We start from the raw sequence: 72,089 nt of genomic DNA, 5'->3' as shown, positions 1-72,089 counted from the left end.
GATATAGTCCCATTTGTTTATTTTTTTCTTTTGCTGCTTGTGCTTTCAGGCTCATGTTCATAAAGCCTGTGCCCTAACCTCATGCTGAAGTGTTTCACCTATATTTTCCTGTAGTAATTTTACAGTTCTGAGTCTTATACCTAGGTCTTTAATCCATTTTGTGTTGATTTTAGTGTATGGTGAGAGATGCATATCTAGTTTCATTCTTCTGCATATGGATATCCAGTTTTCCCAGCACCACTTGTTGAAGAGGCAATCTTTTCCCCAATGTAGATTTTTGTTGCCTTTGTCCAATATTAGATGGCTATAAGCCTGAGGGGTGATTTCTGGGTTCTCTATTCTACTCCACTGGTCTGAATGTCTATTTTTATACCAGTACCCTGCTGTTTTGGTTACAACAGCTTTGTAGTATGGTTTGAAGTCAGGCAGAGTTATGCCTCTGGCTTTTTTTTTTTTTTTTTTGCTCAGGATTGCTTTGGCTATTAGGGGACTTATATTTTTCCATATGAAAGGTAAGATTGTTTTTTCCATTTCTGTGAAGAATGTCATTGAAGAGGATTGCATTGAATCTGTAGATTGCTTTGGGTAGTTAATTCACAATGTTAATTCTTCCAATCCAAGAGCATGGAATATCTTTCCATCTTTTTGTGTCTTTAATTTCTTTCAGAAGTGGTTTGTAATTCTCATTGTAGGGGTCTTTCACCTCCTTGGTTAAAGTGATCCCTAGGTATCGTATTTTTTTGGTGACAATTGTAAATAGGCTTACTTTCTTTATTTCTCTTTCTGTTAATTCATTATTTGAGTATATAAATGCTGCTGATTTATTTTGTGTCCTGCAACATTACTGAAGTTATTAACCAGCTCTAGGAGATTTTTGATAGTCTTTAGGTTTTTCTATATCATCCGCAAATAGGGAAAGTTTGACTTTATCTTCTCCAATCCAGATTCCCTTTATTTATTTCTCTTTCCTGATTGCTCTAGCTAGTACCTCCAGTACTATGTTGAATAGAAGTGGTGAGAGTGGACATCCTTGTCTTGTTCCCATCCTTAAGGGGAAGGCCTTCAATTTTTCCCCATTCAGAGTAATACTGGTGATGGGCTTGTCATAAATGGCTTTTATTGTGTTAAGATATTTTCCTTCTATACCTAATTTGTTGAGAGTCTTTATCACGAAGGAGTGTTAAATTTTGTCAAACGCTTTTTCAGCATCTACTGAGATAATCATATGGTCTTTGTCCTTGAGCTTGTTGATGTGATGTGTCACATTTATTGACTTTCATATGTTGAACCATCCTTGCATCCCCGGGATGAATCCCACTAGGTCATAGTGTATAATTTTTTAAGTATATTGCTGTATTCTGACTCCTAATATTTTGTTAAGGATTTTAACATCTAGGTTCATCAAGGATATTGGCCTGTAATTTTCTTTTTTTGTTGTTTCTTTATCTGGTTTTGGTATCAGAGTTATGTTGGCCTCATAGAATGAGTTTGGGAGAGTAGCATCAGTTTCAATTGTTTGGAACATATTCATGAGAATTGGTATTAACTCCTCTTTAAATGTTTGATAGAATTCAGCTGTAAAGTCATCAGGACCCAGACTTTTTTTGTTGGAAGATTGCTAATTACTGCTTCAATCTCCTTACTTGTTATTGGTCTGTTCAGGTTTTCTATCTCTTCTTGGTTCAATCTTGGTAATTTGGATGTGTCTAGAAAATTATCCATATCTTCCAGATTTTCAAATTTGTTGTCATACAGTTGTTTATAATAGTCTCTAATGATTCTTTGTATTTCTGTGGTGTCAGTTGTAATGTCTCCCTTTTCATTTCTGATTTTTGTTACTTGGGTCTTCTCTCTCCTTTTCTTTGTTAATTTAGCTAATGGTGAGTCTATTTTGTTTATCCTCTCAAAAAACCAACTTTTAGTTTTGTTGATCTTTTCTATTGTTTTTTGGGTCTCTATTTCATTTAGTTCTGCTCTGATCTTAATTATTTCTTTCCATCTACTAACTTTAGGTTTGGATTGTTGTTGTTTTTCAAGTTCTTTGAGGTGTAGCATTAGTTTGTTAATTTGGAGTCTTTCTATTTTTTTGATATATGCATTTACTGCAATAAACTTGCCTCTTAGTACTGCTTCTGCAGTTTCCCACAAATTTTGGTATGATGTACCTTTATTTTCATTAGCTTCTAGAAATTTTTTGATTTCCTGTTTAATTTCTTCTTGGACCCATAGGTCATTCAGGAGCCTATTATTTATTTTCCGTGTATTTGTATAGTTTCCAGTGATTTGCTTATTGTTTATCTCCAGTTTTAGTCCATTTTTGGTCTGAAAAGATTGTTGGAATGATTTCAATTTTTTAAAATTTGCTGAGGCTAGTGTTGTGACCTAATATGTGGTCTGTCCTGGAGAATGTACCATGAGCTGATGAGAAGAAAGTGTATTCTTTAGCTGTTGGGTGAAATGCTCTGTATATATCTGCCAAGTCCAGTTGGTCTAGGGTGTAGATTAGATCCTGTGTCTCTTTGTTAACTTGTTGCCTGGAAGTCCTGTCCCATACTGAGAGAGGGGTGTTCAGATCACCCACTATTAATGTATCAGTTCCTATCTCCTTCTTTAGGTCTAAGAGTGTTTGCTTGATATATCTGGGTGCTCCGGTATTGGGTGCATACATGTTCACGATTGTTATGTCTTCTAGCTGGAGAGTTCCCTTTATCATTATATAATGGCCTTCTTTATCTTTTTAAATGGTTTTTGGTTTAAAGTCTATTTTGTCCAATATAAGAATAGCTACTCCTGCTCGTTTTGGGATTCCATTTGCATGGTATATCTTTTTTCCATCCCTTCACTTTTAGTCTATGAGTGTCTTTACAGGTGAGGTGGGTCTCTTGAAGACAGCATATACTTGGGCCTATGTTTTTAATCCAGTCAGTTAGTCTGTGTCTTTTGAATGGGGAATTTATTTTATTTATTAATTTTTTTTTTTTGTCTTTTTCGTGACCGGCACTCAGCCAGTGAGTGCACTGGCCATTCCCATATAGGATCCGATCCCGCGGCAGGAGTGTTGCCGTGCTCCCAGCGCTGCACTCTCCTGAGTGCGCCACGGGCTCGGCCCTTGAATGGGGAATTTAGTCCATTCACATTTAGAGTAGTTATTGAGAAGTGTTGTTTAATTCCTGTCATTTAATTGCTACTTGTTTAGGTGGTTTAAATATCTTTGGATAATTATTTCCCCTTTTATTTCTCTTCTTCAATGTGAGTTGGGATTTTGAGGTGGAATGATTTAGCTTCTTTCTCTTTTCGTGCTGGCATTTTTGTGTTAACTGTAAGTTTTGCTCTTTCTTGTGTATTTGTGATGATGATCACCATTAATCAGATTCCAGATGAATGACTCCTTTGAGAATTTCTTGCAGGGCTGGTCATATGGTGGTGAACTCTCACAACTTTTGTTTGTCTGGGAAATACACCGTTTGTCCCTTGTTTCTTTTTTCTTTTCTTTTCTTTTTTTTAAAAGATGACCGGTAAAGGGTTCTTAGCCCTTAGCTTGGTGTTGTTAGCACCACACTCAGCCAGTAAGCCAGCTGGCCATACACCTATGTAGTATCCGAACCCATGGCCTTGGTGTTATCAGCACCACACTCTCCCAAGTGAGCCACAAGCTGGCCTTTCTCCCTTGTGTTTAAAGGAGAGCCTTGCTGGGTAAAGAATTCTTGGCTGGCAGTTTTTTTTCTTTTAGTATTTTGAATATATCATTCCACTTTCTTCTGGCCTGAAGGGTTTTGGTTGAGAAGTCTGCTGTTAGTTTGATGGGGGTTCCCCTATAAGTGACCTGACGCTTTTCTCTTGCTGCTTGCAGAGTTCTCTCTTTGTCTTTGAGCTTTGTGAATTTAACTATAATATGTCTTGGGGAGGGTCTTTTTGGGTAGAATCTGTTTGGGGTCCTTTGAGCTTCCTGGATCTGAAGGTCTGTATCTAGCCCTACAACTGGGAAGTTTTCTGTTACTATTTCCTTGAGTAGGTTTTCAGTACCTTTTCCCTTCTCCCGCCCTTCAGGAATACCCACAATTCGAATGTTAGAGTGCTTGAGATTACCTGCTATGTCTCTTAGGTTTTCCTCATTATTTTTAATTCTTTTTTCCTTTTTTTGTCTGCCTTAGTTATTTCAAAAAGACCACCTTCAAGCTCTGAAATTCTCTCTTATGCTTGCTCTACCCTGCTGCTCAAGCTCTCAGTCATGTTTTTTATTTCATTGAGTGAGACTTTCATTTCTAGAAGTTCTGCTACACTCTTTTTTATGACATTAATCTCTTTGTAGATTTCCTCCTTCATATTCTGGATGTTTTTTCTTGTTTCATTGTGTTCTCTAATTGAGTCTTCCTTTCTTTCTTCAAGTTTTCTTAAGATCATTGCTCAAAATTCATTTCCAGACATTTCAAGGATTCCCTGTTCCATGTAGTCTGACTTTGGGACATTACTGTATCCTTTTGGTGGTGTCATTTCTTCTTGACTCTTTGTACTTCTAGTGTTTTTTCACTGATACTTGGTCATTTGGTAGGGGGTTTGCTTCTTCTATTACACTAAGGTTGGCTGTGGAGTGGCCTTGGTTGCTACTGTGGGGGGTGAACTGTCTTTGCTTGGCAGTAGGTGTGGTAGTGGTTATGTTAAACCAACTTGGCTCCTGTTTGAGACTCTGTGGTCATAGAATGAGCCTGTAGTGCATGGAGTTCTGCTGGGACAAACTCGGTGGGTCAGATCTGTAGACTGGTGCTCCCCCCTGAGTCTGAGGTGCGATGAGAGGCCACATGAAGCCACGTGATTCTGCTGGCTGGCTGGTGCCAGCATGCTCACTTGCACAGTGGTGGTTCAGGGTGCCAGGGTGGGGCCTTGAGCTCCCCCCTGCCTGGGTCCAAGGCGGCGGGTGAGGGGGCTGCGTGGAGCCATGTGGTAGCGCTGGCGGGCTGGCACTGGCAGGCTCACCTGCGCGGTGCAGGTTCAGGGCGCCAGAGCGAGGCCTGATTTTTTAATTTTGACAAAAGGACCATGGTTATATAACATGTTAACATAAGGGGAAACTGGGTAAAAGGTTTATGTGAATTCTCAGTACTGTTTTTGCAACATCTATGTAAATCTAAAATTATTCCAAAATGAAAAGTTTATTGAAGAGAAAGAAAGAATAATCTCAAGATTTCTTTAACAGGATTTAAAAGACCTCAATTCAACCATATATCCAAGATTATTGTAGAGAAAGGAAGTAGAGCATAATAGTTAAGAGTTGGCTCAATTCCAGCTCTGCTGCTTACTAGCTGTATGACCATGAGTAAGTGACAACCCCTCTGTGCCTCAGTTTACTCATGTCTAGAATGAGGACAATAATAGCAACTACCTCATGGGTCAACACGAAGTTGGTATTTGTTAATGAGTTAATATTTTAAAGTGCTTAGAATAACGCCTAGCACTAGTATATGCTATATAACTGTTTATTATTAAATAAAATATCAAGTAATACTGCTACAAAAATTCCTGATAGGCCCTGCCTGTGCAGCAGCCCATCATATACCTCAGTACACATCCACTGGATTCATACAATATGTTCAGAGTACAATTTAGGGCTATTTATAAAATTAGCAACCTGTGAAGTAGCCTTCATGATCCCAAACAGATGATCAGAGGAGTCACTTTTGAATAACAGGTTGCCTTGGGGACACTGGGCATAGACTGGCAGTTAATTGTAGATGATGGTATGTCAGAGAGAAACCTACCAGACTCAAGTGTGTCCAAGGAAGTATTTGTATTCCATCCTCCACATATTTGCTTGAGTTGTTTTTTGTCTTCCAATGCTTTCCCCACTTACTCTATGATTAAGAACTTCCCTTCCTTTAACACTCAACTTAAATCCTACCCCAGCCTTTCCTCTGAACTCCAATAGTGCTAGCTCATTCCTTCAATGGTGTTTTAGTCTGTTTTGTGTTGCTATAACAGAAATACCTGAAACTGGGTAGTTTATAAAGAACAGAGGTTTATTTGGCTTACGATTCTGGGACAGCTGCATCTGGCACGGGTCTCAGGCTGCTTCTACTCATGGTGGAAAGTGGCAGGCAGCCTGCGGGTACAAGCAGATCCCATGGCGACAGGAAGCAAGAGAGAGAGAGAGAGAGAGAGAGAGAGAGAGAGGAGGTGTTAGGGTCCTTTAAACAAGGAGCTCTCACAGGAACTAATAGAGCGAGAACTCACTCATTACTCCCCCCTCCCCCAGGGAGAGCATTAATCCATTCATGAGGGATCCACCCCCATGACTCAATCAGTTTCTAACACTGCCACATTGGAGATCAAATTTCCACGTGAGTTTTGGAGGGGACAACATATCCAAACTCCATCAACTGGGCCCCTAAAATATGCTGCCTTATTAATTTCTCTCTCTCCTCAATTAGAACTTGAGTACCTCAAGGGCAGGCACTGCCCTCACAGGCACATTTCTCACAGGACTGGTCTCCCTTCCCCTGCCCCTGTAGGAGGTGAACCAACAATTAGTGTTCAAGACAAAACAGAAAGTCCACTCCTCCTTTCATTCATTGAATACTTACTGAGCCTGTGCTTGGGGTGGGGGAGCTGGATTCATTGTCCTCAGGAAGCCCACATCTTGGATCAAAACTTTACACCCCAAATTCATGATAGTGTTTGCCTCTGCTGGGGGTAGGGAAAATGGGGCAGGGGAAAGGAACAAAGCAGTCTTTGTTTGACTTTATCAGTACGTAATGTTCTTTTATCCATAATTTAATTATCTGGGAAAAAGGAAAAAAAAGTCTCCAGAGGGCATGAAACTGAGGCAAAGGTGGGAGGAAGGGGGAATTCCTATGGGGGGGAGGGGGGAGAGAGAGAGAGAAATTTGGAGCTTGGGGAGGGAGGTTAGAGAAGCAGGAAAGGAGACATAGGAAGGTTTGACCCTTCTTCCCCCAGTTTCTCCATCTTCAGTAGATTCTGCTCCTCATCCCCATTTTGTTTTTCAAATAAAAGCTTTAATGCCATTGGATTGCTTATGGAAACCAGAGAAAGATATAAAATGCAAAATGAATGTGCCCCGTCTCCGGAGTCCTGCCACTGCAGCTCTGCGTTTATGACTGCCATCTGCATAGAGGTGGCCAGTGGAGAGCCAGGTGCTAGTGATGAGGCAGGGAACATGACAGACAGTGCCAGCCCACCTGAGGCTCACAGTCTAGGGATGAGACTCCTCATGAAAGCGCAAACAGGTAAATCCATAATTGCAGATTGTGATAACTGTTAAGAAAACAGAGAAAGTAACAGGGGAGAGGGTTTACTTTAGACTTGGCACACGGAGAAAGCCTCTCTAAGGAGGAAGTATTTAAGCTGAGACCGAAAGACTAAGTTGCTAGCAGTGCAGATTGGGGTTGGGGGTTGGGGAGAGTGTTCCAGGTGAGGGGAGTGAAAAAGTAGAGAAAGATTTTTTTAAAAAGAAGAAAGCATGAGTAGAAATAGTCAGTAGGAGATATTATGTACACTGAGACTCAGGTTAAATGGCCTGCTCAAGATTACATAGCTAGTCAGTGACAAATGAGAGGATTAATGAGCTCCATCCTGAGAGATAAAATTGAACAGAAATCTTCTTGAAGTTCAAGGTAGAATCTGGCCAGAGTCCCGGGGACAAAACAAGGACAGGAACTCAGAGAAATTCTTTTAAAAAAAAAAAAAAATTAAAAAATACATGTCTGTGTATGTATGTATGTATTTTTATTGTATAAATTTAAGGTTTATAGCATGATGTTGAGAACTTTCTAATATTTTGGAAATTTTTTCAATATTTCGGTGTTAGTGATTTTTTTAAATTCCTTTTTGTTTCTCTTGAAGAGGCTGACAGCAAAACCCTTGAATGAAAATCATGAGAAGTACCAGTAAGAATTTCCCATGGGCCAGGCCATGGCTGTTTGTCTTTAGGGGCAGCAAAGAAGGGAGACCTGTAGGCTTGGATCCCACACCTCAGTCAATCTTGGGAAAGCTGAAGCCTGAGGCAGAGAGTGAGGGCTGACAGCTCCTGAAGGAGAGAAAAGCAAGCTGAATGTCTGGGTTTGTGGAAGAATTCAAAACGTGGTGCGTGGGTGGGTGGGTGGCTGGGGGGCTGGCTAGATATTTGGAGATGTGGTGGGGAGTTGAAGGGATAGAACGGGCTTATAGTTTGTCAGAAGGCCACGTGGATCTCCTAGAAAATGGCTCAGACAAATCGGTTATCTTGCTCAAGGTCACATAGCTAGCAACTGGCAAAACCAGGAGTGGAACCCAGGTCTGACATGTTCACAGTCTTTCTATTAAATCATCTAAGATGATTTTCTCTACAACTTTTTCATGTTGCTGTTACATTGTTTTTAGAATGCTATTGTTTTTTTAAAAAAGTGTGTGTGTGAGAGAGAATATGTATTGAGGAGAGACCTAATTAGCATAAATGTGCTTCTGCTCTTGTATTTGTATATTTCCCCCATATTTACTTATGACTTGGTGGAATTATTAGATGAATGTATTTCTTACCGGTGAAACAACCTAATTCCAGAGAATGCAGGGGAATCTCTAAACCTGAAGAGCGGGGCCTGAGGGGTATTAAGAATATCCTTCCGGCCAGACCTTTGGAACCTGAGGACAACTGAGCAAGGGTGGAAGGAAGCATCCAAAGGTGTCCATGGGGAGTGCAGGCTGAGCTTCCATGACTGAGCTTTTATGAGAATAGAAATCTGGAAGCAATGTCAGACAGTGGCAGAGGAAGAGACACTTGTTTACCAGTGTCAGAAAGAGACCAGGTCTGAGTAGCTTGCCATCTTTTCCCGAGTTATCCTTTCACTGTGTGGATTCCGTCAATGGAAAGTGCTATCAACTTCAAGCTTCTCAAACAGCATAGGTGATAAGAGCATGAGCTCTGAAGTCTCTAGTAACCTTGGCAAATCACTTGATCTCTTTGAGCCTGGGTTTCCCCATGTGTAAAATAGTGGTAGTGACAGTACCCACCTCATAGGATTGATGATGAGATTAAGTGGTATGAAAAGCAATGGGAGCAGAGCCTGGCATGCAGTAGGCCACCAGTACATAGTACCTATTACCATCTACATAGTATCTATTATATACTTCTTTGAAGCCAAATTATGGAATCTCTGGGCTGGAAAAAATGTCAGAAATCTGTCGTTCTCTCTTAATTTGACACACAAGGAGCCTAAGACCCAAGGGAGACAGGTGCATTTGAGGAAAAGAAAAAAGCCTGTGCAAAAGTAAGAGGCGTGAAAGGGAATGATAAGGGATTCAAAGTGGCTGCAATGCTGGATGAGTGAGTGTGTGTATATGTGTGTCAGAGGGGTGGGGAGAAAGGGGAAAGACTGGAGGGGAAATAAGGTTATTTAAAAAAGCAAAGACCAGAATATATTTGCTTTAGTGTCAAAGTCAGGAGTTTGGACTTTACCTAGACCAGCACTGTCCATTAAGAATATAAAGTGAGCCACATAAGCAATTTAAAATTTTCTAGTAGCCACATTAAAAAAGGAAACAAGAAACGGGTAAAAATCAACTTTAATATTGTAATTTAATCCAATATATCAAAAATTTTATCATTTCAACATGTAATCAATATAAACAAATACTAATGACTATTTTACATTCTTATTTGAATAGTAAGTCATTTTAATTTGAACTAGCCCCATTTCAAATGCTCAAGAGCCACATGTGACTAGGGTCCAGTGTATTTGTCAGTGCAGACCTAGGCAATAAAGAGCTACAAAAGGCTTTTAAGCAAGGGAGTGCCATGGTCTGATGCGTGCTTCAGAACACAACTCTGGGGGCAATGGGAAGGGTGGGTTGGAACATGAGCCAGCTACTCAGAATTGCTACGTGTAGTTGTGCAGGTTGTGTGCTGTACAAGGGGCATGAGTGGGGGCTGCAATCCAGTCCACGTTCCTCTTATCAAGCTAAGTACACTGGCACAACACCGCCAGCTCAGAGAAAAGTGAGCCTTTCTCGGGGAAGGGACTGCCTCTTCAGCAAATGGTGCTGGGATAACGGGATATCCATGTGCAGGAGAATGAAACTAGATCCATACCTCTCACCGTATACTAAAATCAACTCAAAATGGATTAAGGATTTAAATATACACCCTGAAACAATAAAACTTCTTAAAGAAAACATAGGAGAAACACTTCAGGAAATAGGACTGGGCACAGACTTCATGAATACGACCCCAAAAGCACGGGCAACCAAAGGAAAAATAAACAAATGGGATTATATCAAACTAAAAAGCTTCTGCACAGCAAAAGAAACAATTAAAAGAGTTAAAAGACAACCAACAGAGTGGGAGAAAATATTTGCAAAATATACATCTGACAAAGGATTAATATCCAGAATATATAAGGAACTCAAACAACTTTACAAGAAGAAAACAAGCAACCCAATTAAAAAATGGGCAAAAGAGCTAAGTAGGCATTTCTCTAAGGAAGATATACAAATGGCCAACAGACATATGAAAAAATGCTCAACATCACTCAGCATCCGGGAAATGCAAATCAAAACCACATTGAGATACCATCTAATCCCAGTTAGGATGGCTAAAATCCAAAAGACTATGAACGATAAATGCTGGCGAGGCTGCGGAGAAAAAGGAACTCTCATACATTGTTGGTGGGACTGCAAAATGGTGCAGCCTCTATGGAAAATGGTATGGAGGTTCCTCAAACAATTGCAGATAGATCTACCATACGACCCAGCTATCCCACTGTTGGGAATATACCCAGAGGAATGGAAATCATCAAGTCGAAGGTATACCTGTTCCCCAATGTTCATCACAGCACTCTTTACAATAGCCAAGAGTTGGAACCAGCCCAAATGCCCATCATCAGATGAGTGGATATGGAAAATGTGGTACATCTACACAATGGAATACTACTCAGCTATAAAAACGAATGAAATACTGCCATTTGCAACAACATGGATGGACCTTGAGAGAATTATATTAAGTGAAACAAGTCAGGCACAGAAAGAGAAATACCACATGTTCTCACTTATTGGTAGGAGCTAAAAATTAATATATAAATTCACACACACACACACACACAAACGGGGGGGGAAGATATAACAACCACAATTATTTGAAGTTGATACGACAAGCAAACAGAAAGGACATTGTTGGGGGGGATGGGGGGAGGGAGAAGGGAGGGAGGTTTTGGTGATGAGGAGCAATAATCAGCTACAATGTATATCGACAAAATAAAATTTTTTTTAAAAAAAAGTGAGCCTTTCTCTAATTGGTCAACCCAGAGGCAGTGCCTTTTTTCTAATTTTCACAGAGATGCTATATGTGTTAGCAGTAGCCCTGGGGAACACCAGACCAGTGTAGGAGGTACAAACCTCAGTCCACCCTGTGATAAGAAACATCATTATCTCTTTAAAAATCAGAGTAAATTCCAATTTGAGCTCCCAATCCCCTCAGTCTGGAGGGAAGCTCAACCTGTTATTCTTGGGACCCCTCACTCAGAATTCTGCCCATGCTCGGGGATTTTATATGTACCAGGGCATGGGGGTATGGCCCTCTGGTCATCAAGTCTTCTGCTCACCCTGCCTAATACTGAGATAGCCACTGGCCTCTGTGCAGGGCCCTTTAGGTCTGGCAGCACTCAGATGATTTTGTGAAAAACTTTTGCTTAAACCCAACTTACTAGATTCCCCACCTCACCATTTCTCTCTGGGGTCTTGCTGCCTTCCCTTCACACTGCCCAGAAGGCAGGCCAGGCTCTGCTGCTCTAGAAATTTCTCTTCTTCCCTTATATCAGGGAAATCTCTTTTCTAATCTGGGAAAATCATCTTCCCTTTATGTTTCTTCCCAGATGTTTTTTTCTTTACCAGCAAACTTTCCTCCCTCTGGGGCTCAAGGATGTTTGAATAAAAGTCAGGAAGTGGTGTGGGAAATGTCAGTTTTCTGCTCTACTACACACCTCCTGGTATCCAAGAGGGCCAGAATCAAGTTACCTGCTTCATGGAACAAAAGAAGAAAAGAAAAGAAAAGAAGTACAGGGAGAAGAAATACATAAATGTAATAATCTCTTAAAATGTTATTCAGCTATAGAGCAACAGGACATCTCATATACTACCGGTGGAAAGTGTAAATTGATACAAACACTTTGGTCAAGTTTGGCATATGCATAAAGTTGATCATATACATATCAAAAATATCACTTGTAGGTATATTTCAATATAAATAAGAGCTTATGACCACCAAAAGACATGTATAGGAGTATTTATAGTAGCACTGTTCTTAACGGGCCCAAACTGGAAGCAACCCAAATGTCCATCAATCATAAAATGGATGATATAATATATAATGGAATATTATACAGCAGTGAAAATAAAACAACATGGTTAAAGCTTACAACATAAGTCAAGCTAAGGAAACCAGACACCCACAAAACCGTGCAGAATGATTCTATTTATATATAAATTTTTAAAATGGCAAAACCAAGATGTGGTGTTGAGAATCACCTATAGGGAGAAGGGAAGGGGTAATACTTGAGAGGAAGCATAAGAAAAGCTTTTGGATGCTGGGAATGTTCTGTTTCTTGATAGTGGGTGGGTTCAGTTTGTGATAATTCATTGAGCTTATAACTTTCTGCACTTTTTTGTATATAGCCAATAAAAACTTTAAACAGTAGAAAGTTGAAAAAAAAAAAAAATAATAGCCAGTCACACCAATTAGCTGACTGTAGTAATAATCCAAGTGACGAAGAATACAGTCCTGAATAATTTAAGATAGTGGAAATAAGGAGAGAGAATAAAGGAATGATTGAATGACTGAATGTAGACATTAAAGAGAGAGAAGAGCCCAAGACAATGCCCAGGATTCCAGCTTGGACAACTGGGTAAATGACGGTAGGACTGGGAGCGATAGAAGGAGTAAGACTAGGTGAACAGGTAACGAATCCAATTGGCACACAATGAGTTCATAGTGTCTATGGGACATTTATGGGGAGAGGCACAATGGCTTGGGGTTTAAAACTGAGAGCTGATTTTTTGATTCTGGGTATGATGGAGTAAACATGCACCTCCATTTAACTCCCACTGAACTTGACTATAAAACTTGGACAGAACGCATGGGCAATTCTTTTGAGAACTCTGAATAGTGAATCGGCAAGCAGATCAGAGAAGACACTAGAATTAAAAGCACCACCAAACTGGTAGTGAGTTGACTGCTTTTGTTCCTGCATCATCTCCCGGCACAAACACCACAATCCGAAACCTGGAAGTGAGCACTGCTGTGTGGAGATCAAGTAGAAACCTTTTACTTCTGAATGGAGGAGAGGGAAAGGGACAGTAGTGGAAATAACTGTGTGCTTTTTTCTCTGTTCTCTTGCAGCCCAGTCACCAGGCACTTGGGTAATGGCAGTGGCAAAGAGCAGCCAGGAATGGGAAACTGAAGAAGCCAAAACTCTGAAGAAGAAGCTTCTCTGTTTAGTAGAGCTGCAGCTCTGAGAAGGAGGGGCCAAAACCGATTGCCTTTTTTTTTTCTGTCTCCTTCCCGCCCCCCCCCCCGCCACGTGACACAGACACAGCGCAATCCCGGAAGTGGGTTATTTCTGGCCCCCAGAACACGGAAGTACTGGGAAGCTCGGGAGTTAACGGAAAGTGAGGAACTCAGGAGCGCGGGGCTCATAAAGCTGTTACGAACTCTGTGGTTTATCGTTGACCTCTGTGCACGTTTTCTGATCCTAATTAGCATAATGAGAACTCTGAGAACCGATCTAAACGTTCCTCACCACCGACCTCACTGGCCACTGTTTGGTCACGTGGACCCGATTAGCACTGCAGAATTTTTGAAAACAACTGACGTTGGAAACAGACTGCAGAAGGAAAAAAAAAAAAAAAAAGTTCCCCATAGGTGGTGAGGGTGTGCATGACGATAAAAGGGCAGCAGACACCAAGCCAAGGGTTCCAATCCCATTACCGGTCACACACAGACACACACACAGACAAAACACACACACACACACACACACACACACACACACACACACGCAGCAGAGGGAGTTTTTGGGAGGTGATGGAACTGTTCTGTATCCTGTTCGTTGTGGCACCTACATGAATCTGTACATGTGTTAAAATTCATAGAACTGCAAACCAAGAGAAAAAAAGTCAGTTTTACTGGATAATAATTTAAAAAATAAATTTTAAAAAGGTGAAGGCTCTGGAGCTTCACTTTTGAACTTGCTGGGTTCAAATTCTGATGCCACCACTTACTAGCTGTCTGACCCCAAACAAATAACTACCCTCTGTGCTTTAATTTTTTCACCCCTCAAACAGGGACAGTCATAGTTCCTGCCTCCTAGAGGGTTTGCCGTGCTGAAGATTAAATGAGTTAATGCATATAATGTGCTTAGAACAGTACCTGACATAATAAATAAATACATTTCTATGTTTAGAAATTCTGGGGGTTTTAAATATTATTTAAATCCTATGTTATTTTTTTTATCTTATATTTAATTCTGTGTTATTAGATGCTCAATAAATTTCTATGTCCAGTAGACAGTTCAGTATAAGGGCCTGGGATGCAGGAGACTGTTTGGAAGACTGAAGAAGTCACTGTTGGGTGTATTTGGGTGTTTGTAGCTATAGGAAAAATAGCAGCTGTGACCTTATATATTTAAGCCATGCAATCTGCCCAGCCACCATCCTTCCTCACTCCTTACCTCCTTCCAGTTTTCACGCAGTTCCTAACCCATGGTGCTCTCTCCATTTTGGCCTTCAGTTCATTGACTAGTTATGACCTCTCCAAACTAAAGTACTTTTAAAGCTGTTCTCAACTTTGACTCTGATCAAAGTCTCTTGGATATTTTGCAAAACGACTGAACTGTTAAAAACTGTCAATGTTATAAAAGACGAGAAAAGGGGCTGGGAACTGTTGTAGATTAAAGGACACTAAAGAGATATGGTAACTAAATGCAGTTGCATGGATCTTGGATAGAGTAAAGGGGAACAGCTATAGAGACCATTATTGAGATATTTAAGAAAAATTAATCTGAATTGTCTGTGGAAGAATGTCCTTGTTCCTAGGAGATACACACTGGAGTATTTAGGGTTAAATATCATGATGTCTGCACTAACTTGCAAATGGTCCAGCAAGATAATGATAATTTTATACAATAATTGTTATATATACACAATTTTAGTCAGTTGTGTGCTCGATAGATAAAACAAGATGGCAAAATATTAACAATTGGTGAAGGCAGATGGTAAAGCTATATGGGTACTCATTGTTCTAGTCTTATAATTTTTCTGTAGGTTTTAATTTTTTCAAAATAAAAAGGGCTAATAGGACATCACTTGCAGAAGATTTTTCAAAATATGCATGTCTAGTTGCAACACAAAACTAAGGAACTGAGAGTTTTCCTGCGTGGGGGCAGGCTGGAAATCTACATTTTAAAAGTTCCAGGACCCCAGGAAAGAAGTACTATTGGGAGGACTCCATCTCACACCTTCCTCTGCCTACTCTGGTTCTTGATGTCTTTCAGGAACCAAACCCTAGCACTAGTTCCCTTTGGTAATGTCCCACCTGGGCCTGCCTCCAACCCTCTGTAAAGTGGGTGCAGCTAGGGATTGGGGGTGTTGAAAAGAGCAGTGAGGCGAGGATAGATCCTGGGGTACTCCAACATTTATCAGATGGGCAGAGAAAGAGTATTCAATGAAAGAGACTGAGAAGGAAGTGCCAGGGAAGTAGAAAGGAAACCCCAAGAGTAGACTCAGAGGAGAATGGAGAAACATGACAAGTCATTCTTGGTGTGCCTGGTTAGAATTGCATCGGAATGAGGAGAACTAAGTGGCTGTATCAGTTCACAAGTAGACCATTTGGTGCCAGAGATTTCCCTGGCAATCCCCCATTCCCTCTAGCAGATAGTCTGTGTCACAGGACGGGCTGACAAAGACACCTGAAATCTCCCAACAAGATAAATTTCTTTTCCGAAAGCAAGGGCTCTGGAAGCCATATGCTATCAACCCCCCATCCCCCAGAAGGTTAGCAGGTCAGGGTGTTTGCCTTTGCTTCCCCCTCCTGCTGAGTTCTGGCACAGGATTTATAGTTTCTGGGAGGAATTGCGTGAAACCACTTCAGGGTCAGAGAAAATACAGCCATGTGTTACTTGGGAGTGGGAGAGATTCTGGAGTCTGGAGTCCACTGTTCCTGGCATCTGGTAGTAGGAGTGAGAATGGTGAACACAGGCATGAGACAAACTGCAGCCTTAGAGAAGGAAAGTGAAAACCTGCTACCCTCCCTTTCACCAGTTGTGTCCATCATAGCTGGGGTTTCCCAGCCAGTCATAGGGGGCACATTTTACCTCCCCCACCTGCCCCCCAAGGGGTATGTTGGCCCAGGTGTGGAGAGATCCTTTTAACCTAAAGTCCAGTGAGGCTGGCATTTTAAAAAGGAATAATGAAAGGAAGAAAAAAAAAAAAAAAACAAATAAAAAGGAAGTGAAAAACAGTTAGTTGAGCAGCAGACCACTCCCTCCAATCCAACCTTCTTACAGCAGACTGAGTGAACCCAAATCTCACTCTGGAACTGCGGGCTCAAACCCTTCAAATGGTGAACAGTGGAAGGGGAATTTTTTTCCCTATAGGTATTTATTAAATTTAAACATGTTTTACATCGACTTTGTTGAGATATAATTTGGATAGAATAAAATTCACTTATTTTAAGCATAGAGGTTGATGAGTCTTGAGAAATGTATATACCTGTGTTAAACACCTCCCTTATCAAGATTTATAGAATATTTCCATCACCCTAAAATGTTCCCTAGTGACTCTTGCAGTCAATTGTGGTCAGGTATTGTGTAGAATGTCCCTAAATTTGGGTGTGTCTGATGGTTTTCCATGATTGGCCTGGGTTTAGGGGTTTTGGGCAAGAATGCCAACAAGGCGATATGCCCTTCTCATCACATCCTATCAGGAGATACATGATATCAGTATGTCTTTACTAGTGATGTTAATAACCTCGATCACCTAATTAACATGTGACTGACAGGTTCTACATTGTAAAGTTTCTATTTTTCCCTTTGTAACTAATAAATATCTTGGGGGACATATTTTGAGACTATCCCATAAAGATTTAAATTGACATTACTTAAGACCTTTCGTTGAATTAGAGAGTGTTGTTTAGTTTTACCAGTCAGGAGCATAATCCGGTTTTTTGTTTATCTGTATTCCTTTATTCTTCTCATTTGTGTTTCATAGTTTCTTCCTTTAATAAGCATAGATCTGGGTTAATAGATGGTGTGACAGAATGGAAAGAGCACAGTATCTGACATGAGGCAAACGCGGATTTGAATCCCACCTCTCCCACTTACTGATTGTATGACCTTGAAAAGGCATTTAAGCCTGAGCCTCTAAATTCCAATCCATAAAAAGCAGCTAAGAAGAAACCATCTCACAAGGTTTAGGAAAGAATTAAAGCACCTAGTAGTGTCCAGCACTCAGTAAATGCTCTGTAATTGTCATTTCTTGCCTTCCTTAATACCTGAGTGTTTAATATTACTGTCACTATTGTAAATAGACTCTCCCTTTTCTGTCTGGGTGGCTCTAGGGTATAGGAAGTTAATAGAATCTTTTAGATTTATGTTCTGACACTGCAAAGATTTAGTGTGGGGGAACTGGTGAACTTTTTACATGTCTCTGAGTCACTGGGGGAAAAGCAGCTGGAACTGTTTTAGTTGATGACAAATTCTTACAGCTCACTAGTATCTTCTATCATATAACTTTGCAAAACTCTTTCGTTACCTCTGGTATTTGGGGATATGATTTTCATGGATGTGCAAATACATCATTTGCAAAAGCAGTATTTTTATTTCTACCTCTCCTATATTTCTACTTTTCACTTATTTTTTTTTTCATTCGTTATTAGAACTACTTTAAGATAGAATTTTAGCAGGGGCAATCTCTCATGGATCCTTTTTTTTAACCAGAATTAATCTAATATGAGCTTTTGTTTGGAAAGATGTACTTTTCATGTTAAGCAAGAGAAAAAACAACTGCAACATGCCCCAACCCCTGACATTTGAAGGATTAAGTGAAACTTTGCTTTCTCCATTTGTTCTTTCCTTGCTTCAAATTTTATTTCTCCTTACCTAAACTTGTTTGATTTATTTGTTCCCTTTTTCAGTTTTTTAGGCATGGACTTGACTGTTTCTCTTTTGTACTGATATAGGCTTTAAGGGCAATACATCCTCTAAATAGTGCCTGGCAATCTCCCATAAAGTGTTACTCCCATAAAATCAGTCTTACCAATTTTTCCTTTTGCTTCATGCTTCATTATGGCTTGGCACAATACTGTTACTGATTCTCTGTATTAAAATTTTTGATATTTTGTTCATCGTGGGGTTTTTTGGGCATTAATTTTGATTTTTCAAAATATTGCATTAAAATATTATTTACCTTGGTTACTGAGTTTTTTGGCCCCTGACGCAAGTACTTGCCTCACCACAGTCTAGTCCTGGCTCTGAAGTAACCTCCCAGACAAATTCTCCTCCCAACTTTCTTTTGAAACGAAGGCAAGAAGACAGAGAAATTGAAACTGTTTGCAAGAGATAGCAAGCCAGTCACACCACCTGCCAGGAGAGAACCATGTTTTCCTCTTTTTCTGCTCCCGTTGTCCCTTTCCTACTATATGCAGGGCTGTCAGCTCAGCAGAAGTCCTTGTCCATTTCCATTTGCTGGCACTAAGCATGGCCACATTGCTATTGGGATGCCAGGGTTTCACTCTCCAGGAATAAACCTCAAGGGCTATTGAGCTCCTGCAGACCCTTGTCAGGGTCCTTGTGGCCCAAAGCATTCCTTTCTCTGCTGGAGTCTGTCAATTAGCTCTGGCAAAAATCAAGTTTCTTTACCGTGAACTTACCTCACTCACACACGTTTCCCTTAGAAATTATTCAAAAGAAACTTATTCTTATAATCCTTAAATGTCAGAACTGGAAGGGCCCTTATGGACCATCTTGCCTCAACCCCCCTCATTTAACAGAACATATAACTTCCTTTGCTCTATTTCCACGTTCCAAGGAATCCCCAAGGCCACTTCATAATAAAAATCAGGAGCAAGGTAAGAGCCAAGTTAATCAAAGAAATAAACTACTATGGGACCCAGCTGTGCTCAGGGATGATTGAGTCATTAGAAATGCAGCCCTGGCCTTGGGATTTGTTTATTAAGGATTTTCTTCAAGGGCAAAGAGAAGGATCTGTGGTGGCTCAACTCCAAGGCTTTTCATGGGCTGAGGTGAGACTGGAAAATGTTTGATCAGCTTTCGTCTGGGCTGGAGAGTTTTAAAGGTCCTGCTCTGAAGGGGCCTGCCTTTGCTTCTACCCTACTAATCCAGGCATTGTGAGGAAGTTGGCAAAGTTTGCCTGTGTGCCTTTTACCTCCCCCCAAAAGTGTTTCTCTGGGTCCCATACTCAGAGGATCTTACTTTCAGTTCTGAAACAAATCAAGAGAGCACTCTCAACTGTGCTAGGAGGGGCTTTGAAGGTACAGCTTCCTTCACATATCTGCATTTGTTACAAGATTCACCCTGTGCAAAACACTATCACATCTATTCCACCAGTTTGACCTCTAAATACTGTAATTTTTAGCTACATTTTACAGATGAAGAAATAGGCTCAAAGTCTGGAGGACTGCCTAAGGCCATGCCACTAGTGAGGGGCAAAGCTTTGACTGTTGAGTCCAGAAGGATGTCACATCCTGTGCTTGTTCTACTAAGCCACAGCACCTCAAGGGTGCCACGGCATGCCATGAGAGCACACAGCAACTAGCTAACAGAGGACCACAGGGATGAAACGACTGTCTTGATTTGTAATGAGTTTTAGCATTGCAGTTAACTTCTGGGAAGCATAGAACAAATCTAGGAACTTGGTTCTAGTCCCAAAGGGGAGGTTGTCCTCATGTCAGGACACTGGGACATTGAGACTCATGAGGAATTTTCCACCCTATAACTTTATGTTCTGGAAAATTTTTCTTTCAGAGTGGTGGAAGACAAAGAAATCTCAATTGAAGGATATTAGTTATAAGGAAGCTTTACTAACATATGGGGGAAAATCAGATCCCATTGTAGTTCTGGATAAGTATTTAGCCATGTGCAGTGAACACTGCGGGGGAAAGGGGGTGGCAAGGCAGAGCAATGTCCATGGGCAATACACTTTTTTCAATTTGCTTTTCATCTAAGGTAGCCCATCTGCACACTCTTAACGTGAAAGTGGCATCTTTGGGATTAGAAAGGGGATTATCAAATTAGGTATGTGATTCTGGGAGAAACAGGGAGGCCACAGGTGCCAAAACTTTAGACTATGAATTCGAGATTACTTGGACAAACCAGATTACTCAGTGATGTGGACATCATTTATATCCCTGTATCTTGGGTGCTCAGAAAATAACCCAGAATGAGATCTGGACACAAATCCAACACTGTATCACCAGTCCTGGGAATTGGATCTATTCCGTCCTTTGCCTCAGATAAATCTGTCAAGAAAATAATGACACTTCTTTTTTTTTTTAATTTTTTTTATTCATTTTCTAGCCCAACTTGTCGGACACCCTGTACTGGCACAGTGTAACTGCTCAGATGTATTAGGAAATACAATCATGCATTGTGCAGTTCACTGGCCTGATGGTGAGGGGGCTCCAGCTGGGATGGAATGCTGCTGGGGGGAGTAGGATGGAGAGGAGTCAAAGGAGTTGTTAGCTCACAGGTTAGTGAGCAGCCAGTCTAGAAGTTGTTTTCTAGCCATGTTTCCCACGGCTTCATCCAGTTGTCGTTCCTTGGCAAACTTCATGACCTCTTGAAGAAGGTCTCCCACACTGTACCCCTTCTCTGCTGCCTTAGCTGAAACGTCAGGAAGCTGTGGAGAGAGCAGAGCTAGCTTGAGTCACCTGGTGCTTTTTGGAGGAAGGACCCGCTGGACAAAGTGAACACCCCACAGCCCTCACTCCTATGATTCTAGGATTAAAGATCTGGAAGGAGGCTGTTGACATAGCTTTCCTTTTTCCTTGAATCTTCTCTAATGACATTATCAAAATGCCAAAGGTACTTTGCTTTTGAGCTTTAAAAACAAACTCTGAAAGCAACTGTGTTCATTAAATACTTCTCACCAGATGCTGGACCTTTCGGTTATTCTGTGCTAGTCAAGGTTTGGGGTAGACATTACCCCCGCCTCCCTAAGAAAGTATGAGATTGAGGGTTAGGAGATTACCTGGGTTCATCTCCTGGACTGAAAATAATTTGGTTAAGTATTTGGTTTCTCTGGAACCCATCTAATGTAAGAAATGCAGCTATGGTGTGTGTGTGTGTGTGTGTGTGACACACACACACACAGAGAATGTGTGTATGTGTATGAATAATGCTGGCCTTCATGGGATCTGAGGAGCAGGACGAGGGTGAGGCAAGTGAGGCACTGAGGGCATAAAATTTAAGGAGACAGGCACTTTCTGGGCACTTGTAGGACCTGTGAGTTTTGGGGAGGAATATAGAAATCATAATGAGACTAGTTTTAAATTGTTTCTGGCCAAAGACAAAATGGGTCCATGACACTTCTATTACCTCAAAGGGGAGGAGCTCCCTTTTTCTTTTTTTTTCTCTCCAAAGTCCTTTGGGGATCTTAAAACTCAAAACGTAAGACTAAAAAATCACTCCCCAATGTTTTACCAAATAGTTTGTTGAAACAGTCACTGATAAAATGAGCAAATCTCAATCTCCTCCTCTTGGTGGAAATACACAGGCCTTGAGGTGTCCACTGCCCCACTTAGCTAGTGGTTCAGCACTTCTGTGTCTTTTTATGAGGTGAAAGTATTTCATGAAGCACATGGTACAGAATAGACTTGAAAAGAAATTGGATCAATCTTAGGCTCTAAGTACAAGGCTGCCTCCCCGCCTCTGCCCATTCTAACCCTCTTTCTTCTCTTGCTTTGATGCATTCCTTACCTTCTCCAGTTGTCCGTCATCATCTCCCATGAAGTAGAGCATGGGCACATTAAACTGGGAGGCTGCAATCCACTGCAGGACAGCCTGGAGCTGCTTCTGCAAGTTACTTGTAGAACATTGATTATTGACGATGACTTCAGGCCCAGGAGAGTCTTGATTGTTCTGTGACATCTCACCATCATGACTACATCTGGCCAAGTTTGCTTGTTCTTCCAATTCAGCAAGGGCTGCGCCATTGCTGCTATACTTAGCCATGATAAGGCACAGCTTCATCACAGATTCTACCAGTTGATCTATAAATTGCCAGCTCATTTGCTTTATCCCCCTGATAAAGTCAAGTTCTTGATTGTCCTGGCATTGTTCTTCCCCTCTGTTAGATCTCTTGGACACAGAAGCTGCTTTGCTTGCCTTCTCAGAACGCTTGTTCTCACCTTCAGATAGATCATCACAGTTGAAGGGGCTCTCACTAAGCAGTTTCTGAATCAGCGTTAGAACAATGTTTGACATATCCAGCTTCTCGGAGTCCAGCTGTTGATTTTCCTTTAGAGAGGTGGATGGTCCAGGAGCTCCGTGAGTTTCTAGATGTTTCATTGACATTGCTTTGGCACTTTGGCCACTTCCACACTTTTCATACTGGGCACTCTGAGTCATATAGTCCATGGTAGAACCAGGACAGTCTTCTTTGCATGTATCTTTGCCCTTGGCCTGCTGAGTCAGATGGTACTGGATCAGCATAAGGGCAGAGACAATTAGGTCCTTGGCCAGTGAATCTGTGGAAGGGCTGATCTTCTCTCTTTTCTCTTCTTTACTGGTACATGCTTTGGTAGTCATCTTACCTTGGTTTCCTTGCTTTTGGTTCCACATGGTCAGGCTCTCCTTGAGAATGTGTTCACCAACTTTCTCAGCACTGGTTAATGACTTGCATGGGTCTGGCTTCGTTTTGCCTTTGTCCTTCCCCTTCATTTCAGCTTTCATGGCTGAGAATTCAAGACTCTGGTTCTTGCATTTAGGATCATGGGACCCAGCTTTCAAAGATGCATATGACAGACTTTGAGACTTAGTCTCCTTCTTCTCGCCAAGAAGGGCACTAACCAGGCGCTTCAGTATGGCCTCCGTGATGTCAGCAGCATTTTGTTTTCCATGGTTGAACAGATTCCTCTTGAGAGCCGAGACAAAATCTGAGTCGGTCATCAGGACTCCAGTAATATTATGCAAGTTTTTCATGCAGGAATCAATCAAATCAGACACAATTTCCTTGGTGTGCTTTAACAACACTCTCTTCAGGACCACACAGGCTGGAATTGGCTTGCCAGAACTGTGCACTTTCAAGGTCTTCATAACGGAAACCATCATGTCAGATGCTACCTGATTTGCATAAACCATGAGGCCTTTGCTGATAGAATCTGCAAAGTCTTTGCTATCTCTCTGGCACATCTGCTTGTCTCCACCCTTGTTCTTGTTGGATAATTCACTATACAGAAATGTCCTCTGGTCACCTTCCCTACACTCCTCCCCATTGCCATTCATTTCTGCAGAGGTCGCTTCCACAGCATCATGGGCCATTTCAGAAGCAATCTTGCTCACAGCACTGCGGGGGCTGTTTTTTCCTTTGTCCCCATGGGGTGGATAGATTGAATGATGAAGGCATTTGCTTCCACCTTCTAACTTCTCCTTGATTTCCTTATGGGCCATCTGGATTACCAGAGAAGATAGTCGGTTGACATAGAAGGAAAGGTCATCCGTAGAACATTCTCCTTCAGGGGAGATAACTGCCCTCTGGGTGCTAGGAGACTTGGCTGGAGGAGTCGAAGGACCTTGGTTATTGTTGGTGTTTTTGGTTGCTGTCATTTCTAGATGTAGGCTTTGAGGTCCGTTGGCCACATAATCCATGTTCAGCTGATTGGCATAGACACTGTAGCAGTTCCCAGAGGGTATTTTGTGATATTCGCCATCTGTGTTTCCTATCTTATGTTTACAGCTAGAGGCTGAGGGGCTCAGTGCGTGTTGGAAACCCAAGGCATACTTCTGGAGATCATTGAGAAGCCAATTGAGGACACTCATGGGATCAGAGGGAGTTTGTTTGAAAAGGCATACAGATCCCTCCATCTGAAAAAAGAACATCTAGCTATAAGAGTTTGGGTAGGCTACTTCTTTTCCCCTTATTTCATTTAGTAGATATATCTTCTAAATTGCATAGATTAGGGACTTGACCTTTTAGAATTGGCATGGGAATATAACATTCAATTATATCCATTAGTACACATGTAAGCAGAAGTGGCAGCAACGAAAGCTAACAGTATATACATTTGTACACTTAACTATATACAGGTTGATGGAGTTTGGATGTGTTGTCCCCTCCAAAACTCATGTGGAAATTTGATCCCCATTGCGACAGTGTTGGAAACTGTTTGAGTCATGGGGGTGGATCCCTCATGAATGGATTAGTGGTCTGCCTAGGTGGGGAGAGTAATGAGTGAGTTCTCGCTCTATTAGTTCCCTTCCCATGAGAGCTGGTTGTTTAAAAGACCCTGGCACCTCCTCTCTCTCTCTCTCTCTCTCTCTCTCTCTCTCTCTCTCTCTCTCTCTTGCTTTCTCTCACCATGTGATCTGCTTGTACCCACTGGCTGCCTGCCGCTTTCCACAATGAGTAGAAGCAGCCTGAGGCCCATGCCAGATGCAGCTGTCCCAGAATCATAAGCCAAATAATTGTCTTTTCCTTATAAATTACCCAGTTTCAGGTATTTCTGTTATAGCAACACTAAACAGACTAATACACAGGTGTTATCAATATGCTTGTCAGTTCCATATGAGTATGTGTGTTTATTTCAATGTGTGAATGTGACTGTTGTGTGTGTATATGTACATTGACATAGGAATTCATTTGTGTGAACATCTCAACAGATGTGAGAATGTATCAGTCTGTATTGTTAGTGTGTGAAAATGTGCCAGTATGTGTATGTGTGTGCATATGTGTGACCATGTGTAATCATGCGTAATAATGTATTTTGACATTGTTACCCATTGTATATATTTACTGTATAGGCCAAAATGTGCATACTAGTATATCTATTTGTACTTGCATGTGTCAAAATATGAGTGTGTATGTCAGTATGTCTCTGATTATAAAAATGAGCAAGTGTCAATTTGAGTAGTCTATGTATATGTTTATGATATAAACTCACTAGTATGTGTCATGAAGCTATAAATTCATTTATGTATATTAAAGCAGAAATTTACACATTAACATACACATTCACTAATATTATAATAGATTGATACATTATATTAATATAGTATCTATTGATATATTATAGATTAATCTATTATAATATTAATGAATGTGTGTGTTAAAATATGGATATGTGTAAGTAGGTGATTGTATAATGACTGTGTACATCAATGAATTGGGTGCCAATTTATGCTATACTTATATGCTATGTCAATGCTTGACAATGTGTGTGTCGGTGTTGCACATACCCTGGCATTTGAGTATGTGTGTGAATACATGAGTGGGTATGTCACAGCATTCATGTCAATGTGTGTATCAATGCATACAAACGATTGTGAAAGTGTATCACTTTGTGTAAGTTTCTATGTGTGTGTGTCAGCATGACTGTGTATGACCATACATGTCTTTGCATAGACATGTATATTAATATGTATGTATGCCAATACCTGGGTCCATATAGTCACTGTATTTTGATCAAGGCTAGAGTGTGTTAATGTGAGTGTATATTTATACATTGTGTGTAAGATGGGTGTTTATGTATACTACATGTTGACATGTCACTGCATCTGACTCTATATATGAGTTCGTATATCTTTGTATATGTGTGTAAGTCCTTGTATATGAATAGATCAATATATTGAGTTTGATATATCAATGCTTGTATGTGTTCCTCAATCACATGTAGCCAGGCCTGTGTGTATCATTACTTGTATAAATTATCTTTTGTTAATGTATGTAAATGTATATACTGATGTGCGTGTCACTTTGTATAAATTTATATGTGTACATCTATGTCTGTGACTGTGTATGCCCATGTATGGGTATGTGTATATGTATTATGTACACAGTGTGCATTCATCAGTAAATACCATTGCCCTCTTTGCCCCTCGCCTTGCTTCCTCTCTTCTCTTTTCACTGAATTCCTGGAAGTGTGAGGTCATGATCAGGTTGACAAATGGGCTTAAGTTACAATCAAGGAGATCTGCATTGTGTGTAGGAAATATGGGCTGCTCTTTTAAAAATAAACACCAGGTATAATTTATGCTTTTCTTAAGACTCCAAAATGGAGTTGGCCACCCCCAACTAAACCCAAAACTCTTTGGAGAATGTTATGTAACGTTTCTTCCTTGCTCTCACTATAAAGGTCTCTGGGGTCAGAAATGATGTTTTGGTTATTACTTGTTAGCCTAGGGACACAGAACAAGAAATATTTGATTCTTTTGTGCTAAAGCCAAATATCCTGTCCCAATACCAGCGACTCCAGGCTTGTAGGGATGTGGGGGTGACTTGTTGTGTGCTCCAATGCCCTTCCCAAACCTGGAGCCTAACATATAATTTGGGATACTTACACAAAAACAAGAGGATTATGTATGAGACAGTAGTGTGCAAATCTAATTGTTTCTAACTTTAAGTTACCCAACAGCCTGGCTAATCTCTTAGACAACAGAGTGGAGACTAGGCACTCAAATTCTTGGTTGTTATGGATTTTCTCTGCTCCGTATCCCTCCTTCTTTTCTGTTGGATGTTGGGCAATATAGGGCACACAAGTCCATTACAAGCCAGCAAAGAACATTGCAAAAGATCTTGCCTATACACCCACATCTTTGTTAGGGTAAAAATAGCAAAATTCTGATTGGAGTAGGTACCTGAAAATCAGGAAAGGGCATTCTGAACCTCTGTGATTAGTCCCATCATTAAATAACTGGGTGTTGCACTTACTGTGGCCCTGAACTTAGGCCTGTGTTCTCTAGAATGTCATAGTGTTCAAACTAATGGGCCTGTTTGACCATAGTTTTCTTACCGTCTCTGAACCAGAGTCCTCAGACTTAGCATAAAGTATGGTTATTATTTGTGATAATGAACATGCTAATAATATTGATTTGATCAACACACATTGTGTACAGGTGATGGTAGTCAATGTTGTACCCCCTAAAATATGTAAAATCCATTGTGCTTCAATTAAAAAAAAAACATTGGTCTTTTGTAATTAGAAGGGGTAGAATCTCAGAGGCTAAGTATACCTTAGACTGGTCTTGCTTCTCAGTGTCCTTGATCACGATAATCTCTTTTTCTTCCAGAGTCTCCAGGTTTAAGTCACCTTCTGAGCTGCAACCAGCAGCACCCTATGGAATTAAAGGGTGAGATTCTTATGAACAGATGCTTTTTGAGATTTCTCCAAGCTACCCCCCTAGGCTACCACTTCATGAATGTCATGTTTCCTATTATCCTTTTTCTTTCTGCAGGAGAGGTAGGCTTGTAATGCTAGCTAGTCTTTGAAGAATAAGACAAAGTTCCCTCCACCAATTACTACTTCCCCCTCCGAAGATGTTTACAAAATCATCAATCTCAAGGACCATATTCCATTAGTCATCATCCTTTTAGACAGGTTTTTTAAAGAACTTTTCTGACAGCTATCTTCCATGTTTTAGTTCTTTCAGCCCTACCATCAACTTAAGTGGCTTCTAAAATGAGACTTTATATCAAGAGTGACAGTAAATTAGGAACCAGGGATCCTGGGATCATGAGAATGATGGCTTTCCACCCTCTGCCACAGCTTTTCCCTTTCCTCATACTTGACTGATAACCCTTCTCAGCATTTTCCCACCCATTCCAACTCTTAGCAGAGAATACCCACCTCGGAGTCTTTATCTTCCACATTCAGGGTAGACACATCGACAAAGCATATCTGTATCAAATTAGGAGGATGAATTTAGAATAACTCTAGAAAAGGCTATTATTTCTCTTTCTGGGAGATGACAACAACAGCACTTACCTCACAGGATTCTTATGGGGATTAATTCAAGACAGTGCATGCAAAGCTTTTAGCGGAGTGCCTGGAACTTAGTAAGTACAGAGTAAATCTTAATATTGTGAGTATTAAGCAGACAGAATCTTAGCATTACTCTGTTTCTTAAATGAGAATACCAACCTGTCAGATAGAGGCCCAAAGTACAGTACCTACATGTAGTAAATGAGAAAACAGAGAAGAGAAGCAGCTTTTCCAAGTGACACAAACCCAAAGTTGAAGCTTGTGTTAGAATCCAGTCTCCCTGGCTTCTAGTTTAGGGTGCTTTCTACTACACTAGTGCTTCTCAAAATGTGATATTTTTACTGTTGATGATGTAGAAAATTTTAGGTGGTACATGTATAATCATTTCTGTGTTTAATAAGTGCATTTTTGTTGTGCATTGGGGAAAATACATACTAGAACTCCAAACCTGTGCTATTATTGGTAATGCTTAGGGTGATGGTGATTTTTAAAACGTAAGTTGATTTTGAAAACATTGCAAAAGCACATATTAAGTAAGTAATAGTATGAGTGGTACTTGAGCATGATAAAAAATATGAAATATTATGTAAATCACTTGAGGTTTGGGAAACTGAGCTTGAAGTATTTTGCACTCCCGAAGGGTCCCAGTGTAACTTACTGATAGTTAGGTGACGTTATTATGACTTAGGTCTTAAGGAATAGGGGTTAGTTATGAGGTAACCACTACTCTTCCCTCCCCTGTCTCCTCCCTAGCCCTCCCCTCTCCACCTCCCTTACATCACTCCTCACCCTGCCCCACTCTTCATTTATCCCTGTATCATGCGTGAGTGTGTTGGCTATGACAGACTTTACTGAGCTTGGTTGCTAGGAGAAGTCACAGTATCACCTTGCATTAGTTTATCTTGGGCCCCAGGATATCTATACCCATATGGCATTTTTTTCTAATTTTTTGGTAGGAGTCCTTTTGTATCTTACCACTTTCCGGTCTTGATCTTTCTGTCCTGTTGGGCTGTAGAGATCTACCTTGCACACGCCCCTGCGGCTGCGTAACCAGTCAATATCATCAGACATCTGGAAAGAGAAATAAAAGAAATCTGAAATGCTTATATAGGGTTTTTAGAAACCGGGTCAGTTTGGATAAGAATCTCTGGAGAGGGTCCTGAACCCATCTCTGTGTTTTATATAGGTTTAGGCTAGGAGCTGGTAGGATGAGTAGTGGGGAAGGACACTGAAATGTTTGAACTTGATGCTCAGGATCATTATCTTTTAGCAAAACCCATAGTCTCCTTCAATTTAGACTCCCCACACCAAGTATTTGGAACCATGGGAGTATCATACTGACTTGGGAGAACATCAGTCAGGAAAAATGGTGGACCAGGGAAGCAAATTTAAAAAGAGGTCTAGAGACTGTAGGGATTACATTTAGTGATTTACTTCTACCCAACTTCATTAACTAAATATCACCTGTCTCCACATTTCTTTACCTACTTTCGGGCACCTTCAAAGAATCAAGCTCACCTCATCGCCCTCTAACTTAATTCTATCTAACTCTAGTCCAACCAGAGTCTCATTACATTGAAGAAAGTGAAATTAGATAAACAGCTGTAACACGTCACTCAGGGTTATTGGAAAAGACTAAAGTAATACCAGTAGCGTAAATAAACAGCCATTTTAGTTAAAACAACACATGAGATTCCAACATATAGAACAAGGTCCTGAATGCTGAGAAAACTCAGTCTAATAGCCATAAATATGCCAAGACACAAGTCTCTGAGAGAAAACCAGACCTGATCCCATAGAATCAAGTTCAATTTTATTTTGAAAAGAAAAAATAATCTCTGCCAACTTACTTCTACAACCTTCCCCTGTCCCCCATCCCTACAACCTCCCAACTCAGCCTGGAGCTAAAAGGAAATGGCAGAAGCCAGTGATTGATTTTTGCTAAGAAAGACCTCAGATTTATCCTCGCAAGACACAGTTAAGAGCTCAGTAGACTTGTTTTGGTATCTGGGGCTTGAATTTGGTTTCTTTTTAAAATTTATCAAGAGAAATCCTTTTTGCCAAGTATTAAAGGGCTGTTGAATTCCTTTTTACCCTATATATATATTTTCCCCAAGCCTCTTTCAAAATTTAGACCTCCTTTTTCCTCTAGCCCTCCAAAATAGTCTCATTCTCTTCTCTCCCTTCCTCCCTCTCGCTTCCTCCCTCACCTCTCTCCCTTCTCTTCCCTCCCTCCCTCTCTCCCTCCCTTCTCCCTCTCACTCTCTCTCCCTCTTATTTCTCCCCACAACATTTTTATAGCAGCTATCCTTTCACATGATAATACTACTTTCCTACTCTTTACCATCCCTGCCACCCCCACTCCCAAGATATTTTTGGGCTTACCCTTCAAGAATCTCTATGAAACCTTGAAAAATTATAGGAAAAGCCCCCCCCCCACACCCTCAGAAGAGGGAGTTTCTTTCCTTTTTTTCAAGACCTAGAAAACATTGGCCTAGAAAAAAAAGGAGAGGCATAGAGGTCCCTCATGTCATTTGGATCCAGCCTCAGTTCAAGTCCTAAAAAACTGTAAAAAATAAAAATTATGAACTCACTACCTTGATAATGTTCTTTTCAACTTTTGGCTGAAAATGTGCCACCCTGAAGGGAGATGTGCCCCTTTCGATGGAACTGGGCAGTGCCAAGTTCTTGGGCACCTGCAGCTGGCTGCCACCCCCGTCAGCTGCTGGACCAGAATGATGGGCCAGACACATCCCTGCTGGCTATGACCCTGAAGTATGACAATGCGGTTTGGTGGGTCACAATGCCTGAAACTACAGCAAGCTGAGCAAAGGTATGGCACACTGGCAAACTCAGCGCCTTTTCACATTAAAAGCACATCAGGTTTTCTGCTGCAGGGCAAACTTTTTATGTTATCTCTAGGATAAAACACATATTTCTTTCACACTTTCTTCAGCTCATGACTCCTCAAGATTTCCCTTCTCTTCCTTTTCTTGCTAGACCTCCAGACCAATCTAATTATATTAGTTAGCAGTTTGGTGGAGATCTGTAGTTTTCACATACAGAATTACCACCAGTTTTTGTGAATAAAACTATTAATTTTCACATGATAGGTTATTTCTCTTTGAGTTTCTCACTAGAGAATCAGACTGTTGTGGCAAGAGATATCTGGATTTATGTAGAAACAGAGAAATGTTGACCAAAGTCTTTTCTGGATATCCCAAATAAAATTGTGAACACAGAAAGTTGTAGGCTTCCTTAACAGTTCTGTGGTTTCACCTCCCCATTAAGACATCTCTTTAGCTAGTGAAAGACAGAAGATGTCCCTACCATTATAAGTATCAGAGTAGATTATTACGTAGGACCTTTGAATGATTTTTTCTTCTCAGTTTGGATGCTGTGATGACTCTTTGTCTGCCTCAACATGTTGCATCTTTCCTCAACCCTCCATACTTTTCTAAACCTCAAGTGCCAGCTGGTACCAGAAATTCTACTCCATGACATTACTGTTTCTATAGAGAACAGTGATAGCAAAGTGTGGGGCTCTATTCTTAGGATTCTAGGTAATTTAAGTGGTCCAGCAAGCTCTGACCTTCACCATGAGACATAAGTAGGCCACAGAATGTCTGATCCAGTTGGTACAGGGTCAGCCTTTCACAGACTCCTCAAGCCATGAAAAGACTTAAGCCCCACTCATTCTTTTACATTCTGGCCAGTGCTGAATTAATTATTGGCCACTGTGTTATACTTTGAGAGGCCTTCAGTTTAGCCCCAGTTTGGAAACATTGGCCCACAGCCAAGTGGCTCTCACTGTGCCAAGTCTCATCTTGTCTTTCCTTGTCCTTTCTCTGTATGTCTCCACTTTAACTTCAGGTATGTGAATAAATGCATCTGAATTAAAAATCAGTTGAGATGATCTCCTAGATAATCGTTTCATATTCTTGGTTCTACCTCCATTTCTTCTCTCATGTTACCTCTGCGATTGCATGTGTTAACCCTGCTGTACAATTTTGAACGTGTTAGCTCATAATGTCAAAGAGAAACAGAGGCAGACATTTGTTAAAGGTGGCAAGACAGATTTTATTCAGGTCACTGCAGTAGGAGAGAGAGACTTTCGATGAGCAGAGCTCAACTCCACTGAAACAAAAGGTGGGGTATGCTAAAGGTATACTGAGGGACATGGGGGGAAGGGGGTGAGATTGGTCAATGTTATTAGGGCTCTGTGTTTGCTAACTGGTGCTTATCAAAGTTAGGCTCCTACTCTCCCACAGAGACTGAGAAACAGGGCCTTATCTTTCTTGATTATAATTCAAAGGGATGGCTCCCAGGTTCTTCAGAAAGACACTCCTGAGTTGTAGAAGATACATCTCAAAGGGACAGAGGAAGGATTTGTTATGGTAAGTTTTCTGAAGTACATGTTCTAAGGAAAAGGAGTCAGGGCCGGTAGTTAGGTTTTGGCTGGAACAAACAGTAAATTCTTTTGGCAGTGTTAAGCTTTCTCAGGCAAGCATTTTAAGGGGGCTGGGGTCATCATCCTATGGACATGGCCTTGAGCTGATAGAAAGTATATCAGTGTTTTTTCAAGTGTCTTAGTGGGGAGGAGGAGGGAGAGGTGGATGAAATTGTTTGTGCTGAAAGTTGCAGTTTTTATGGGCCAAGGTTAGGGCCTAGTTGAGAAGTCGGCTCAGAAAACGCTGACTTAAGTTTGGTCAAGAAGAGAGTCTTTGTTAATGGTGATCAGCTGAAATTCACAGTACAGGGTACCTGCTTTTCCTATACCACCCTTTTGTCAAGAAGAAACTTCTATGATTAAAGACAAAGTTGGAGCTCCTGTGTCTGTATCATCTCTGTGGAATAAGAAGCAAAGGCAGAAAATGTCCATGTATTCTTCAAGCACCAGAACATATATCCCTAAGAGATCACAGAAAAACAACAACAAAAAAACAAAAAACAAACTTTTATGTCTCCTGGCCCAGAAGAGAAAGACCATGATTTATGCCTGGAAAATATTTTACCAAATCCTCAAATTACAAAGAGAGAACTGCTATGGATGATTAGAGCACTGTCCCATGGCACTCCAATCCTGTCATCCTGGAGGCTAACCAGGAGTAGACAAGCGCAGCATTTGGATGCAAAACCAATAAAGAAAATGTAGGGAAAGAATCAAGGCAGACATGGCTCAGTCATAGGTCACAGCATATCCACTGTCTCTTCTTTCTCTTAAGCTGCTGAGGCTCTCAGACTGACCTGTACTGAGTGGGGGGGGGGGGGGGGGCTTATAGTTTGTCAGAAGGCCACGTGGATCTCCTAGAAAATGGCTCAGACAAATCGGTTATCTTGCTCAAGGTCACATAGCTGGCAACTGGCAAAACCAGGAGTGGAACCCAGGTCTGACATGTTCACAGTCTTTCTATTAAATCATCTAAGATGATTTTCTCTACAACTTTTTCATGTTGCTGTTACATTGTTTTCAGAATGCTATTGCTTTTTTAAAAAAGTGTGTGTGTGAGAGAGAATATGTATTGAGGAGAGACCTAATTAGCATAAATGTGCTTCTGCTCTTGTATTTGTATATTTCCCCCATATTTACTTATGACTTGGTGGAATTATTAGATGAATGTATTTCTTACCGGTGAAACAACCTAATTCCAGAGAATGCAGGGGAATCTCTAAACCTGAAGAGCGGGGCCTGAGGGGTATTAAGAATATCCTTCCGGCCAGACCTTTGGAACCTGAGGACAACTGAGCAAGGGTGGAAGGAAGCATCCAAAGGTGTCCATGGGGAGTGCAGGCTGAGCTTCCATGACTGAGCTTTTATGAGAATAGAAATCTGGAAGCAATGTCAGACAGTGGCAGAGGAAGAGACACTTGTTTACCAGTGTCAGAAAGAGACCAGGTCTGAGTAGCTTGCCATCTTTTCCCGAGTTATCCTTTCACTGTGTGGATTCCGTCAATGGAAAGTGCTATCAACTTCAAGCTTCTCAAACAGCATAGGTGATAAGAGCATGAGCTCTGAAGTCTCTAGTAACCTTGGCAAATCACTTGATCTCTTTGAGCCTGGGTTTCCCCATGTGTAAAATAGTGGTAGTGACAGTACCCACCTCATAGGATTGATGATGAGATTAAGTGGTATGAAAAGCAATGGGAGCAGAGCCTGGCATGCAGTAGGCCACCAGTACATAGTACCTATTACCATCTACATAGTATCTATTATATACTTCTTTGAAGCCAAATTATGGAATCTCTGGGCTGGAAAAAATGTCAGAAATCTGTCGTTCTCTCTTAATTTGACACACAAGGAGCCTAAGACCCAAGGGAGACAGGTGCATTTGAGGAAAAGAAAAAAGCCTGTGCAAAAGTAACAGGTGTGAAAGGGAATGATAAGGGATTCAAAGTGGCTGCAATGCTGGATGAGTGAGTGTGTGTATATGTGTGTCGGAGGGGTGGGGAGAAAGGGGAAAGACTGGAGGGGAAATAAGGTTATTTAAAAAAGCAAAGACCAAAATATATTTGCTTTAGTGTCAAAGTCAGGAGTTTGGACTTTACCTAGACCAGCACTGTCCATTAAGAATATAAAGTGAGCCACATAAGCAATTTAAAATTTTCTAGTACCCACATTAAAAAAGGAAAAAAGAAACGGGTAAAAATCAACTTTAATATTGTAATTTAATCCAATATATCAAAAATTTTATCATTTCAACATGTAATCAATATAAACAAATACTAATGACTATTTTACATTCTTATTTGAATAGTAAGTCATTTTAATTTGAACTAGCCCCATTTCAAATGCTCAAGAGCCACATGTGACTAGGGTCCAGTGTATTTGTCAGTGCAGACCTAGGCAATAAAGAGCTACAAAAGGCTTTTAAGCAAGGGAGTGCCATGGTCTGATGCGTGCTTCAGAACACAACTCTGGGGGCAATGGGAAGGGTGGGTTGGAACATGAGCCAGCTACTCAGAATTGCTACGTGTAGTTGTGCAGGTTGTGTGCTGTACAAGGGGCATGAGTGGGGGCTGCAATCCAGTCCACGTTCCTCTTATCAAGCTAAGTACACTGGCACAACACTGCCAGCTCAGAGAAAAGTGAGCCTTTCTCGGGGAAGGGACTGCCTCTTCAGCAAATGGTGCTGGGATAACTGGATATCCATATGCAGGAGAATGAAACTAGATCCATACCTCTCACCGTATACTAAAATCAACTCAAAATGGATTAAGGATTTAAATATACACCCTGAAACAATAAAACTTCTTAAAGAAAACATAGGAGAAACACTTCAGGAAATAGGACTGGGCACAGACTTCATGAATACGACCCCAAAAGCACGGGCAACCAAAGGAAAAATAAACAAATGGGATTATATCAAACTAAAAAGCTTCTGCACAGCAAAAGAAACAATTAAAAGAGTTAAAAGACAACCAACAGAGTGGGAGAAAATATTTGCAAAATATACATCTGACAAAGGATTAATATCCAGAATATATAAGGAACTCAAACAACTTTACAAGAAGAAAACAAGCAACCCAATTACAAAATGGGCAAAAGAGCTAAGTAGGCATTTCTCTAAGGAAGATATACAAATGGCCAACAGACATATGAAAAAATGCTCAACATCACTCAGCATCCGGGAAATGCAAATCAAAACCACATTGAGATACCATCTAACCCCAGTTAGGATGGCTAAAATCCAAAAGACTATGAACGATAAATGCTGGCGAGGCTGCGGAGAAAAAGGAACTCTCATACATTGTTGGTGGGACTGCAAAATGGTGCAGCCTCTATGGAAAATGGTATGGAGGTTCCTCAAACAATTGCAGATAGATCTACCATACGACCCAGCTATCCCACTGTTGGGAATATACCCAGAGGAATGGAAATCATCAAGTCGAAGGTATACCTGTTCCCCAGTGTTTATCGCAGCACTCTTTACAATAGCCAAGAGTTGGAACCAGCCCAAATGCCCATCATCAGATGAGTGGATACGGAAAATATGGTACATCTACACAATGGAATACTACTCAGCTATAAAAACGAATGAAATACTGCCATTTGCAACAACATGGATGGACCTTGAGAGAATTATATTAAGTGAAACAAGTCAGGCACAGAAAGAGAAATACCACATGTTCTCACTTATTGGTAGGAGCTAAAAATTAATATATAAATTCACACACACACACACACACACACACACACACACACACGAATCTGTACATGTGTTAAAATTCATAGAACTGCAAACCAAGAGAAAAAAAGTCAGTTTTACTGGATAATAATTTAAAAAATAAATTTTAAAAAGGTGAAGGCTCTGGAGCTTCACTTTTGAACTTGCTGGGTTCAAATTCTGATGCCACCACTTACTAGCTGTCTGACCCCAAACAAATAACTACCCTCTGTGCTTTAATTTTTTCACCCCTCAAACAGGGACAGTCATAGTTCCTGCCTCCTAGAGGGTTTGCCGTGCTGAAGATTAAATGAGTTAATGCATATAATGTGCTTAGAACAGTACCTGACATAATAAATAAATACATTTCTATGTTTAGAAATTCTGGGGGTTTTAAATATTATTTAAATCCTATGTTATTTTTTTTATCTTATATTTAATTCTGTGTTATTAGATGCTCAATAAATTTCTATGTCCAGTAGACAGTTCAGTATAAGGGCCTGGGATGCAGGAGACTGTTTGGAAGACTGAAGAAGTCACTGTTGGGTGTATTTGGGTGTTTGTAGCTATAGGAAAAATAGCAGCTGTGACCTTATATATTTAAGCCATGCAATCTGCCCAGCCACCATCCTTCCTCACTCCTTACCTCCTTCCAGTTTTCACGCAGTTCCTAACCCATGGTGCTCTCTCCATTTTGGCCTTCAGTTCATTGACTAGTTATGACCTCTCCAAACTAAAGTACTTTTAAAGCTGTTCTCAACTTTGACTCTGATCAAAGTCTCTTGGATATTTTGCAAAACGACTGAACTGTTAAAAACTGTCAATGTTATAAAAGACGAGAAAAGGGGCTGGGAACTGTTGTAGATTAAAGGACACTAAAGAGATATGGTAACTAAATGCAGTTGCATGGATCTTGGATAGAGTAAAGGGGAACAGCTATAGAGACCATTATTGAGATATTTAAGAAAAATTAATCTGAATTGTCTGTGGAAGAATGTCCTTGTTCCTAGGAGATACACACTGGAGTATTTAGGGTTAAATATCATGATGTCTGCACTAACTTGCAAATGGTCCAGCAAGATAATGATAATTTTATACAATAATTGTTATATATACACAATTTTAGTCAGTTGTGTGCTCGATAGATAAAACAAGATGGCAAAATATTAACAATTGGTGAAGGCAGATGGTAAAGCTATATGGGTACTCATTGTTCTAGTCTTATAATTTTTCTGTAGGTTTTAATTTTTTCAAAATAAAAAGGGCTAATAGGACATCACTTGCAGAAGATTTTTCAAAATATGCATGTCTAGTTGCAACACAAAACTAAGGAACTGAGAGTTTTCCTGCGTGGGGGCAGGCTGGAAATCTACATTTTAAAAGTTCCAGGACCCCAGGAAAGAAGTACTATTGGGAGGACTCCATCTCACACCTTCCTCTGCCTACTCTGGTTCTTGATGTCTTTCAGGAACCAAACCCTAGCACTAGTTCCCTTTGGTAATGTCCCACCTGGGCCTGCCTCCAACCCTCTGTAAAGTGGGTGCAGCTAGGGATTGGGGGTGTTGAAAAGAGCAGTGAGGCGAGGATAGATCCTGGGGTACTCCAACATTTATCAGATGGGCAGAGAAAGAGTATTCAATGAAAGAGACTGAGAAGGAAGTGCCAGGGAAGTAGAAAGGAAACCCCAAGAGTAGACTCAGAGGAGAATGGAGAAACATGACAAGTCATTCTTGGTGTGCCTGGTTAGAATTGCATCGGAATGAGGAGAACTAAGTGGCTGTATCAGTTCACAAGTAGACCATTTGGTGCCAGAGATTTCCCTGGCAATCCCCCATTCCCTCTAGCAGATAGTCTGTGTCACAGGACGGGCTGACAAAGACACCTGAAATCTCCCAACAAGATAAATTTCTTTTCCGAAAGCAAGGGCTCTGGAAGCCATATGCTATCAACCCCCCATCCCCCAGAAGGTTAGCAGGTCAGGGTGTTTGCCTTTGCTTCCCCCTCCTGCTGAGTTCTGGCACAGGATTTATAGTTTCTGGGAGGAATTGCGTGAAACCACTTCAGGGTCAGAGAAAATACAGCCATGTGTTACTTGGGAGTGGGAGAGATTCTGGAGTCTGGAGTCCACTGTTCCTGGCATCTGGTAGTAGGAGTGAGAATGGTGAACACAGGCATGAGACAAACTGCAGCCTTAGAAAAGGAAAGTGAAAACCTGCTACCCTCCCTTTCACCAGTTGTGTCCATCATAGCTGGGGTTTCCCAGCCAGTCATAGGGGGCACATTTTACCTCCCCCACCTGCCCCCCAAGGGGTATGTTGGCCCAGGTGTGGAGAGATCCTTTTAACCTAAAGTCCAGTGAGGCTGGCATTTTAAAAAGGAATAATGAAAGGAAGAAAAAAAAAAAAACAAATAAAAAGGAAGTGAAAAACAGTTAGTTGAGCAGCAGACCACTCCCTCCAATCCAACCTTCTTACAGCAGACTGAGTGAACCCAAATCTCACTCTGGAACTGCGGGCTCAAACCCTTCAAATGGTGAACAGTGGAAGGGGAATTTTTTTCCCTATAGGTATTTATTAAATTTAAACATGTTTTACATCGACTTTGTTGAGATATAATTTGGATAGAATAAAATTCACTTATTTTAAGCATAGAGGTTGATGAGTCTTGAGAAATGTATATACCTGTGTTAAACACCTCCCTTATCAAGATTTATAGAATATTTCCATCACCCTAAAATGTTCCCTAGTGACTCTTGCAGTCAATTGTGGTCAGGTATTGTGTAGAATGTCCCTAAATTTGGGTGTGTCTGATGGTTTTCCATGATTGGCCTGGGTTTAGGGGTTTTGGGCAAGAATGCCAACAAGGCGATATGCCCTTCTCATCACATCCTATCAGGAGATACATGATATCAGTATGTCTTTACTAGTGATGTTAACCTCGATCACCTAATTAACATGTGACTGACAGGTTCTACATTGTAAAGTTTCTATTTTTCCCTTTGTAACTAATAAATATCTTGGGGGACATATTTTGAGACTATCCCATAAAGATTTAAATTGACATTACTTAAGACCTTTCGTTGAATTAGAGAGTGTTGTTTAGTTTTACCAGTCAGGAGCATAATCCGGTTTTTTGTTTATCTGTATTCCTTTATTCTTCTCATTTGTGTTTCATAGTTTCTTCCTTTAATAAGCATAGATCTGGGTTAATAGATGGTGTGACAGAATGGAAAGAGCACAGTATCTGACATGAGGCAAACGCGGATTTGAATCCCACCTCTCCCACTTACTGATTGTATGACCTTGAAAAGGCATTTAAGCCTGAGCCTCTAAATTCCAATCCATAAAAAGCAGCTAAGAAGAAACCATCTCACAAGGTTTAGGAAAGAATTAAAGCACCTAGTAGTGTCCAGCACTCAGTAAATGCTCTGTAATTGTCATTTCTTGCCTTCCTTAATACCTGAGTGTTTAATATTACTGCTACTATTGTAAATAGACTCTCCCTTTTCTGTCTGGGTGGCTCTAGGGTATAGGAAGTTAATAGAATCTTTTAGATTTATGTTCTGACACTGCAAAGATTTAGTGTGGGGGATCTGGTGAACTTTTTACATGTCTCTGAGTCACTGGGGGAAAAGCAGCTGGAACTGTTTTAGTTGATGACAAATTCTTACAGCTCACTAGTATCTTCTATCATATAACTTTGCAAAACTCTTTCGTTACCTCTGGTATTTGGGGATATGATTTTCATGGATGTGCAAATACATCATTTGCAAAAGCAGTATTTTTATTTCTACCTCTCCTATATTTCTACTTTTCACTTATTTTTTTTTTCATTCGTTATTAGAACTACTTTAAGATAGAATTTTAGCAGGGGCAATCTCTCATGGATCCTTTTTTTTAACCAGAATTAATCTAATATGAGCTTTTGTTTGGAAAGATGTACTTTTCATGTTAAGCAAGAGAAAAAACAACTGCAACATGCCCCAACCCCTGACATTTGAAGGATTAAGTGAAACTTTGCTTTCTCCATTTGTTCTTTCCTTGCTTCAAATTTTATTTCTCCTTACCTAAACTTGTTTGATTTATTTGTTCCCTTTTTCAGTTTTTTAGGCATGGACTTGACTGTTTGTCTTTTGTACTGATATAGGCTTTAAGGGCAATACATCCTCTAAATAGTGCCTGGCAATCTCCCATAAAGTGTTACTCCCATAAAATCAGTCTTACCAATTTTTCCTTTTGCTTCATGCTTCATTATGGCTTGGCACAATACTGTTACTGATTCTCTGTATTAAAATTTTTGATATTTTGTTCATCGTGGGGTTTTTTGGGCATTAATTTTGATTTTTCAAAATATTGCATTAAAATATTATTTACCTTGGTTACTGAGTTTTTTGGCCCCTGACGCAAGTACTTGCCTCACCACAGTCTAGTCCTGGCTCTGAAGTAACCTCCCAGACAAATTCTCCTCCCAACTTTCTTTTGAAACGAAGGCAAGAAGACAGAGAAATTGAAACTGTTTGCAAGAGATAGCAAGCCAGTCACACCACCTGCCAGGAGAGAACCATGTTTTCCTCTTTTTCTGCTCCCGTTGTCCCTTTCCTACTATATGCAGGGCTGTCAGCTCAGCAGAAGTCCTTGTCCATTTCCATTTGCTGGCACTAAGCATGGCCACATTGCTATTGGGATGCCAGGGTTTCACTCTCCAGGAATAAACCTCAAGGGCTATTGAGCTCCTGCAGACCCTTGTCAGGGTCCTTGTGGCCCAAAGCATTCCTTTCTCTGCTGGAGTCTGTCAATTAGCTCTGGCAAAAATCAAGTTTCTTTACCGTGAACTTACCTCACTCACACACGTTTCCCTTAGAAATTATTCAAAAGAAACTTATTCTTATAATCCTTAAATGTCAGAACTGGAAGGGCCCTTATGGACCATCTTGCCTCAACCCCCCTCATTTAACAGAACATATAACTTCCTTTGCTCTATTTCCACGTTCCAAGGAATCCCCAAGGCCACTTCATAATAAAAATCAGGAGCAAGGTAAGAGCCAAGTTAATCAAAGAAATAAACTACTATGGGACCCAGCTGTGCTCAGGGATGATTGAGTCATTAGAAATGCAGCCCTGGCCTTGGGATTTGTTTATTAAGGATTTTCTTCAAGGGCAAAGAGAAGGATCTGTGGTGGCTCAACTCCAAGGCTTTTCATGGGCTGAGGTGAGACTGGAAAATGTTTGATCAGCTTTCGTCTGGGCTGGAGAGTTTTAAAGGTCCTGCTCTGAAGGGGCCTGCCTTTGCTTCTACCCTACTAATCCAGGCATTGTGAGGAAGTTGGCAAAGTTTGCCTGTGTGCCTTTTACCTCCCCCCAAAAGTGTTTCTCTGGGTCCCATACTCAGAGGATCTTACTTTCAGTTCTGAAACAAATCAAGAGAGCACTCTCAACTGTGCTAGGAGGGGCTTTGAAGGTACAGCTTCCTTCACATATCTGCATTTGTTACAAGATTCACCCTGTGCAAAACACTATCACATCTATTCCACCAGTTTGACCTCTAAATACTGTAATTTTTAGCTACATTTTACAGATGAAGAAATAGGCTCAAAGTCTGGAGGACTGCCTAAGGCCATGCCACTAGTGAGGGGCAAAGCTTTGACTGTTGAGTCCAGAAGGATGTCACATCCTGTGCTTGTTCTACTAAGCCACAGCACCTCAAGGGTGCCACGGCATGCCATGAGAGCACACAGCAACTAGCTAACAGAGGACCACAGGGATGAAACGACTGTCTTGATTTGTAATGAGTTTTAGCATTGCAGTTAACTTCTGGGAAGCATAGAACAAATCTAGGAACTTGGTTCTAGTCCCAAAGGGGAGGTTGTCCTCATGTCAGGACACTGGGACATTGAGACTCATGAGGAATTTTCCACCCTATAACTTTATGTTCTGGAAAATTTTTCTTTCAGAGTGGTGGAAGACAAAGAAATCTCAATTGAAGGATATTAGTTATAAGGAAGCTTTACTAACATATGGGGGAAAATCAGATCCCATTGTAGTTCTGGATAAGTATTTAGCCATGTGCAGTGAACACTGCGGGGGAAAGGGGGTGGCAAGGCAGAGCAATGTCCATGGGCAATACACTTTTTTCAATTTGCTTTTCATCTAAGGTAGCCCATCTGCACACTCTTAACGTGAAAGTGGCATCTTTGGGATTAGAAAGGGGATTATCAAATTAGGTATGTGATTCTGGGAGAAACAGGGAGGCCACAGGTGCCAAAACTTTAGACTATGAATTCGAGATTACTTGGACAAACCAGATTACTCAGTGATGTGGACATCATTTATATCCCTGTATCTTGGGTGCTCAGAAAATAACCCAGAATGAGATCTGGACACAAATCCAACACTGTATCACCAGTCCTGGGAATTGGATCTATTCCGTCCTTTGCCTCAGATAAATCTGTCAAGAAAATAATGACACTTCTTTTTTTTTTTAATTTTTTTTATTCATTTTCTAGCCCAACTTGTCGGACACCCTGTACTGGCACAGTGTAACTGCTCAGATGTATTAGGAAATACAATCATGCATTGTGCAGTTCACTGGCCTGATGGTGAGGGGGCTCCAGCTGGGATGGAATGCTGCTGGGGGGAGTAGGATGGAGAGGAGTCAAAGGAGTTGTTAGCTCACAGGTTAGTGAGCAGCCAGTCTAGAAGTTGTTTTCTAGCCATGTTTCCCACGGCTTCATCCAGTTGTCGTTCCTTGGCAAACTTCATGACCTCTTGAAGAAGGTCTCCCACACTGTACCCCTTCTCTGCTGCCTTAGCTGAAACGTCAGGAAGCTGTGGAGAGAGCAGAGCTAGCTTGAGTCACCTGGTGCTTTTTGGAGGAAGGACCCGCTGGACAAAGTGAACACCCCACAGCCCTCACTCCTATGATTCTAGGATTAAAGATCTGGAAGGAGGCTGTTGACATAGCTTTCCTTTTTCCTTGAATCTTCTCTAATGACATTATCAAAATGCCAAAGGTACTTTGCTTTTGAGCTTTAAAAACAAACTCTGAAAGCAACTGTGTTCATTAAATACTTCTCACCAGATGCTGGACCTTTCGGTTATTCTGTGCTAGTCAAGGTTTGGGGTAGACATTACCCCCGCCTCCCTAAGAAAGTATGAGATTGAGGGTTAGGAGATTACCTGGGTTCATCTCCTGGACTGAAAATAATTTGGTTAAGTATTTGGTTTCTCTGGAACCCATCTAATGTAAGAAATGCAGCTATGGTGTGTGTGTGTGTGTGTGTGTGACACACACACACACAGAGAATGTGTGTATGTGTATGAATAATGCTGGCCTTCATGGGATCTGAGGAGCAGGACGAGGGTGAGGCAAGTGAGGCACTGAGGGCATAAAATTTAAGGAGACAGGCACTTTCTGGGCACTTGTAGGACCTGTGAGTTTTGGGGAGGAATATAGAAATCATAATGAGACTAGTTTTAAATTGTTTCTGGCCAAAGACAAAATGGGTCCATGACACTTCTATTACCTCAAAGGGGAGGAGCTCCCTTTTTCTTTTTTTTTCTCTCCAAAGTCCTTTGGGGATCTTAAAACTCAAAACGTAAGACTAAAAAATCACTCCCCAATGTTTTACCAAATAGTTTGTTGAAACAGTCACTGATAAAATGAGCAAATCTCAATCTCCTCCTCTTGGTGGAAATACACAGGCCTTGAGGTGTCCACTGCCCCACTTAGCTAGTGGTTCAGCACTTCTGTGTCTTTTTATGAGGTGAAAGTATTTCATGAAGCACATGGTACAGAATAGACTTGAAAAGAAATTGGATCAATCTTAGGCTCTAAGTACAAGGCTGCCTCCCCGCCTCTGCCCATTCTAACCCTCTTTCTTCTCTTGGTTTGATGCATTACTTACCTTCTCCAGTTGTCCGTCATCATCTCCCATGAAGTAGAGCATGGGCACATTAAACTGGGAGGCTGCAATCCATTGCAGGACAGCCTGGAGCTGCTTCTGCAAGTTACTTGTAGAACATTGATTATTGACGATGACTTCAGGCCCAGGAGAGTCTTGATTGTTCTGTGACATCTCACCATCATGACTACATCTGGCCAAGTTTGCTTGTTCTTCCAATTCAGCAAGGGCTGCGCCATTGCTGCTATACTTAGCCATGATAAGGCACAGCTTCATCACAGATTCTACCAGTTGATCTATAAATTGCCAGCTCATTTGCTTTATCCCCCTGATAAAGTCAAGTTCTTGATTGTCCTGGCATTGTTCTTCCCCTCTGTTAGATCTCTTGGACACAGAAGCTGCTTTGCTTGCCTTCTCAGAACGCTTGTTCTCACCTTCAGATAGATCATCACAGTTGAAGGGGCTCTCACTAAGCAGTTTCTGAATCAGCGTTAGAACAATGTTTGACATATCCAGCTTCTCGGAGTCCAGCTGTTGATTTTCCTTTAGAGAGGTGGATGGTCCAGGAGCTCCGTGAGTTTCTAGATGTTTCATTGACATTGCTTTGGCACTTTGGCCACTTCCACACTTTTCATACTGGGCACTCTGAGTCATATAGTCCATGGTAGAACCAGGACAGTCTTCTTTGCATGTATCTTTGCCCTTGGCCTGCTGAGTCAGATGGTACTGGATCAGCATAAGGGCAGAGACAATTAGGTCCTTGGCCAGTGAATCTGTGGAAGGGCTGATCTTCTCTCTTTTCTCTTCTTTACTGGTACATGCTTTGGTAGTCATCTTACCTTGGTTTCCTTGCTTTTGGTTCCACATGGTCAGGCTCTCCTTGAGAATGTGTTCACCAACTTTCTCAGCACTGGTTAATGACTTGCATGGGTCTGGCTTCGTTTTGCCTTTGTCCTTCCCCTTCATTTCAGCTTTCATGGCTGAGAATTCAAGACTCTGGTTCTTGCATTTAGGATCATGGGACCCAGCTTTCAAAGATGCATATGACAGACTTTGAGACTTAGTCTCCTTCTTCTCGCCAAGAAGGGCACTAACCAGGCGCTTCAGTATGGCCTCCGTGATGTCAGCAGCATTTTGTTTTCCATGGTTGAACAGATTCCTCTTGAGAGCCGAGACAAAATCTGAGTCGGTCATCAGGACTCCAGTAATATTATGCAAGTTTTTCATGCAGGAATCAATCAAATCAGACACAATTTCCTTGGTGTGCTTTAACAACACTCTCTTCAGGACCACACAGGCTGGAATTGGCTTGCCAGAACTGTGCACTTTCAAGGTCTTCATAACGGAAACCATCATGTCAGATGCTACCTGATTTGCATAAACCATGAGGCCTTTGCTGATAGAATCTGCAAAGTCTTTGCTATCTCTCTGGCACATCTGCTTGTCTCCACCCTTGTTCTTGTTGGATAATTCACTATACAGAAATGTCCTCTGGTCACCTTCCCTACACTCCTCCCCATTGCCATTCATTTCTGCAGAGGTCGCTTCCACAGCATCATGGGCCATTTCAGAAGCAATCTTGCTCACAGCACTGCGGGGGCTGTTTTTTCCTTTGTCCCCATGGGGTGGATAGATTGAATGATGAAGGCATTTGCTTCCACCTTCTAACTTCTCCTTGATTTCCTTATGGGCCATCTGGATTACCAGAGAAGATAGTCGGTTGACATAGAAGGAAAGGTCATCCGTAGAACATTCTCCTTCAGGGGAGATAACTGCCCTCTGGGTGCTAGGAGACTTGGCTGGAGGAGTCGAAGGACCTTGGTTATTGTTGGTGTTTTTGGTTGCTGTCATTTCTAGATGTAGGCTTTGAGGTCCGTTGGCCACATAATCCATGTTCAGCTGATTGGCATAGACACTGTAGCAGTTCCCAGAGGGTATTTTGTGATATTCGCCATCTGTGTTTCCTATCTTATGTTTACAGCTAGAGGCTGAGGGGCTCAGTGCGTGTTGGAAACCCAAGGCATACTTCTGGAGATCATTGAGAAGCCAATTGAGGACACTCATGGGATCAGAGGGAGTTTGTTTGAAAAGGCATACAGATCCCTCCATCTGAAAAAAGAACATCTAGCTATAAGAGTTTGGGTAGGCTACTTCTTTTCCCCTTATTTCATTTAGTAGATATATCTTCTAAATTGCATAGATTAGGGACTTGACCTTTTAGAATTGGCATGGGAATATAACATTCAATTATATCCATTAGTACACATGTAAGCAGAAGTGGCAGCAACGAAAGCTAACAGTATATACATTTGTACACTTAACTATATACAGGTTGATGGAGTTTGGATGTGTTGTCCCCTCCAAAACTCATGTGGAAATTTGATCCCCATTGCGACAGTGTTGGAAACTGTTTGAGTCATGGGGGTGGATCCCTCATGAATGGATTAGTGGTCTGCCTAGGTGGGGAGAGTAATGAGTGAGTTCTCGCTCTATTAGTTCCCTTCCCATGAGAGCTGGTTGTTTAAAAGACCCTGGCACCTCCTCTCTCTCTCTCTCTCTCTCTCTCTCTCTCTCTCTCTCTCTCTCTCTCTCTTGCTTTCTCTCACCATGTGATCTGCTTGTACCCACTGGCTGCCTGCCGCTTTCCACAATGAGTAGAAGCAGCCTGAGGCCCATGCCAGATGCAGCTGTCCCAGAATCATAAGCCAAATAATTGTCTTTTCCTTATAAATTACCCAGTTTCAGGTATTTCTGTTATAGCAACACTAAACAGACTAATACACAGGTGTTATCAATATGCTTGTCAGTTCCATATGAGTATGTGTGTTTATTTCAATGTGTGAATGTGACTGTTGTGTGTGTATATGTACATTGACATAGGAATTCATTTGTGTGAACATCTCAACAGATGTGAGAATGTATCAGTCTGTATTGTTAGTGTGTGAAAATGTGCCAGTATGTGTATGTGTGTGCATATGTGTGACCATGTGTAATCATGCGTAATAATGTATTTTGACATTGTTACCCATTGTATATATTTACTGTATAGGCCAAAATGTGCATACTAGTATATCTATTTGTACTTGCATGTGTCAAAATATGAGTGTGTATGTCAGTATGTCTCTGATTATAAAAATGAGCAAGTGTCAATTTGAGTAGTCTATGTATATGTTTATGATATAAACTCACTAGTATGTGTCATGAAGCTATAAATTCATTTATGTATATTAAAGCAGAAATTTACACATTAACATACACATTCACTAATATTATAATAGATTGATACATTATATTAATATAGTATCTATTGATATATTATAGATTAATCTATTATAATATTAATGAATGTGTGTGTTAAAATATGGATATGTGTAAGTAGGTGATTGTATAATGACTGTGTACATCAATGAATTGGGTGCCAATTTATGCTATACTTATATGCTATGTCAATGCTTGACAATGTGTGTGTCGGTGTTGCACATACCCTGGCATTTGAGTATGTGTGTGAATACATGAGTGGGTATGTCACAGCATTCATGTCAATGTGTGTATCAATGCATACAAACGATTGTGAAAGTGTATCACTTTGTGTAAGTTTCTATGTGTGTGTGTCAGCATGACTGTGTATGACCATACATGTCTTTGCATAGACATGTATATTAATATGTATGTATGCCAATACCTGGGTCCATATAGTCACTGTATTTTGATCAAGGCTAGAGTGTGTTAATGTGAGTGTATATTTATACATTGTGTGTAAGATGGGTGTTTATGTATACTACATGTTGACATGTCACTGCATCTGACTCTATATATGAGTTCGTATATCTTTGTATATGTGTGTAAGTCCTTGTATATGAATAGATCAATATATTGAGTTTGATATATCAATGCTTGTATGTGTTCCTCAATCACATGTAGCCAGGCCTGTGTGTATCATTACTTGTATAAATTATCTTTTGTTAATGTATGTAAATGTATATACTGATGTGCGTGTCACTTTGTATAAATTTATATGTGTACATCTATGTCTGTGACTGTGTATGCCCATGTATGGGTATGTGTATATGTATTATGTACACAGTGTGCATTCATCAGTAAATACCATTGCCCTCTTTGCCCCTCGCCTTGCTTCCTCTCTTCTCTTTTCACTGAATTCCTGGAAGTGTGAGGTCATGATCAGGTTGACAAATGGGCTTAAGTTACAATCAAGGAGATCTGCATTGTGTGTAGGAAATATGGGCTGCTCTTTTAAAAATAAACACCAGGTATAATTTATGCTTTTCTTAAGACTCCAAAATGGAGTTGGCCACCCCCAACTAAACCCAAAACTCTTTGGAGAATGTTATGTAACGTTTCTTCCTTGCTCTCACTATAAAGGTCTCTGGGGTCAGAAATGATGTTTTGGTTATTACTTGTTAGCCTAGGGACACAGAACAAGAAATATTTGATTCTTTTGTGCTAAAGCCAAATATCCTGTCCCAATACCAGCGACTCCAGGCTTGTAGGGATGTGGGGGTGACTTGTTGTGTGCTCCAATGCCCTTCCCAAACCTGGAGCCTAACATATAATTTGGGATACTTACACAAAAACAAGAGGATTATGTATGAGACAGTAGTGTGCAAATCTAATTGTTTCTAACTTTAAGTTACCCAACAGCCTGGCTAATCTCTTAGACAACAGAGTGGAGACTAGGCACTCAAATTCTTGGTTGTTATGGATTTTCTCTGCTCCGTATCCCTCCTTCTTTTCTGTTGGATGTTGGGCAATATAGGGCACACAAGTCCATTACAAGCCAGCAAAGAACATTGCAAAAGATCTTGCCTATACACCCACATCTTTGTTAGGGTAAAAATAGCAAAATTCTGATTGGAGTAGGTACCTGAAAATCAGGAAAGGGCATTCTGAACCTCTGTGATTAGTCCCATCATTAAATAACTGGGTGTTGCACTTACTGTGGCCCTGAACTTAGGCCTGTGTTCTCTAGAATGTCATAGTGTTCAAACTAATGGGCCTGTTTGACCATAGTTTTCTTACCGTCTCTGAACCAGAGTCCTCAGACTTAGCATAAAGTATGGTTATTATTTGTGATAATGAACATGCTAATAATATTGATTTGATCAACACACATTGTGTACAGGTGATGGTAGTCAATGTTGTACCCCCTAAAATATGTAAAATCCATTGTGCTTCAATTAAAAAAAAAACATTGGTCTTTTGTAATTAGAAGGGGTAGAATCTCAGAGGCTAAGTATACCTTAGACTGGTCTTGCTTCTCAGTGTCCTTGATCACGATAATCTCTTTTTCTTCCAGAGTCTCCAGGTTTAAGTCACCTTCTGAGCTGCAACCAGCAGCACCCTATGGAATTAAAGGGTGAGATTCTTATGAACAGATGCTTTTTGAGATTTCTCCAAGCTACCCCCCTAGGCTACCACTTCATGAATGTCATGTTTCCTATTATCCTTTTTCTTTCTGCAGGAGAGGTAGGCTTGTAATGCTAGCTAGTCTTTGAAGAATAAGACAAAGTTCCCTCCACCAATTACTACTTCCCCCTCCGAAGATGTTTACAAAATCATCAATCTCAAGGACCATATTCCATTAGTCATCATCCTTTTAGACAGGTTTTTTAAAGAACTTTTCTGACAGCTATCTTCCATGTTTTAGTTCTTTCAGCCCTACCATCAACTTAAGTGGCTTCTAAAATGAGACTTTATATCAAGAGTGACAGTAAATTAGGAACCAGGGATCCTGGGATCATGAGAATGATGGCTTTCCACCCTCTGCCACAGCTTTTCCCTTTCCTCATACTTGACTGATAACCCTTCTCAGCATTTTCCCACCCATTCCAACTCTTAGCAGAGAATACCCACCTCGGAGTCTTTATCTTCCACATTCAGGGTAGACACATCGACAAAGCATATCTGTATCAAATTAGGAGGATGAATTTAGAATAACTCTAGAAAAGGCTATTATTTCTCTTTCTGGGAGATGACAACAACAGCACTTACCTCACAGGATTCTTATGGGGATTAATTCAAGACAGTGCATGCAAAGCTTTTAGCGGAGTGCCTGGAACTTAGTAAGTACAGAGTAAATCTTAATATTGTGAGTATTAAGCAGACAGAATCTTAGCATTACTCTGTTTCTTAAATGAGAATACCAACCTGTCAGATAGAGGCCCAAAGTACAGTACCTACATGTAGTAAATGAGAAAACAGAGAAGAGAAGCAGCTTTTCCAAGTGACACAAACCCAAAGTTGAAGCTTGTGTTAGAATCCAGTCTCCCTGGCTTCTAGTTTAGGGTGCTTTCTACTACACTAGTGCTTCTCAAAATGTGATATTTTTACTGTTGATGATGTAGAAAATTTTAGGTGGTACATGTATAATCATTTCTGTGTTTAATAAGTGCATTTTTGTTGTGCATTGGGGAAAATACATACTAGAACTCCAAACCTGTGCTATTATTGGTAATGCTTAGGGTGATGGTGATTTTTAAAACGTAAGTTGATTTTGAAAACATTGCAAAAGCACATATTAAGTAAGTAATAGTATGAGTGGTACTTGAGCATGATAAAAAATATGAAATATTATGTAAATCACTTGAGGTTTGGGAAACTGAGCTTGAAGTATTTTGCACTCCCGAAGGGTCCCAGTGTAACTTACTGATAGTTAGGTGACGTTATTATGACTTAGGTCTTAAGGAATAGGGGTTAGTTATGAGGTAACCACTACTCTTCCCTCCCCTGTCTCCTCCCTAGCCCTCCCCTCTCCACCTCCCTCACCCTGCCCCACCCTTCATTTATCCCTGTATCATGCGTGAGTGTGTTGGCTATGACAGACTTTACTGAGCTTGGTTGCTAGGAGAAGTCACAGTATCAGCTTGCATTAGTTTATCTTGGGCCCCAGGATATCTATACCCATATGGCATTTTTTTCTAATTTTTTGGTAGGAGTCCTTTTGTATCTTACCACTTTCCGGTCTTGATCTTTCTGTCCTGTTGGGCTGTAGAGATCTACCTTGCACACGCCCCTGCGGCTGCGTAACCAGTCAATATCATCAGACATCTGGAAAGAGAAATAAAAGAAATCTGAAATGCTTATATAGGGTTTTTAGAAACCAGGTCAGTTTGGATAAGAATCTCTGGAGAGGGTCCTGAACCCATCTCTGTGTTTTATATAGGTTTAGGCTAGGAGCTGGTAGGATGAGTAGTGGGGAAGGACACTGAAATGTTTGAACTTGATGCTCAGGATCATTATCTTTTAGCAAAACCCATAGTCTCCTTCAATTTAGACTCCCCACACCAAGTATTTGGAACCATGGGAGTATCATACTGACTTGGGAGAACATCAGTCAGGAAAAATGGTGGACCAGGGAAGCAAATTTAAAAAGAGGTCTAGAGACTGTAGGGATTACATTTAGTGATTTACTTCTACCCAACTTCATTAACTAAATATCACCTGTCTCCACATTTCTTTACCTACTTTCGGGCACCTTCAAAGAATCAAGCTCACCTCATCGCCCTCTAACTTAATTCTATCTAACTCTAGTCCAACCAGAGTCTCATTACATTGAAGAAAGTGAAATTAGATAAACAGCTGTAACACGTCACTCAGGGTTATTGGAAAAGACTAAAGTAATACCAGTAGCGTAAATAAACAGCCATTTTAGTTAAAACAACACATGAGATTCCAACATATAGAACAAGGTCCTGAATGCTGAGAAAACTCAGTCTAATAGCCATAAATATGCCAAGACACAAGTCTCTGAGAGAAAACCAGACCTGATCCCATAGAATCAAGTTCAATTTTATTTTGAAAAGAAAAAATAATCTCTGCCAACTTACTTCTACAACCTTCCCCTGTCCCCCATCCCTACAACCTCCCAACTCAGCCTGGAGCTAAAAGGAAATGGCAGAAGCCAGTGATTGATTTTTGCTAAGAAAGACCTCAGATTTATCCTCGCAAGACACAGTTAAGAGCTCAGTAGACTTGTTTTGGTATCTGGGGCTTGAATTTGGTTTCTTTTTAAAATTTATCAAGAGAAATCCTTTTTGCCAAGTATTAAAGGGCTGTTGAATTCCTTTTTACCCTATATATATATTTTCCCCAAGCCTCTTTCAAAATTTAGACCTCCTTTTTCCTCTAGCCCTCCAAAATAGTCTCATTCTCTTCTCTCCCTTCCTCCCTCTCGCTTCCTCCCTCACCTCTCTCCCTTCTCTTCCCTCCCTCCCTCTCTCCCTCCCTTCTCCCTCTCACTCTCTCTCCCTCTTATTTCTCCCCACAACATTTTTATAGCAGCTATCCTTTCACATGATAATACTACTTTCCTACTCTTTACCATCCCTGCCACCCCCACTCCCAAGATATTTTTGGGCTTACCCTTCAAGAATCTCTATGAAACCTTGAAAAATTATAGGAAAAGCCCCCCCCCCCACACACACCCTCAGAAGAGGGAGTTTCTTTCCTTTTTTTCAAGACCTAGAAAACATTGGCCTAGAAAAAAAAGGAGAGGCATAGAGGTCCCTCATGTCATTTGGATCCAGCCTCAGTTCAAGTCCTAAAAAACTGTAAAAAATAAAAATTATGAACTCATTACCTTGATAATGTTCTTTTCAACTTTTGGCTGAAAATGTGCCACCCTGAAGGGAGATGTGCCCCTTTCGATGGAACTGGGCAGTGCCAAGTTCTTGGGCACCTGCAGCTGGCTGCCACCCCCGTCAGCTGCTGGACCAGAATGATGGGCCAGACACATCCCTGCTGGCTATGACCCTGAAGTATGACAATGCGGTTTGGTGGGTCACAATGCCTGAAACTACAGCAAGCTGAGCAAAGGTATGGCACACTGGCAAACTCAGCGCCTTTTCACATTAAAAGCACATCAGGTTTTCTGCTGCAGGGCAAACTTTTTATGTTATCTCTAGGATAAAACACATATTTCTTTCACACTTTCTTCAGCTCATGACTCCTCAAGATTTCCCTTCTCTTCCTTTTCTTGCTAGACCTCCAGACCAATCTAATTATATTAGTTAGCAGTTTGGTGGAGATCTGTAGTTTTCACATACAGAATTACCACCAGTTTTTGTGAATAAAACTATTAATTTTCACATGATAGGTTATTTCTCTTTGAGTTTCTCACTAGAGAATCAGACTGTTGTGGCAAGAGATATCTGGATTTATGTAGAAACAGAGAAATGTTGACCAAAGTCTTTTCTGGATATCCCAAATAAAATTGTGAACACAGAAAGTTGTAGGCTTCCTTAACAGTTCTGTGGTTTCACCTCACCATTAAGACATCTCTTTAGCTAGTGAAAGACAGAAGATGTCCCTACCATTATAAGTATCAGAGTAGATTATTACGTAGGACCTTTGAATGATTTTTTCTTCTCAGTTTGGATGCTGTGATGACTCTTTGTCTGCCTCAACATGTTGCATCTTTCCTCAACCCTCCATACTTTTCTAAACCTCAAGTGCCAGCTGGTACCAGAAATTCTACTCCGTGACATTACTGTTTCTATAGAGAACAGTGATAGCAAAGTGTGGGGCTCTATTCTTAGGATTCTAGGTAATTTAAGTGGTCCAGCAAGCTCTGACCTTCACCATGAGACATAAGTAGGCCACAGAATGTCTGATCCAGTTGGTACAGGGTCAGCCTTTCACAGACTCCTCAAGCCATGAAAAGACTTAAGCCCCACTCATTCTTTTACATTCTGGCCAGTGCTGAATTAATTATTGGCCACTGTGTTATACTTTGAGAGGCCTTCAGTTTAGCCCCAGTTTGGAAACATTGGCCCACAGCCAAGTGGCTCTCACTGTGCCAAGTCTCATCTTGTCTTTCCTTGTCCTTTCTCTGTATGTCTCCACTTTAACTTCAGGTATGTGAATAAATGCATCTGAATTAAAAATCAGTTGAGATGATCTCCTAGATAATCGTTTCATATTCTTGGTTCTACCTCCATTTCTTCTCTCATGTTACCTCTGCGATTGCATGTGTTAACCCTGCTGTACAATTTTGAACGTGTTAGCTCATAATGTCAAAGAGAAACAGAGGCAGACATTTGTTAAAGGTGGCAAGACAGATTTTATTCAGGTCACTGCAGTAGGAGAGAGAGACTTTCGATGAGCAGAGCTCAACTCCACTGAAACAAAAGGTGGGGTATGCTAAAGGTATACTGAGGGACATGGGGGGAAGGGGGTGAGATTGGTCAATGTTATTAGGGCTCTGTGTTTGCTAACTGGTGCTTATCAAAGTTAGGCTCCTACTCTCCCACAGAGACTGAGAAACAGGGCCTTATCTTTCTTGATTATATTTCAAAGGGATGGCTCCCAGGTTCTTCAGAAAGACACTCCTGAGTTGTAGAAGATACATCTCAAAGGGACAGAGGAAGGATTTGTTATGGTAAGTTTTCTGAAGTACATGTTCTAAGGAAAAGGAGTCAGGGCCGGTAGTTAGGTTTTGGCTGGAACAAACAGTAAATTCTTTTGGCAGTGTTAAGCTTTCTCAGGCAAGCATTTTAAGGGGGCTGGGGTCATCATCCTATGGACATGGCCTTGAGCTGATAGAAAGTATATCAGTGTTTTTTCAAGTGTCTTAGTGGGGAGGAGGAGGGAGAGGTGGATGAAATTGTTTGTGCTGAAAGTTGCAGTTTTTATGGGCCAAGGTTAGGGCCTAGTTGAGAAGTCGGCTCAGAAAACGCTGACTTAAGTTTGGTCAAGAAGAGAGTCTTTGTTAATGGTGATCAGCTGAAATTCACAGTACAGGGTACCTGCTTTTCCTATACCACCCTTTTGTCAAGAAGAAACTTCTATGATTAAAGACAAAGTTGGAGCTCCTGTGTCTGTATCATCTCTGTGGAATAAGAAGCAAAGGCAGAAAATGTCCATGTATTCTTCAAGCACCAGAACATATATCCCTAAGAGATCACAGAAAAACAACAACAAAAAAACAAAAAACAAACTTTTATGTCTCCTGGCCCAGAAGAGAAAGACCATGATTTATGCCTGGAAAATATTTTACCAAATCCTCAAATTACAAAGAGAGAACTGCTATGGATGATTAGAGCACTGTCCCATGGCACTCCAATCCTGTCATCCTGGAGGCTAACCAGGAGTAGACAAGCGCAGCATTTGGATGCAAAACCAATAAAGAAAATGTAGGGAAAGAATCAAGGCAGACATGGCTCAGTCATAGGTCACAGCATATCCACTGTCTCTTCTTTCTCTTAAGCTGCTGAGGCTCTCAGACTGACCTGTACTGAGTGGGGGGGGGGGGGGCTTATAGTTTGTCAGAAGGCCACGTGGATCTCCTAGAAAATGGCTCAGACAAATCGGTTATCTTGCTCAAGGTCACATAGCTGGCAACTGGCAAAACCAGGAGTGGAACCCAGGTCTGACATGTTCACAGTCTTTCTATTAAATCATCTAAGATGATTTTCTCTACAACTTTTTCATGTTGCTGTTACATTGTTTTCAGAATGCTATTGCTTTTTTAAAAAAGTGTGTGTGTGAGAGAGAATATGTATTGAGGAGAGACCTAATTAGCATAAATGTGCTTCTGCTCTTGTATTTGTATATTTCCCCCATATTTACTTATGACTTGGTGGAATTATTAGATGAATGTATTTCTTACCGGTGAAACAACCTAATTCCAGAGAATGCAGGGGAATCTCTAAACCTGAAGAGCGGGGCCTGAGGGGTATTAAGAATATCCTTCCGGCCAGACCTTTGGAACCTGAGGACAACTGAGCAAGGGTGGAAGGAAGCATCCAAAGGTGTCCATGGGGAGTGCAGGCTGAGCTTCCATGACTGAGCTTTTATGAGAATAGAAATCTGGAAGCAATGTCAGACAGTGGCAGAGGAAGAGACACTTGTTTACCAGTGTCAGAAAGAGACCAGGTCTGAGTAGCTTGCCATCTTTTCCCGAGTTATCCTTTCACTGTGTGGATTCCGTCAATGGAAAGTGCTATCAACTTCAAGCTTCTCAAACAGCATAGGTGATAAGAGCATGAGCTCTGAAGTCTCTAGTAACCTTGGCAAATCACTTGATCTCTTTGAGCCTGGGTTTCCCCATGTGTAAAATAGTGGTAGTGACAGTACCCACCTCATAGGATTGATGATGAGATTAAGTGGTATGAAAAGCAATGGGAGCAGAGCCTGGCATGCAGTAGGCCACCAGTACATAGTACCTATTACCATCTACATAGTATCTATTATATACTTCTTTGAAGCCAAATTATGGAATCTCTGGGCTGGAAAAAATGTCAGAAATCTGTCGTTCTCTCTTAATTTGACACACAAGGAGCCTAAGACCCAAGGGAGACAGGTGCATTTGAGGAAAAGAAAAAAGCCTGTGCAAAAGTAACAGGTGTGAAAGGGAATGATAAGGGATTCAAAGTGGCTGCAATGCTGGATGAGTGAGTGTGTGTATATGTGTGTCGGAGGGGTGGGGAGAAAGGGGAAAGACTGGAGGGGAAATAAGGTTATTTAAAAAAGCAAAGACCAAAATATATTTGCTTTAGTGTCAAAGTCAGGAGTTTGGACTTTACCTAGACCAGCACTGTCCATTAAGAATATAAAGTGAGCCACATAAGCAATTTAAAATTTTCTAGTAGCCACATTAAAAAAGGAAAAAAGAAACGGGTAAAAATCAACTTTAATATTGTAATTTAATCCAATATATCAAAAATTTTATCATTTCAACATGTAATCAATATAAACAAATACTAATGACTATTTTACATTCTTATTTGAATAGTAAGTCATTTTAATTTGAACTAGCCCCATTTCAAATGCTCAAGAGCCACATGTGACTAGGGTCCAGTGTATTTGTCAGTGCAGACCTAGGCAATAAAGAGCTACAAAAGGCTTTTAAGCAAGGGAGTGCCATGGTCTGATGCGTGCTTCAGAACACAACTCTGGGGGCAATGGGAAGGGTGGGTTGGAACATGAGCCAGCTACTCAGAATTGCTACGTGTAGTTGTGCAGGTTGTGTGCTGTACAAGGGGCATGAGTGGGGGCTGCAATCCAGTCCACGTTCCTCTTATCAAGCTAAGTACACTGGCACAACACTGCCAGCTCAGAGAAAAGTGAGCCTTTCTCGGGGAAGGGACTGCCTCTTCAGCAAATGGTGCTGGGATAACTGGATATCCATATGCAGGAGAATGAAACTAGATCCATACCTCTCACCGTATACTAAAATCAACTCAAAATGGATTAAGGATTTAAATATACACCCTGAAACAATAAAACTTCTTAAAGAAAACATAGGAGAAACACTTCAGGAAATAGGACTGGGCACAGACTTCATGAATACGACCCCAAAAGCACGGGCAACCAAAGGAAAAATAAACAAATGGGATTATATCAAACTAAAAAGCTTCTGCACAGCAAAAGAAACAATTAAAAGAGTTAAAAGACAACCAACAGAGTGGGAGAAAATATTTGCAAAATATACATCTGACAAAGGATTAATATCCAGAATATATAAGGAACTCAAACAACTTTACAAGAAGAAAACAAGCAACCCAATTACAAAATGGGCAAAAGAGCTAAGTAGGCATTTCTCTAAGGAAGATATACAAATGGCCAACAGACATATGAAAAAATGCTCAACATCACTCAGCATCCGGGAAATGCAAATCAAAACCACATTGAGATACCATCTAACCCCAGTTAGGATGGCTAAAATCCAAAAGACTATGAACGATAAATGCTGGCGAGGCTGCGGAGAAAAAGGAACTCTCATACATTGTTGGTGGGACTGCAAAATGGTGCAGCCTCTATGGAAAATGGTATGGAGGTTCCTCAAACAATTGCAGATAGATCTACCATACGACCCAGCTATCCCACTGTTGGGAATATACCCAGAGGAATGGAAATCATCAAGTCGAAGGTATACCTGTTCCCCAGTGTTTATCGCAGCACTCTTTACAATAGCCAAGAGTTGGAACCAGCCCAAATGCCCATCATCAGATGAGTGGATACGGAAAATATGGTACATCTACACAATGGAATACTACTCAGCTATAAAAACGAATGAAATACTGCCATTTGCAACAACATGGATGGACCTTGAGAGAATTATATTAAGTGAAACAAGTCAGGCACAGAAAGAGAAATACCACATGTTCTCACTTATTGGTAGGAGCTAAAAATTAATATATAAATTCACACACACACACACACACACACACACACACACACACATGAATCTGTACATGTGTTAAAATTCATAGAACTGCAAACCAAGAGAAAAAAAGTCAGTTTTACTGGATAATAATTTAAAAAATAAATTTTAAAAAGGTGAAGGCTCTGGAGCTTCACTTTTGAACTTGCTGGGTTCAAATTCTGATGCCACCACTTACTAGCTGTCTGACCCCAAACAAATAACTACCCTCTGTGCTTTAATTTTTTCACCCCTCAAACAGGGACAGTCATAGTTCCTGCCTCCTAGAGGGTTTGCCGTGCTGAAGATTAAATGAGTTAATGCATATAATGTGCTTAGAACAGTACCTGACATAATAAATAAATACATTTCTATGTTTAGAAATTCTGGGGGTTGTAAATATTATTTAAATCCTATGTTATTTTTTATCTTATATTTAATTCTGTGTTATTAGATGCTCAATAAATTTCTATGTCCAGTAGACAGTTCAGTATAAGGGCCTGGGATGCAGGAGACTGTTTGGAAGACTGAAGAAGTCACTGTTGGGTGTATTTGGGTGTTTGTAGCTATAGGAAAAATAGCAGCTGTGACCTTATATATTTAAGCCATGCAATCTGCCCAGCCACCATCCTTCCTCACTCCTTACCTCCTTCCAGTTTTCACGCAGTTCCTAACCCATGGTGCTCTCTCCATTTTTTTTTTTTTTTTTTTTTAATTTTATTTTGTCGATATACATTGTAGCTGATTAATGCTCCCCATCACCAAAACCTCCCTCCCTTCTCCCTCCCCCCCTCCCCCCCAACCATGTCCTTTCTGTTTGTTTGTTGTATCAACTTCAAATAATTGTGGTTGTTATATCTTCTTACCCCCCCCGTTTGTGTGTGTATGTGTGTATGTGTGTGTGTGAATTTATATATTAATTGTTAGCTCCCACCAATAAGTGAGAACATGTGGTATTTCTCTTTCTGTGCCTGACTTGTTTCACTTAATATAATTCTCTCGAGGTCCATCCATGTTGTTGCAAATGGCAGTATTTCATTCGTTTTTATAGCTGAGTAGTATTCCATTGTGTAGATGTACCACATTTTCCGTATCCACTCATCTGATGATGGGCATTTGGGCTGGTTCCAACTCTTGGCTATTGTAAAGAGTGCTGCGATGAACATTGGGGAACAGGTATACCTTCGACTTGATGATTTCCATTCCTCTGGGTATATTCCCAACAGTGGGATGGCTGGGTCGTATGGTAGATCTATTTGCAATTGTTTAAGGAACCTCCATACCATTTTCCATAGAGGCTGCACCATTTTGCAGTCCCACCAACAATGTATGAGAGTTCCTTTTTCTCCGCAGCCTCGCCAGCATTTATCGTTCATAGTCTTTTGGATTTTAGCCATCCTAACTGGGGTTAGATGGTATCTCAATGTGGTTTTGATTTGCATTTCCCGGATGCTGAGTGATGTTGAGCATTTTTTCATATGTCTGTTGGCCATTTGGATATCTTCCTTAGAGAAATGCCTACTTAGCTCTTTTGCCCATTTTTTAATTGGGTTGCTTGTTTTCTTCTTGTAAAGTTGTTTGAGTTCCTTATATATTCTGGATATTAATCCTTTGTCAGATGTATATTTTGCAAATATTTTCTCCCACTCTGTTGGTTGTCTTTTAACTCTTTTAATTGTTTCTTTTGCTGTGCAGAAGCTTTTTAGTTTGATATAATCCCATTTGTTTATTTTTCCTTTGGTTGCCCGTGCTTTTGGGGTCGTATTCATGAAGTCTGTGCCCAGTCCTATTTCCTGAAGTGTTTCCCCTATGTTTTCTTTAAGAAGTTTTATTGTCTCAGGGTGTATATTTAAATCCTTAATCCATTTTGAGTTGATTTTAGTATATGGTGAGAGGTATGGATCTAGTTTCATTCTCCTGCATAACGATATCCAGTTATCCCAGCACCACTTGCTGAAGAGGCAGTCCCTTCCCCAGTGAATAGGCTTGGTGCCTTTGTCAAAGATCAGATGGCAGTAAGTGTGAGGGTTGATTTCTGGATTCTCTATTCTATTCCATTGGTCAGTGTGTCTGTTTTTATGCCAGTACCATACTGTTTTGGTTATTATAGCTTTGTAGTATAGCTTAAAGTCAGGTAGTGTTATGCCTCCAGCTTTATTTTTTTTGCTGAGCATTGCTTTGGCTATTCGTGGTCTTTTATTGTTCCATATAAATGTCTGAATAGTTTTTTCCATTTCTGAGAGAAATGTCTTTGGAATTTTGATGGGGATTGCATTGAATTTGTATATCACTTTGGGTAGTATGGACATTTTCACTATGTTGATTCTTCCAATCCAAGAGCATGGGATATCTTTCCATCTTCTTGTATCCTCTCTAATTTCTCTCAGCAGTGGTTTGTAGTTCTCATTATAGAGATTTTTCACCTCCTTGGTTAACTCAATTCCTAAGTATTTTATTTTTTTGGTGGCTATTGTAAATGGGCAGGCTTTCTTGATTTCTCCTTCTGCATGTTCACTATTGGAGAAAAGAAATGCTACTGATTTTTGTGTGTTGATTTTGTATCCTGCTACTGTGCTGAAATCATTTATCAATTCCAACAGTTTTTTTGTAGAGGTTTTAGGCTGTTCGATATATAGGATCATGTCATCTGCAAACAGGGACAGTTTGACTTCATCTTTTCCAATCTGGATGCCCTTTATTTCCTTCTCTTCTCTGATTGCTCTGGCGAGTACTTCCAACACTATGTTGAATAGGAGTGGTGAGAGTGGGCATCCTTGTCTAGTTCCTGTTCTTAAAGGAAAAGCTTTCAGCTTTTCCCCATTCAGGATGATATTGGCAGTGGGTTTGGCATATATGGCTTTAATTATGTTGAGATACTTTCCCTCTATACCTAACTTATAGAGGGTCTTTGTCATGAATGAGTGCTGAACTTTATCAAATGCTTTTTCAGCATCTATAGAGATGATCATATGGTCCTTGTGTTTGAGTTTATTAATATGGTGTATCACATTTATTGATTTGCGTATGTTGAACCAACCTTGCATCCCTGGGATGAATCCCACTTGATCGTGATGAATAATTTTTCGTATGTGTTGCTGTATTCTGTTTGCTAGTATTTTAGTGAGGATTTTTGCATCTATATTCATCAAGGATATCGGCCTGTAGTTTTCTTTTTTGGTTATATCTTTACCTGGTTTTGGTATCAGGATGATGTTTGCTTCATAGAATGAGTTTGGGAGATTTGCGTCCGTTTCAATCTTTTGGAATAGTTTGTAAAGAATCGGTGTCAATTCCTCTTTGAATGTTTGGTAAAATTCTGCTGTGAATCCATCTGGTCCTGGGCTTTTCTTTGTTGGGAGCCTTCTGATAACAGCTTCAATCTCCTTTATTGTTATTGGTCTGTTCAAATTTTCTACGTCTTCACGGTTCAGTTTTGGGAGCTTGTGTGTGTCCAGAAATTTATCCATTTCCTCCAGATTTTCAAATTTGTTGGCGTATAGTTGTTTATAGTAGTCTCGAATGATTCCTTGTATTTCAGATGAATCAGTTGTAATATCGCCTTTTTCATTTCTAATTTTTGTTATTTGAGTCTTCTCTCTTCTTTTTTTTGTTAGCCATGCTAATGGTTTGTCAATTTTATTTATCTTTTCAAAAAACCAACTTTTTGATTCGTTGATCTTTTGAATTGTTTTTTGGTTTTCAATTTCATTCAGTTCTGCTCTGATCTTAATGATTTCTTTCCGTCTGCTAACTTTAGGATTGGATTGTTCTTGTTTTTCTAGTTCTTTAAGGTGAAGTGTTAGGTTGTTCACTTGCCATCTTTCCATTCTTCTGAAGTGAGCATTTAATGCAATAAATTTTCCCCTCAATACTGCTTTTGCAGTATCCCACAGGTTTTGGTATGATGTATCATTGTTTTCATTAGTTTCAATAAACTTTTTGATTTCCTGCTTGATTTCTTCTTGGACCCATATGTCATTAAGTAGAATGCTGTTTAATTTCCATGTGTTTGTATAGTTTCCAGAGTTTTGTTTGTTATTAATTTCTAGTTTTAATCCATTGTGGTCTGAGAAGATACATGGGATAATTCCAATTTTTTTGAATTTATTGAGACTTGATTTGTGACCTAATATGTGATCTATCTTGGAGAATGATCCATGTGCTGATGAGAAGAATGAATATTCTGAGGTTGTTGGGTGGAATGTTCTGTAGATATCTGCCAATTCCAATTGGTCTAGAGTCTTGTTTAGATCTTGTGTTTCTCTACTGATTCTTTGCCTAGATGATCTGTCTAATATTGACAGTGGAGTGTTCAGGTCCCCTGCTATTATGGTATTAGTGTCTATTTCCTTCTTTAGGTCTAATAGAGTTTGTTTTATAAATCTGGCTGCTCCAACAGTGGGTGCGTACATATTTATGATTGTTATGTCTTCTTGATGGATCAGTCCTTTTATCATTAAGTAGTGTCCCTCATTGTCTCTTTTTATGGTTTTTAGTTTAAAGTCTATTTTGTCAGATATAAGAATAGCCACTCCAGCTCGTTTTTCTTTTCTGTTTGCATGGTAAATCTTTTTCCATCCTTTTACTCTTAGTCTGTGTGAATCTTTATGGGTGAGGTGGGTCTCTTGTAGGCAGCATATAGTTGGGTCCTGCTTTTTGATCCAGTCAGCCAGTCTGTGTCTTTTAATTGGGGAATTTAAGCCTTTAACATTAAGAGTTGTTATTGAAAGGTGTTGATTTATTCCTAGCATTTTATTGGTTGTTTGGTTGTCTTAGGTGTCTTTTGTTCCTTGCTTTCTGATTTACTGTTTGGTTTCTTTGTTTGTTGGTTCCTTAGGTTGTAGATAGTGTTTTTGTTAGCTTGTTTTCTCTTCATGAATGCCATTTTTATTGTACTAGCAGGTTTAGATTTTTCTTAGGTTTTTATGGCAGTGGTAGTTATTTTTCAGGAACCAAACCCAGTACTCCCTTGAGGATTTCTTGTAAGGGTGGTCTTGTGGTAGTGAACTCCCGCAGTTTTTGTTTGTCTGAGAAATATACTATTTGCCCCTCATTTCGGAAGGATAGCCTTGCAGGGTAGAGTATTCTTGGCTGGCAATCTTTGTCTTTTAGTATTTTGAAAATATCATCCCATTCCTTTCTAGCTTTTAGGGTTTGTGATGAAAAGTCTGATGTTAACCTGATTGGGGCTCCCTTATAGGTGATTTGACGCTTCTCTCTTGCAGCTTTTAAGATTCTCTCTTTGTCTCTGAGTTTTGCCAATTTGACTATGACATGTCTTGGAGAAGGCCTTTTTGGGTTGAATACGTTTGGAGATCGTTGAGCTTCCTGGATCTGAAGATCTGTGATTTTTCCTATACCTGGGAAGTTTTCTGCCACTATTTTGTTGAATATGTTTTCAATGGAATCTCCATTTTCCTCCCCTTCTGGAATACCCATGACTCGGATATTTGAGCGCTTGAGGTTGTCTGATATCTCTCTCAGATTTTCTTCCATGTCCTTGATTCTTTTTTCTTTCTTTTTGTCTGCTTGTGTTATTTCAAACAGCCCATCTTCAAGTTCAGAGGTTCTCTCTTCAACTTCGACAAGCCTGCTGGTTAAACTCTCCGTTGTGTTTTTTATTTCGCTGAATAACTTCTTCAGTTCAGCAAGTTCTGCTACATTTTTTTCAGGACATTGATTTCCTTGTATATTTCCTCTTTCAGATCCTGTATACTTTTCCTCATTTCATCATGATGTCTAGCTGAGTTTTCTTGTATCTCATTCAGTTTCCTTAGAATTATCACTCGAAATTCCTTATCAGTTATTTCAAGGGCTTCTTGTTCTATAGGATCTAGAGTATGAGATTTATTAACTTTTGGTGGTGTACTTTCTTGATTTTTTGTATTTCTGGTGTCTTTTTTTTGGTGTTTATTCATTGTGGCAGGGGGTTTCACAGTCCACCGGTTTAAGACTAATGACTAACTAGGATGTTGCTGTGGTTGCCAATTTGGTATGGCTCCCGCCGTGGCTGCTCAGTTGGCCTCTAGTGTCTTGTGTGTGTGGTTGCCTCGGGTCTTGGGCTTCTCTGGGGAGCCACCTTTCTGGTCAGCTTGTACTCTGCTGGGCTGGTGGATCACGTACCACAGGGTGTGTGATCTCTGTTGAGCTTTCACTTTCTGTACAGGACTTCTCCCCGTTCAGTGTGCTCTGGCCCAGGCTGATAGATCGTGCAGTGGCGACCCCACCGGGTGTGTGGTTTCTGTCCAGTCTCCGCCTCCCTGGCCGCACGTCTCCCCCCTCTGTGCACACTGTGCTGGGTTGGGGCGTGTCTTCTGCACCCCTCCTCTATCAGCTGGGCCTTCAAGACCCTGCTCAGCACCGCCTCGCCCAGGAAGTCTACCAGGTTTCTGCTAGGCACAGACGACCAGTCTCTCTGGGTGCCTTTGTAGCACTGTGTAGATCTTTCTCGGGTCTTGTTCACCTTTGTATCCCCCCGGTATAAACCGAGTCTAGTGCCCGCCTGCAGCCTGCTCTCCGGCAGGTTCAAGCAGACCTGGGAACTCTCCTACCACACTATTCCCAACCAGAAATTCGTTAGGCTTTTTTCCAAACTGGTGGTCGCAGAGATGGTATCTGCCTCCCAGTAACAGGAAGTTTACCGGGGCCGGAGTCCAGGGTGTGGTGGAGTGACAGTCGGCCCGCCCGTACTTCCTAGCCCTCCCAAAACTGGTCGGGACGCCCCACACCCCCAGCCCTGCCAGAGAACCGTGGAGGGAGTGGGAGAGGAGGTCTGCCCGCAGGGTCCGGAAAGCCCCGCGCCAGGCCAAGCAAATGGGCTCAGTGATGGCCGAGCAGGGCGGAGCTGCCCGCACCTGGGAAAATGGAGGCAGCACCGGGGCAATGAGTGGCCTGGTGGTGCAGGCGGGGAGCCGCGTGGGCATCCACCCCCTGAACAGAGCTTTGCCAGGGATCACTCACAGTGCTGTGCCAGGTCGGGCGCTCGCTCTGTCTCTGGTTTGTTGCCTTCCGTGTTCTCGGCGCTGCCGCCTCGGGCTGTTCAGTCGCGGCGCCGCTCAGGCGCTCCCAGGAGTCTTCTTTAATGCCGGCCTGAAACCTCGAATCCTGGATAGGGCAGCTGGCCGCCTTCAGTGCGGCCCCAGCCTCCGGGATCCTGGCTGCATCCACAGCAGCCCTGGCGCCGTGTTCCCTGTTTCAAGACTCGCTTTTGCAGCTAAGAATCAGTTCTTTTCCTGCTCCACACTTCAAAGCTGTTGCCTGTAAATGAGGCAGCCTCTCCTGCCGGGGGCAAAGTGGCGTTGAGCCCCCACGACCGGCCAGCAGCAGCAGTCCACCCTTAAGAGATGGCCAGAGAAAGGTCCACAAGTTTCCCGGCTGCCTGAGGCCCAGTGGCCACCTTTTCCACCTCAGCTACTCCGCGCCAGCCGCCGCAGCCGCCGCCATCTTGAAACCATCCTCTCTCCATTTTGGCCTTCAGTTCATTGACTAGTTATGACCTCTCCAAACTAAAGTACTTTTAAAGCTGTTCTCAACTTTGACTCTGATCAAAGTCTCTTGGATATTTTGCAAAACGAGTGAACTGTTAAAAACTGTCAATGTTATAAAAGACCAGAAAAGGGGCTGGGAACTGTTGTAGATTAAAGGACACTAAAGAGATATGGTAACTAAATGCAGTTGCATGGATCTTGGATAGAGTAAAGGGGAACAGCTATAGAGACCATTATTGAGATATTTAAGAAAAATTAATCTGAATTGTCTTTGGAGAATGTCCTTGTTCCTAGGAGATACACACTGGAGTATTTAGGGTTAAATATCATGATGTCTGCACTAACTTGCAAATGGTCCAGCAAGGTAATGATAATTTTATACAATAATTATTATATATAAACAATTTTAGTCAGTTGTGTGCTCGATAGATAAAACAAGATGGCAAAATATTAACAATTGGTGAAGGCAGATGGTGAAGGTATATGGGTACTCATTGTTCTAGTCTTATAATTTTTCTGTAGGTTTTAATTTTTTCAAAATAAAAAGGGCTAATAGAACATCACTTGCAGAAACTTTGTCTGTTTGGTCCGTTATTGTGTCCTCAGAGTGTAGAACAATGTCTGTTACATAGCAGCTGCCAAATAAATATTAACTGAATGGGGGAGAGGAGAAAAAGTGGTGGACTACTGGGTACAAAACTATGCTATCGACCCTAAGTGAATCATCGTGTAGTACATGCATGTATCGAAACAACATACCATACCCCACAAGTATGTACAAATAAATGTTTAAAAATGTATAAAAAAGAATGAATGAGGTAATTTTGGCAAAAGAGATGCAAATACTGAAAAAAGAAATATAAAACCATCATTTTTTGCTAAAAATATGACTCCTTACATAGAAAATAACGTAAAATTAACTGAGAAATCGTAATTTATTGAGAACAAAAAAAAAAAAAAGAATTCAGCAAAGTGGCAAAATACAAGAGCAACATTTAATATACAATATTGTTTTTATACAACAGCAATAATCTGCTAGAAAAAGTAATAGATTGAAAAAATCCAAGTCACAATAACTCCAGAACTATAAATGGCCTAGAGGAAAAAAATCTAACAATAAATGTATAAAATCTAGACGAAAAAAAAAAAATAATTTATTTTTATTTATTTATTTATTTATTTATTTATCAATATACAATGTAATTGATTTTCGTGTTTCTTTACTGATTCCTCCCTCCCCCTCTCTCTCCCCCTCCCACTCATCAGCATCATATCTGTTCACTTGTCTTAACAAGTTCAAAGAACTGTGATCGCTGTGTCTTCTTCCCTGCCCCCCGTTTGTTTGTGTATTTATTTATTTAAGAAAAATACATAACTTTATTGAAGGCCATAAAGGAATATCTGAACAAAGTGATTGATATGTTATATTCCAACATGGTAAAACTCCCTATTGTAAAGATGTCAACTACCTAAAAGTATCTATAACTTTAATTTCAATAAAAAACCTAGCGATATTTTGTATAGAACCCAACAAAATAACTCTAAAAATCATCTGGAAGAGAAAATGTTCAAGAATAGCTGAGAAAATTTTGAAAAAGAACAGTGGGAGGAGACTTACCCTACCAAATATAACAACCTAGCATAGAAGTATAGTAATTGAAATGATGTGGTAATGGAACAAAACTTAACGAATAGATCAATGAAACAGAATAAAGAGCTCAAAACAGATCCAAATATATATGGGAATCCAGTTTTTTACAAGGGAGAAAGGATAAAGTATTCAGTAAATGGTATTAGAAAAATTAGTTATCCATTTAAAAATAAAGTTAGATCTTTACCTTGCAACTTTTATAAAAGTAAATTTTTGATAGATTGAAGACCTGAACATAAAACATAAAATAAAAGTAATACAGGAGAGTGTTTTAAAACTTGGGGTAGGGTAGGCACAAAACGTGAAGATATAAGTAAATAAATTTGCATCAAAAATAGAAAACATCGATAAGACAAAAACATGAAAACAAAAGTATCTCATAGTGGCTAAGGACCATCAGATTACCTAGTATTTGTTTTTTATGAGTTGAATATTAAAAAAATGATTTTGACAGATTTTCTTTTGTTTCATGCTTTTGGGCCATGAAGAAACAATCTTTGCCTTATGTATCTTCTAATAGACTTCATTTTTTTAGAGCAGTTTTAGGTTCACAGCAAAACTGAGTGTAAGGTACAGAGATTTCCCATATTACCTTATGATTTTAGACAGCATTGTCTCTGTATGTGGGGACTATTTGAAAATTACAGTATCTATGTTCACGGAGAGAGAATTTTTTGTAACGATTAATAAACAATTGTGGGGAGCTTCAGAATGGCTGAGTAAGAAGCTTGGAAAATATTCTCTCCCCCCAAAAACAATAAAACAGGGAAAAATTGTCAAAAACAACATTAGAAATGTGACCAAAGGCATAACAACAAATTGAGAAGCATTTATTCAAGAAAAACCATGGGGCCTTGGTTAGAACAGTGAGAATCTGGAAAACATTACAGCTAATCTGAGATCTCTGTACAGGTTGGGGTAGGCAACAGACCAGCAGACTAGCTAGACATGTAACAGGAAGATCTGGGGAACAAGAAAGGCCTAGCGGCTTTCACATATCCCTGGTGGTCTATAAATCTGTGTGCTTGCACAAGGCGGCACACTTGCTCAGGAGAGACAGGAGAGGGACTTAGCTATCTACTTATCTCATGCTGAACACAAGGTCTTGCACACAAAGAAAATAAAAGCTTGGGCAGACTTGTAAGCTGCCTGAACTTTGAACGTGTTCACCAAACTACACACAGATTAATTGGCAAATGGTGGAAGTCTTGCTTGCTAAAAATGGTTAAGTACAACTTCTGAACAATCATATGCTGACCATTAAGCTATGTGTACTCAGTGATAACTGCTAGGAAGCCAGGCCATAAAAAAGAATGAAATTCTGCCATTTGCAGTAACAGGGATAAGGTTGGAGAAAATTATGTTAAGTGAAATAAGCCAGGCCTAGAGGGAAAAATACCATATGTTGTCACTCTTAAGTGGGAGCTAAGAGAGAAGGAAGGAAGTAAAGAAAAGACCACAGTGATGTGTTGTTGGTCCTGCAGAGGGAGAGAGCTTACATAGGGTTGCTGGGGGCTAGGGGAGGGGGCTGGAGTTCAGGGACTGGGTGAGAGACATGGCGAATAATAGCAATTTGTGGTAATGGGCATCCTGATACTATTAATCTGGGCATCACAATCTGGGCACAGGTGGTGATGGTCAGCTTTGTACCCCATGTGTATGCATAATCAATAAAATAAAAAAAACATAAAAATAAGGATAAAAAAATACTGTGTGGACATCAGCAGCTATATACCACAGGAGAGATCAACTCTACAAAATGAGTTCAAATAAGTCTAAGTGAACAAACCAACAGGAATGTTAACCACTGCTAGAGATGGGAATCAGAATCCAGACATTGTACAATATTTTATCTAAAATACCCAGTTTTCAACAAAAAATTAAGAGGCATGCATAAAAACAGGAAAGTACTAACCACACCCAGGGGGGAAAGCAGATAAATAAAAACTGCTTTGAGAGAGCCCAGATGTTGACTTAGCAGACAAAGACTTCAAAGCAGCTATTTTAATTATGTTCAAAGAACTAGTAGAAACAATGTTTAAAGAATCAAAGGAAGTATGATGACAATGTCTTATCAAATAAAGAATATCAATAAAGAAGCAGAAAGTATAAAAGAAGAGAACCAACTGGAGTTGAAAAGTACAATACTTGAAATGAAAAGGTCACCAGAGAGGCTCAACAGTATATCTGAGCTAGCAGAAGAAAGAATCAGTGAACCTAAAGATAGATGAGTAGAGATTATACAATCTGAAAACAGAGAAGAAAAAATGTGAAGAAATATGAACAGAGACTCAGAGAAACGTGGGACACCATTAAGTGCAACAGCATGCACATAATGGGAATCTCAGAAGGAGAGAAGAGAAAAATGGCAGAGAAAAAAAAATTGAAAAGCCCCAAACTTGCTGAATTTTATGAAAATCCTCTCTATATACAAGAAGCTCAATGAACTGCAAGTAGGATAATTAAGAGAAAGAGATCTATACCAGGATATATCACAATTAAACTGACAAAAGATAAAGACAAAGAGTGAATCTTAAGAACAGCAATACAGAAGTGACTTACCATGTACATGGGATCCTCAATAAGATTAACTATTGATTTTCTCACCAGAAACCATACAGGCTGAAAGACAGTGGGAAGACATCTTCAAAGTATTGAAAGAAAAAAATAAAGATAAAAAAGCTGTAAACTTGGAATTCTATACCCAGCAAAAAATCCCTCAAAAATGAAAGAGAAATAAAGGCATCATCAGATAAAAAAAAGACTGAGAGAAATTGTTGCTAGCAGATCTGCCTTCAGGCTGAAGGAAATGACACCAGATTGTAACTCAAATCCATATGAAAAAATAAAGAGCATTGGTAAAGGTAAATACATAGATAAGTATAAAATAGAGTATAAATATATTTTTCTTTTTTTCTCTTAACTGATTTAAAAAACAGTTGCATAAAGTACCTATAAAATTATATTATTGGGTTCGAATATATGAAGATGTAATATATATGACAACAGTAGCACAAAGGAGGGTGAATGGAGCAAAGTTTCCTATCTTACTGGAATTAAATTGGCATTAATTCAGATTAGGATGTTTTATGTTAAGGTGCATATTGCAACTCTCAGAGCAAAAACTAAGGAAAAGAACTAAAAATTGTAGTAAGAAAGCAACCACAAAGGAATTAAAATGGAAAACTGTAAAATATCTATTTTACACACAAGAAGACAGTAATGGAGGAACAGAGGAACAAAACAAACTAGAGGCATATTAAAAACAAATAGAAAAATGGCAGATATAAATGTATTCATAAAAATGACATTAAATTAATAAAATCAAATGGCAGAGTTAGGCCTCTGTGGTACTCAGAATCCTAAGATGGCCCTTAATATTCCTACACCTGGTATGCACCCATTATATAATGCCCTCTCCTTGAGTATGGGCAAAACCTGTGAATATGATGGGATTTTATTCCCATAATTAGGTGACTCTGTGTGACAAAGACGAAGGAATATTGCCACTGTAATCAAGGTTTCTAATAAGTTGAATTCAAGTTAATAAAAAGGGAGATTATCCTGGGTGGGACTGGCCTAATCAGATGAGTCATTAAAAGACAGAGTCTCCTGTTGGCCTTTGATAAGTAAGCTACCATGTTGTGAGAGGATCTATGGAGGAAGCCACATACTGTCTGTTGAGGATGGCCTCCAATTGCTGAGAGCAGTCCCTGGCAGATAGATAGCAAGAGGACAGGAACATCAGCTCTACAACTGTAAGGAAGTAAATTCTATCAACAATTGGTGAGCTTAGAAGAAGACCTTGAGCCTCAGATGAAATCACAGCACCAGCCAATTCTTTGATTTCAGTATGGTCATACCCTGAGCAGAGACCCAGTTCAATGGACTGTATATTTATGTCCCCTTTGGCCCTGCAATTCATATGTTGAAACCCTAATTTCAATGTAATGGTATTAGGAGGTGGGGCCTTTGGGAGGTGATTGGGTTATGAGGGTGGAGCCTTCGTGAATGGGATTAGTGCCTCTGTAAAAGGAATCCTAGAGAACTCTCTTACCCTCTTTCTGCCATGTGAGGATACAGTGAGAAGTCAGAAGTTTGCAACTCAGAAGAGGATCCTCACCAGAACCCCACCATGCTGGCACCCTGATCTCAGACTCTCAGCCTCCAGAACTGTGAGAAATAAATTTCTGTTGTTTAAGCCACCCAGTTTATGGTAATTGGTTATAGTAGCCTGCACTGACTGAGAGGCACAGCTAACCTGTACCCAGAGGCTTGACCACAGAAACTGTGAGATAATAAATGAATGTTGTTTTGACCTTCTAAGTTTGCAGTAATTTGTTACACAGCAATAGAAAACTAATACAGACTTGAAGTTAGGTCTTTCTTACACTTAGTCTATACACTTAACCACTGCACTCTACAGCAAAGTTCAGACACTGGCTGTTCATGTGCCACAAAGGCCTACAGACATTTTTTGTTTGGCTCAGATGTACTTCAAAACATTTTTTTTGAATTAGCTGCCGATATTTAAATATCAGGATTTCACATACAAGTTCAAATTTCTGGCTTCACTTAAACAATTGGAAGACGTGGCATCATTGGCCCATATTGCAACCTAGCGAGAACTGGCTAGAGGTCAAGAGCTCCTGCCTTCTTTAGACAGGAGCCCTGTAGATCAACACCAGCCCCCTCCATCCAAACGGTTTCATTCATTTAGGTTACCCACATGGCTGCTGTTAGGTATTTGACCATGTA

At 40.5% G+C, this 72,089-nt stretch overlaps 2 protein-coding genes across 2 annotated transcripts; both read right to left on the bottom strand.

Moving 5' to 3' along the window:
• Nucleotides 1-20,733: 20,733 nt before the first annotated feature.
• On the bottom strand, nucleotides 20,734-29,038 carry LOC134367536 (A-kinase anchor protein 4-like). The gene is made up of 5 exons (XM_063084278.1): nucleotides 28,943-29,038; nucleotides 27,833-27,883; nucleotides 27,219-27,320; nucleotides 21,969-24,074; nucleotides 20,734-20,889 (listed from the first exon to the last, which is right to left on the bottom strand). Exons 1-5 carry the CDS (start codon nucleotides 29,036-29,038, stop codon nucleotides 20,734-20,736), a joined length of 2,511 nt encoding a protein of 836 aa, XP_062940348.1.
• Nucleotides 29,039-42,800: 13,762 nt separating this feature from the next.
• LOC134367534 (A-kinase anchor protein 4-like) lies at nucleotides 42,801-51,097 on the bottom strand. The gene is made up of 5 exons (XM_063084276.1): nucleotides 51,002-51,097; nucleotides 49,904-49,954; nucleotides 49,290-49,391; nucleotides 44,036-46,141; nucleotides 42,801-42,956 (listed from the first exon to the last, which is right to left on the bottom strand). The coding sequence occupies exons 1-5, from the start codon at nucleotides 51,095-51,097 to the stop codon at nucleotides 42,801-42,803; spliced, it is 2,511 nt and encodes an 836-aa protein (XP_062940346.1).
• Between the last annotated feature and the right edge of the window lie 20,992 nt (nucleotides 51,098-72,089).

The sequence above is a fragment of the Cynocephalus volans genome, chromosome X (genome assembly GCF_027409185.1).
Source record: "Cynocephalus volans isolate mCynVol1 chromosome X, mCynVol1.pri, whole genome shotgun sequence".
Lineage (NCBI taxonomy): Eukaryota > Metazoa > Chordata > Mammalia > Dermoptera > Cynocephalidae > Cynocephalus > Cynocephalus volans.
The sequence above is the reverse complement of the archived record's forward strand: the minus strand, read 5'-3'. Positions and strand labels throughout refer to the sequence as shown.

What these genes read in the sequence shown, in the direction of transcription:
- LOC134367534 (XM_063084276.1), bottom strand. Translation starts at nt 51,097, where the DNA reads ATGTCTGATGATATTGACTGGTTACGCAGCCGCAGGGGCGTGTGCAAG. An exon ending in AAGATCAAGACCGGAAAGTG is followed by an intron (nt 49,955 to 51,001) that starts GTAAGATACAAA and finishes AATTTGATACAG; the next exon opens with ATATGCTTTGTCGATGTGTC. An exon ending in ATGACGGACAACTGGAGAAG is followed by an intron (nt 42,957 to 44,035) that starts GTAAGTAATGCA and finishes CTCTCTCCACAG; the next exon opens with CTTCCTGACGTTTCAGCTAA.
- LOC134367536 (XM_063084278.1), bottom strand. Translation starts at nt 29,038, where the DNA reads ATGTCTGATGATATTGACTGGTTACGCAGCCGCAGGGGCGTGTGCAAG. An exon ending in AAGATCAAGACCGGAAAGTG is followed by an intron (nt 27,884 to 28,942) that starts GTAAGATACAAA and finishes AATTTGATACAG; the next exon opens with ATATGCTTTGTCGATGTGTC. An exon ending in TGGAAGATAAAGACTCCGAG is followed by an intron (nt 27,321 to 27,832) that starts GTGGGTATTCTC and finishes TTAATTCCATAG; the next exon opens with GGTGCTGCTGGTTGCAGCTC.